The sequence below is a fragment of the Salvelinus fontinalis genome, chromosome 11 (genome assembly GCF_029448725.1).
Source record: "Salvelinus fontinalis isolate EN_2023a chromosome 11, ASM2944872v1, whole genome shotgun sequence".
Classification (NCBI taxonomy): Eukaryota; Metazoa; Chordata; class Actinopteri; order Salmoniformes; family Salmonidae; genus Salvelinus; species Salvelinus fontinalis.
The window spans coordinates 23,004,931-23,057,618 of record NC_074675.1 but is presented as its reverse complement, the minus strand read 5'-3'; the positions used below and the strand labels follow the sequence as shown (position 1 = coordinate 23,057,618).

At 43.0% G+C, this 52,688-nt stretch overlaps 4 protein-coding genes and 1 long non-coding RNA gene across 6 annotated transcripts; 3 read left to right on the top strand and 2 right to left on the bottom strand.

Moving 5' to 3' along the window:
* Positions 1–3,385: 3,385 nt before the first annotated feature.
* On the bottom strand, positions 3,386–14,423 carry LOC129865310 (GRIP and coiled-coil domain-containing protein 1-like). 2 transcript variants are annotated; one of them, XM_055937985.1, is made up of 3 exons: positions 14,073–14,423; positions 8,382–9,562; positions 3,386–6,083 (listed from the first exon to the last, which is right to left on the bottom strand). In XM_055937985.1, the coding sequence occupies exons 2-3, from the start codon at positions 9,486–9,488 to the stop codon at positions 4,704–4,706; spliced, it is 2,487 nt and encodes an 828-aa protein (XP_055793960.1). In that variant the 5' UTR covers positions 9,489–9,562; positions 14,073–14,423; the 3' UTR covers positions 3,386–4,703. The 2 variants fall into 2 exon arrangements, with proteins under 2 accessions (XP_055793960.1, XP_055793961.1); XM_055937986.1 differs by lacking the exon at positions 14,073–14,423 and adding an exon at positions 10,527–10,837.
* Positions 14,424–14,477: 54 nt separating this feature from the next.
* LOC129865312 (ADP-ribosylation factor 4) lies at positions 14,478–18,149 on the top strand. The gene is made up of 6 exons (XM_055937988.1): positions 14,478–14,659; positions 15,409–15,489; positions 16,512–16,621; positions 16,831–16,902; positions 17,172–17,297; positions 17,480–18,149. The coding sequence occupies exons 1-6, from the start codon at positions 14,593–14,595 to the stop codon at positions 17,564–17,566; spliced, it is 543 nt and encodes a 180-aa protein (XP_055793963.1). The 5' UTR covers positions 14,478–14,592; the 3' UTR covers positions 17,567–18,149.
* Positions 18,150–18,782: 633 nt separating this feature from the next.
* Positions 18,783–21,174, bottom strand: LOC129865314 (ragulator complex protein LAMTOR4-like). Its single transcript, XM_055937991.1, has 4 exons — positions 21,065–21,174; positions 20,665–20,748; positions 20,440–20,557; positions 18,783–20,333 (listed from the first exon to the last, which is right to left on the bottom strand). The coding sequence occupies exons 1-4, from the start codon at positions 21,065–21,067 to the stop codon at positions 20,236–20,238; spliced, it is 303 nt and encodes a 100-aa protein (XP_055793966.1). The 5' UTR covers positions 21,068–21,174; the 3' UTR covers positions 18,783–20,235.
* A 149-nt stretch (positions 21,175–21,323) lies between these two features.
* Positions 21,324–25,643, top strand: LOC129865313 (V-type proton ATPase subunit F). The gene is made up of 2 exons (XM_055937990.1): positions 21,324–21,588; positions 24,564–25,643. The coding sequence occupies exons 1-2, from the start codon at positions 21,431–21,433 to the stop codon at positions 24,763–24,765; spliced, it is 360 nt and encodes a 119-aa protein (XP_055793965.1). The 5' UTR covers positions 21,324–21,430; the 3' UTR covers positions 24,766–25,643.
* A 1,012-nt stretch (positions 25,644–26,655) lies between these two features.
* Positions 26,656–28,956, top strand: LOC129864804 (uncharacterized). The gene is made up of 4 exons (XR_008761250.1): positions 26,656–27,180; positions 27,365–27,385; positions 28,055–28,108; positions 28,208–28,956. It is a non-coding gene; the product is annotated as an uncharacterized LOC129864804 (long non-coding RNA).
* The last annotated feature ends 23,732 nt before the right edge of the window (positions 28,957–52,688 follow it).

Below are 52,688 nucleotides of genomic sequence, written 5' to 3'. Positions count from 1 at the left end.
CCAAAGCAGGTGAAGGTGAAGAAACTAGCCAAGCTGAAAACACTGGACACTAAGTCATGTAAAACATCTGGAGTTATGGAACCAACATGGTTTGAGAGAGTGAGTTGGTGTGTAAAACATGTTCTCCCAAACTGTAGGTATCTACACAGCACATAAAACGTTCCTTCAAAAAGACAAGTCTCTCATCAAAAGGGATTCTGAGGTGCAGAGTGCCATCTTGAGGAGACATCTGTTAGAACTCACCCAGAGCTTCATCATCCCACTGGTGAGGGGACTGCCTTCCCTTCCACCCATACATCTCACCCCTATATAGACTGTCTGTCCTGCTGTGTGTCTCATCTGTCTTTGTCTCCCCCAGGAACGCTACCTTGCCAGCCTGATGCCTCTGCTAGAGGTCTGTGACTCCTTGGAAGGTGGGTGACATTGATAGCAACCCTGTTTCTATGGTATGTTGATAATATGGTAATAAGTGTGTGTGTGTTTCAGACCCCTCAGATCTGTCCCTTCAGTCAGGAGTTCATGGGGACTCTGGAGCACGCTGGACCTCGGCTCACCTCTGTGCTCAAAGGGGATTGGGTGGGCCTGTACAGGTGAGTCTGTCCACCTGCCACCTCATCTGTCATTTCTAACTATTGTATCTAGTTGTGGCACATGTTTTTCTAAACAAATCATCCATAATGCATTGCACGTCGATGTATGGCCTAGTAGGAAATTCTTCAGGTCCCCCAACTTCAATGGCTGGTATCACCTGTGACATAGGGAGACAACCCAGAAACTAGAATGTCTCCACCTAGAGGTTGTCTGTGATGCTGTGAGTTGATCCTCACAGCCTTGTTCACTCACACCTAAAGACATTAGTTTAACTCGACTTACAGAGCATCAAGTGACCAATAAACTCAAGCATACGACTCCACTGACTTTACTTCAGTTAGCAGTCCTTTCCCTACCCATAAGAGTTGGTTCGTTTGAATGTTTTGTTAATGATCTACTCACCCAGGACCTGCTGGGTTGGACCAAAGGCAAGTCAGAGGTGGAGATCGTGGACCTGGTTCTGAAGCTGAGAGAAACTGGTCAGTAAAACCCATCAATATGTCCATTACTTACCTCAACCATTAGTAACATGCTATATTTAGTGTAAGAAATTAATTCTGTGCCACAAACCATTGCGTACTATAGTCTCTGTCTGTTCCCCAATCCAGATGAAGGCTGGCAAGCAGCAGCTGCCAGTGAAGGAAGGGGCGCTGGAGAATCTAGAGGGATACCTCCAGACTATCATCAACTCTCTACCAGAGGACCTGCGGACTGTACTACACCGATACTGATGCTAACACTGACACACTGCTGAATAGATACAGAAACTGACACTGAAGTGTTTTTGTTTTTGGTCTCTTTAAAAACAACCTGAAACTAAAAGTATTGCCATCAGCCAAACCACTACCCCCCTCTGAGTAATATAATGACGATGTATAATGTAGCAAACTAGAAGTTTAGGTAATATAAGAAACATAGCTATGGTTCATCATGACAATAACATTAGGTCAATGGGAATAGAGAGTAGTTGAAATGTAGACTTTATGAGATTATGCCTTCACTAAGTATCCTGATTGGGATTGAAGCATATACCTGTGGAGAGGGACAGGTTTGAGTATAGCCTTTTGCTCTATTCCAGCTATTCAGATGTAACATGCATAGTTGTTAGCGTAAAATATAACTATATGCACCTTCTAATTTTTTGTTGTTGTTGAGTTTAAAACTCCTGTCATTAAACCCATAAAAGGTGTGAATTACATTTAAGTGACATACATTTTGAGGCTTTCATCAATCTCAGTATTTTCTTTTGATCAAGCACAAACAAATCACACTACATTGAAACACCTCTAAATATCCAGGTTACAAAATCTTAGATTTCAGTTTAGGGTTATATGTACAAACGTATGTGGACACCCCTTCAAATTAGTGGATTCGGCTACACCCGTTGCTGACACGTTTTTTTTTTTTTTAAATCACGCAAACAGCAATACAATGTCCATAGACAAACATTGGTAGTAAACTGGCCAGTACTGAAGAGCTCAGTGACTTTCAACGTGGCCCCATCATAGGATGCCACCTTTCCAACAAGTAAGTTGGAACAACCGCTCAGCCGCGAAGTAGTAGGCCCCACAAGCTCACAGAACGGGACCCCCGAGTGCTGAAGCGCGTAGAAATCGTCTGTCCTCCGTTGCAACACTCACTACCGAGTTCCAAACTGCCTCTGGAAGCAACGTCAGCACAATAACTGTTAATCAGGAGCTTCATGAATTGGTCTTCCATGGCCGAGCAGCCGCACACAAGCCTAAGATCACCATGCACAATGCCAAGCGTCGGCTGGAGTGGTGTAAAGCTCGCCGCCATTGGATTGGAGTGATGAATCACGCTTCACCATCTGGCAGTCTGACGGATGAATCTGGTTTTGGCGGATGCCAGGAGAACCCTACCAATGCAGCGCCAACTGTAAAGTTTGGTGGAGGAGGGATAATGGTCTAGGGCTGTTTTTCATGGTTTCATGGCTAGGCCCCTTAGTTACAGTGAACGGAAATCTTAACGGCATACAATGACATTCTAGACAATTCTGTGCTTCCAACTTTGTAGCAACAGTTTGAGGAAGGCCCTTTCCTGTTTCGGAATGACAATGTCCCCGTGCACAAAGCGAGGTCCATACAGAAATGGTTTGTCGGGATCGGTGTGGAATAACTTAACTGTCCTGCACAGAGCCCTGACCTCACTAATGCTCTTGTGGCTGAATGGAAGCAAGTCCCCACAGCAATTTTCATCCATCAGCTAACATCTTTCCTAAACTACAACCACTCATTACATTGCAGGTTACCAGTGAATGTAAAACGAATGCAGCTGATCAGGGCTTCTACCTCACTCACTGCACTCCCTTTTGTCTGTCTACTAGGCCTGTGTTTACATAATTGGTCTTTTGTCCAATCAGATCAGATGTGAAAAGATCTGTGATTGGTCAAAAGACCAATTAGTGAGAAAAAATATCATAAATGGGCTGCCTGCGTAAACACAGCCCTATTGTTTCTTAAATAGGTACAGTATATGTGGTACCTAAATACTTTTTCTTCAGTTTGTTTTGTGAAGTAGTGTAATGGCATTTGGTCACCAGGGAAGCAGTAAACTGCAGTTTTCAGATAAGAGTATTGATAATACTGATATACTATTTGGATCCTGGTGTTTACTTATTTATAATAACCTATAGTTATATATTTTTATAAAAAAACATAAAAAAAGGTTTCTGTTGCAAATATACTGTTAGCGTTACTAATACAATGTGGAAACTGTGCTGAATGACAACTCAAAGGCTGTGATACATCCATGCACCCACACGTTTACAGAATCGCTGAGAAAAATTGTTTAATTTTCATGTTGAGGGAATCAAAAATATGCATTTCAACAATAAGCATTGTATTATCCACACTAAACTGTAATTACCAACCAAAGTATTCAGCTTTTTAGCCCTCAGATTATCATACAATTATGTACAACACATACAGGAGATCTTGCATTAAAGGGACACTTTGAGATTTTGGCAATGAAGCCCTTTATCTACTTCCCCAGAGTCAGATGAACTCATGGATACCATTTTTATGATTTTATGAAGTTAGTTTAGCGAGCCAATGCTAACTAGTGTTAGCACAATGACTGGAAGTCTAAGGTATCTACTAGCATAATAGCAGTTACCATAAACTTCCAGTCATTGTGCGAAAGCTAGTTAGCAATTGCGCTAACGTTAGTTAGCAACTTCCTTCAAACTGCAGACAGAGACATAAAAATAGATTCCATGAGTTCTGGGAAGTAGATAAAGTGGCTTCATTGCCAAAATCCTGAAGAATCCCTTTAAAGCTACTGATGCACTCAGTATTACAAGGAAAGATTTACCCATTTAGAATCTTCTATCGTATTTGTGCATCTCTGAGCAATGTTCTATCGATTCCCGGGGTCATTTCATGTTTTCATGTGTATCGGAGTGATTCGCCCTTCAAGCAGACATATGAAGAGTTTTGCATAATTTTTTCCACTAATTGGCTTTATTTCAATATGACGCAAAACTCATGTATTTCTGCCTGCTTGAACAGGGAATTTTTCCTTTAACATAATTATGGCTGTGTTTATACAGACAGCCCAATTATTAGACTGAGGTTAGTTATCTAAAAGTTAACAGATTCTGTCCTTGTCCCTGTGTAAGAACGGTCAATATTTGGTTACCTTCTTTTGACAGAAACACAGATGTGAGCCTCATGCTATGATTCTATCTTATCAAAGAATCAAAACAACCAAACATGCAGCTTCACATAGTGGCAAATACAAACCCACACTTCAATATCCACTCATTAGATTGCAAAATCCAATGTTTTGTGTGCTTTTTTCACACATAAAGCAATCATTTTGAATAAAGTCTTGAGGAAAATGAAATGGCAATCAACATTTGAGCTTTGACACTGTTGATTACATTTTATTTTCCTCAAGACTTTATTCAAAATGATTGCATGGTGTGTGACACCACACCGGAATCCTGGGAAAACAACACACCAAAATAAATAGCCTTTATTCAGGAAAACTAAACAACACACACTTGTTGACTGTCGGGGGATTGTTTCAAATGAGTTCTCATTATTTGCAGTGAGGAGCTGAACTCTTCTCCTCCATCATCATCATTACCTCATCCCTGCCATCCACCACGCCTGGTTCTGGTGCTGTTTGACCACCGCCTGCTTCTCCTGAGGGCTGAAGTGCAGGATGGTTAGTATGGCTGTGAGGGTCTGCTGACGCCCCCTGGTGTCCTGAAGGGTGAGGAACTTGTAGATTACGTTCTTGAGGTACTCCAGGTTTGCCCCCTCCCTGCCCTGGTCCCTGTGCCGTTTGTCCAGCTGGCCGCGGAGTTCAGCCACTTCCTCGTCGTAGCGCTCCCCGTTGGCGATCAGTCTCCCCTGCAGCTGGTGCACGTCCTCCTCTAGCCGGTGCTTCTGCCGCCGCAGCGAGCCGATCTCCACCTCCTTTCTTGCCAGCTGCTCAACGTACAGGAGGAGCGTGGGCTCGTTCGGCCCCGCCAGGCGCAACGCATGGGTGATGATGTCACTCTCCTCCTGCGCCAAGTCATCCATGTTGTTGGCGTTGTTGCTGTTGTTGCTGCCGCCCTCCGCGGTCGCTCTGAAGTCCGCCCCAGTTTCTCCTTCGTCGCTGTGGTGGCTTCTGTAACCAGCGAGACTGTAGCCGATAGACTTCAGCTTCTCCAACTCCTGGTCCTTCTCTTGCAGCAGGGCCATGGTGCGGTCCCTCTGCCGGTGCAGTTCCCCCTCCAGCCTGAGGAGGCTCTCTCTGTATTGGGCCTCAGCCCGGTCAAGCTCCTGTTTATGACCCTGCTGCAGCATCCCTTTCCCCTGCTGACACTCCTCCAGCTCCCGGCGGTGTTTGGCCTCTGCCTCGTCGCCATGGATACGCAGGTTGATGTACTTCTCCTTGAGCTCAGCCAGCTGGTCACGGGCCTCCTCCAGCTCTTTGACAAGGCTGCAGTCTTTAGCGTTCTTGTTCTTCAGCACCACCTGCGCACGCACCTTGTAGCGCTCAAACTCCTCCTTCAGCTGCCACAGTTCCTGCTGGTAGTACAGCGCAGAGGCCTTCTCCCCGTCTGATGACTCCCCCCCACTGCCCATCCCCTGACCCAGCCGCCCCTCCATCTCAGCCAGCTTCTCTATCTCCATGGTCTGCTCTGGGTGGTTCCTCTGTGTGGCTAGCAGAAGAAGTCTCTTCACCTTCTCCAGGCGCTCCTTCAGCACGTTCACGTCCAGGTTGACCTCGTCCATGCTGAGGTCCAGGGGGGAACCACGGGTGGAAGCGGCGATGGCCAGGGTCTTGTTCTCCGTGTCCAGCTGCAGGATGCGCTCTCTCAGCCAGTGGGCGTTCTGCTGGTCCCTCTGCCGGGCCTTCTCGCAGGCCCCAAGCAGCTCAGACAGCTCAGACACTCGCAGCTCCAGGCTGGCCACACGGCCCTCCTCCAGCTGGGATTGCCCCTGCAGACGCTCCTCTGCCTGCGACAGCTGCAGATAGAGAGGGGACAGGCAAATGACAGCCACGAGACACAAATAGACAATGGAAGTCAACAGTACATTTGTGTTTTTTCTTCCTCTCTCTGAACCTTATGTCCTTATAATGCCATGTTATGCTCTGCCATGGCATTTATGTTTTATCAAGCTGTTCCTAATACAAGAGGTCAAGGGTTGTTGAATATAGTGTTAAAATTCAAGTCATCAAATATTTTATATATGTTTGTCATTCACCTTAATACGGGATACATTTGTAAAATCAGTGCAGGGTAAATCCATTTGAACTCAATCACTTTCTGACAGCACCCCTTTTGATTTGAACGAAACCCTCCATGCATATTTACCCATTATAGAAGCGCTCAGAAAGTGACGTTTTGAAACTGAATGCCAAAACATTCAAGAGATGAAGGTGCGCAAAGTTGACCTATATTTGCATACCCCACCATACCATGAGACATCCATGTTTTCATCACTGGAAAATATAAACTGTGGAGATTGGTATCATTTTAAAGCTTAAAATCAGGGTTGTCAAACTATTTTATAATTTCTTGAAAAAAAAAGGTTTCCTTAAAATTTTATTTTTTACTTGAAACATCAATTATATAAATACGCATAAACTCAGATTATTTGCATACGCTGTATCTTAGACCCTATTTTATATAATCTAAGGTTTTTGTGTTGTTACCGCCATCGGTTGAGACAACATGCTCTTTAACACAGAGTGGGTGTCAAGTTTTCACTGATAAATGTACTAAAATGGGAATACAATTGAAACGTCAACTTTCAAATGGTACCCCAAAGATGGTTGGATGGCCACACATCAGAGAATGTTGACTTGAATGGGAATATCGGTTTTAAATTACACTTTCAATCCTCCACAGGAAACCTATTGAAATCATATATAGATAATAGAATAGAATATACATGACCATTTCAATTGACATTCAACGGTATGTGGACAGGTCTTTGTGGTAGTAATTAGAAGTTCAATTTAAATGGTGTACCAGCTAAATTGCAGTGGTCTGAAGGGATAGGTCTGTTCTATGAATTACATTTTTATGATTGAAATGACACCCACCCTGTATTCAAAAACACCTCAGCTGATGTAAAGTACGGTCTAAGCTACAACATGTGCAAATATAAAAAATCAGAGTTCACGTTTTTAGATAATTGACGTTGAAGGTTAAAAAAGTATATTTTTATTTTAAAACTATTTTTTTAAAGAAATTATGAAAGTTTGAAAACCCTGTTTGGAAGCTTTTAAATTATATCAAACTGAATATTTTACAGTGATGAAGACATGGATGTCTAATGGTATGGTAGGGTATGGGTATTTCCATCTTTAAAAATGGACACGAGCGCCAACATGTGAAGTGCAGTCTTTCGGATGGGATGTGAAAACGGGTGTCCTGACTCGCTATGGTCACTAAAGACTGAACACTACTGTGATGTCCAAACTTGTGAAACATAAGACTTCTATGATTGATTCAGATTTGGTCTGGTAAAGACCAACCAAATGTGGTATTGTTTGGGAGCAGAGCTCATTATAATATTAGCCAATGTGTAGAACAATACCCGAATGTGCGAAAGAAAGATATTGCATATGTCTACCTTTGCGCACCTATTCAGGATATATCACCATGAAGAGAATGGTATTCATATCCATAATTATGCATTTCTGGATAGCACAGATCAGGGACCTATGATGGAATTCCGTTACCGGGTGTAAATCTACTTCACCTACTGTAGTTCAATAACCAACATTCTTTTTTTTACTTCAAGGTGTCATGTCATAGCTGACAACCAATTCTTTCTGCAGACATCTTTGAATCTTAATTCAGAGAAGATATTTAACAGAGTGTTTGGAAAATGTGGTTGGATAAAAAACGGATGGGAGATTTTACTGTAATTCTGTTACAAAACTTTGCATCTTGCACAGTTCTTCCAGTAAATGTGTTTTTGTGAAACGCTGTGCAAATTGTTCAAATTAGTCCTCGTGCATAGAGTTGTATGGTATGTTAAACTTTGAAATCAATGGTTTTGTTTGGCATACATTTTCAAGTGAAAAATCGTAGTCAAAGTGTAATTCCGTTACCATGGAATTGCTTGTAAGAAAAATGGGTCAACTGAGTACCTTTATCTCCTGAATGTTTTGGCATTCAGTTCCAAAAAGTCACTTTCTGACCACCTCTCCATGAGTTAACATGCATGGAAAGTGTTCTTTAAATGCTGTTAAATTGTGATTGAATTCAAATGGATTTACCCTGCAGTCCTTCCTAAGCATTACCATACCTTTCTGATCTCATGCTGCATCTGCTGCAGAAAGTGGTTCTTGAGTGCCGTCAGCTCCCGCTGCAGCTCCTCCACCCGTGGGTCTGGCTTGTTCCTCTCTGCCTCCGCAGTTTGAAGGCTCCTCCTCATCTCCTCCCTCTGCTGGGTCACCTCCTTTAGCCGGGTCTCATAATCGTGCCCCCGATCTGCGGCCTGTGTGACCTCCAGCAGGACCTCCCTAGTGTCCTCCAGCCGAAGCTCGGCATCCTGCCTTTGGCTTCTCTCCTCCTGCAGCAATTTCTGGAGCTCTCTGAGCATGAGGGCGTGGTTCCCCTGCTCCTGCTCTCTCTCATGCTGCTGGGTGATAACCCGAGCCTTGCTCTCCGCCAGCTGCTCATGCAGGGCATGGATCTCTGCTTCATGCTGCCTCCTGGCCTCCTCCAGCCTCCCCTGGAGCGCATCCATGTCCTGCTTGATCTTCCGCTTGTCGGCCTGGAAGTTGGCCTCCATCCTGGACTTTTCCTGCGTGACCGTGGCCAGGGAGCTGGTCAGGGTGGTCAGTTGGGTCTTCAGCTGGAGGACCCTCCGGTCAGTCTCCATAGAAGAGGTGGGTGGGGGTGTTAGGTGCTGCTGAACCTCAGACCATCCACTACTGTTGGAGATGATACCGCTCTCTGACCCACTAGCCTCCTCAGACCTCTGGGACACTGAGGGGCCACCAGGCCCGGTCGCCCCCATCTCTCCTGGGCTACTACCCTGCTCCTCTTCAGCCTGGTCGCCCTTGGTGCTCCCACTGGTAGCGCTGGTAGCAGTGTCGGCGGAGGCTGCTGTGTCCAGACTGTCCTCGCTGTGCATGGAGCAGTGATCATCTGGGAAGTCATAGGTCATATGGCTGCCACTGGCAGAGCCGTCATCTCCACGCTGGCTGAGGTCGACCTCCTGGGAGACGGTCAGTACCTTCAGACTAGCCTCCAGAGCCTCCTTCTCCTTCAGCAGGCTCTTGTAGGCCCTGACCACATCCTTGAAGCGTGTTTGATACTGGACCAACTGCTCTCTCTGAGTCTCTATGGCGTCCACAAGCTCCTTCTTGCTGGGGCCACCCCCAAAGCTCATCCCAAACTTCTCCATGGCTCGGTAGGTTTTTGGTTTTATTTTCAGTTGCTTGACTTTCAGCTGAGATCCATGATTGCTGGCTCAAAACTCTGCATGGGATATAGTAAGAATAACCATTGTTAGACAGCATGATAAAACATAAAATAGTAGCAAGCTAACGTCAGTGCCAAAGATACCGTTGGGTTCGACATTTTGAACATTGAGATATTAAATAAATGATAGATAGAATCAAAGGAGAAAGTTAAGGGTTCTCTGTAGAAGGACAGATAGCTGTGGAATGTGTTGGAATGTGCTGGGGGACGGGAGCAGAGCACCGTGTTGATACAGGAAAGACAGATGGACATCTGTGGATTAGATGGAGGGGTTGAGGTCAGGAGGTGAGGACAGGTCACCTGAAGGGAGTAATAAGGGTTTGGGATCTTGTTACTCTTTTCCTGTTAAACCATAAACTAAGGATTGGAGAGAGGGAGTGTCTTACGTAGGAGGTATATAACTGTGATGTGAGAAATGTTTTGCTGTCTGATTACAGCTGTACAGAACCTTTGGGAAGAATTAAACTTGGTTGAAGCTTCTCTAATGTCCGTGAGTTATTTACTCTGAAAAATAAGAACCTAACAATACATTGCCTTCAGAAAGTATTCATACCCCTTGACTTATTCCACATTTTGTTGTGTTACAGCCCAAATTTAAAATAGATAAAAATCTTTTTTTTTTCTCACCCATCTACACACAATACCCCATAATGACAAAGTGAAAACATGTTTTTCAAATCTATTGAAAATAAAAGTATTCACACCACTGAATCAATACTTAGGATAAACAAGTTTTTGAACACCTACTCATAAAAGTGTTTTTCTTTATTTTGACTATTTTCTATATTGTAGAATAATAGTGAAGACATCAAACTATGAAATAACACATATGGAATCATGTAGTAACCAAAAAAGTGTTAAACAAATCAAATTATATTTGAGATTTGAGATTCTTCAAATAGCCACCCTTTGCCTTGATGACAGCTTTGCACACTCTTGGCAATCTCTCAACCAGCTTCACCTGGAATGCTTTTCCAACAGTCTTGAAGGACTTCCCACATATGCTGAGCACTTGTTGGCTGCTTTTCCTTCACTCTGCGATCCGACTCATCCCAAACCATCTCAATTTGGTTGAGGTCGGGGGATTGTGGAGGCCAGGTCATCTGATACAGCACTCCATCACTCTCCTTTTTGGTAAAATAGCCCTTACACAGCCTGGAGGTGTGTTGGGTCATTGTCCTGTTGAAAAACAAAATGATAGTACCACTAAGCGCAAACCAGATGGGATGGCGTATCGCTGCAGAATGCTGTGGTAGCCATGCTGGTTAAGTGTGCCTTGAATTCTAAATAAATCACTGACAGTGCCACCAGCAAAGCACCCTCACACCTCCTCCGTGCTTCATGGTGGGAACCACACATGCAGAGATTATTCGTTCACCTTCTCTGCGTCTCACAAAGACACAGCGGTTGGAACCAAAAATCTCACATTTGGACTCATCAGAGCAAAGGACAGATATCCACCGGTCTAATGTCGATTGCTTGTGTTTCTTGGCCCAAGCAAGTCTCTTCTTGTTATTATTGGTGTCCTTTAGTAGTGGTTTCTTTGCAGCAATTCAACCACAAAGGCCTGATTCATATAGTCTCTACTGAACAGTTGATGTTGAGATGTGTCTACTTGGGGTCATTGTCCTGTTGGAACTTAAATCTTCTCCCCTAGTCTAATATCATTTGCACTCTGAAGCAGGTTCTCTTCAAGGATTTGTCTGTATTTGGCTCCATTCATTGGTCCCTCTATCCTTATAAATCTCCCAGTCCCTGCTGCTGAAAAGCATCTCCATAGCATGATTACATTTACATTTAAGTCATTTAGCAGACGCTCTTATCCAGAGCGACTTACAAATTGGAAAGTTCATACATATTCATCCTGGTACCCCCATGGGAATTGAACCCTGGTCCCCCCGTGGGAATTGAACCCACAACCCTGGCGTTGCAAGCGCCATGCTCTACCAACTGAGCCACACGGGACCACATGATGCTGCCACCACCATGCTTTATGGTAGAGATGGTGTTAGATGGGTGATGAGCTGTGACTGGTTTTCTCCAGACATAGCGCTTTGCATTCAGGCCAAAGAGTTCACTTTGTGTCTCATCAGACCAGAGAATCTTTTGCATTATGATCTCAGAGTCTTTCACGTAGCTTTTTGCAAACTACATGCATTCTGTCATGTGCCTTTTTCTCAGGAGTGGCTTCCATCTGGCCACTCTTTAATAAAGCCCAATTGGTGAAGTGCTGTAGAGAGTTCTCCCATCTCAGCCAAGGAACTCCATTGTTCTGTCAGAGTGGTCATTGGATTCTTGGTCACCTCCCAGATCATGTTATTTTTTGTCTGGAAACTTTCAACACTCTAGAAATTGTTTTATACCCTTCCCCGGATAGTACCAGTCAAAGGTTTGGACACACCTACTCATGAGAGCCAGTTTCATCATAGCGCTTGATGTTTTTTTTGCAACTGCACTTGAAGAAACATTCAAAGTTCTTGACATTTTCCGTATTGAATGACCTTCATGTCTTAAAGTAATGATGGACTGTCATTTCTCTTTGATTATGGAGCTGTTCTTGCCATAATATGGACTTGGTCTTTTACCAAACAGGGCTATCTTCTGTATACCAACCCTACCTTGTCACAACACAGTTGATAGGCTCAAACGCATTAAAGAGGAAAGAAATTCCATAAATTAACTTTGAACAAGGTATACCTGTTAATTGAAATGCATTCCAGGTGACTACCTCATGAAGCTGGTTGAGAGAATGCCAAGAGTGTGCAAAGTTGTCATCAAGGCAAATGGTGGCTACTTTGAACAATCTCAAATATAAAATATATGTTGATTTGTTTAACACTTATTTGATAACTACAGAATACCATATGTGTTATTTCATAGTTTTGATGTCTTCACTATTATTCTACAATGTAGAAAATAGTCAAATAAAGAAAAACCCTGAACTGAGTAGGTGTGTCCAAACTTTTGACTGGTACTGTATGCCTCATGACAATTCTACCTCAGAGATCTACGGACAGTTCGTTGGACTCCATGGTATAGTTTCTGCTCTGACATGCAATGTCAACTGTGGGGCCTTATATAGACAGCTGAGTTTCTTTCTAAATCATATCCAAACAATTGAATTAGCCACAGATGATCAAAGGAAATTGGATGCGATTTGTGGCCAGGCATGACTCCAACACCATCATTAAGTTTGCCGATGACACAACAGTGGTAGGCCTGATCACCGACAATGATGAGACAGCCTATGGGGAGGAGGTCAGAGACCTGACCGTGTGGCGCAAGGACAACAACCTCTCCCTCAACGTGATCAAGACAGATTATTGTGGACTACAGAAAAAGGAGGACAGGTTGAGAGTTTCAAGTTCCTTGGCGTCCACATCACCAACAAACTAACATGGTCCAAGCACACCAAGACAGTTGTGAAAAGGGCACGACAAAACCTATGGCATGGGTCCTCAGATCCTCAAAAGGTTTTACAGCTGCACCATCGAGAGCATACTGACGGGTTGCATCACTGCCTGGTATGGCAACTGCTCGGCCTCCGACCGCAAGGCACTACAGAGGGTAGTGCGCACGGCCCAGTACATCACCGGGGCCAAGCTTCCTGCCATCCAGGCCCTCTATACCAGGCGGTGGCAGAGGAAGGCCCTAAATATTGTCAAAGACTCCAGCCACCCTAGTCATAGACTGTTCTCTCTGCTACCGCACGGCAAGCGGTACCGGAGCGCCAAGGCTAGGTCCAAGAGGCTTCTACCCTCAAGCCATAAGACTCCAAAACATCTAATCAAATGGCTACCCAGACTATTTGCATTGCCCCCCCCCCCCCTGTAACTCTACCTACATGTACACATTACCTCCCCACCGGTACCCCCGCACATTGACTCTGTACCAATACCCCCTGTATATAGCCTCCTATTATTATTTTACTTTAATTGTTACTTTATCTCTTAATTTTTGGGGGGTATGCTCTTAACTGCATTGTTGGCTAAGGGCTTGTAAGTAAGCATTTCACTGTTGTATTCGGCGCATGTGACAAATAAAATGATTTGAAATGATATGTACCAAAAACATGTTTTCACTTTGTCACTATGGGGTATTGTGTGTAGATGGGTGATAATATTTAATCCATTTTGAATTCAGGCTGTAACCACTAATGTATAATAAGTCGAGGGGTATGAAAACTTTCTGAAGCACTATACCGTTCTGTGTTAATACTGTCTCTAACTGTTAGCTGTCGAATAATACATTATTATTATTTGCAATTAGTCTGCCCATAAGCACGTCTGTCCACGTCGGTTGAAATCTGTCTTGTAAAGTAAACAGACCAGCTTGTTAGTTAGTTGTCATGCTAAGTTACACAACCATCTGGAATGGTTTTCACGAAAGACCTCGCTCTCTTCGACAGCACACCACTTTCAACAAACAGTTCGATACACTGATGTATAATCAAATATACAATAATATAATCAGAATGTGCTATATCATAACTTTAAAGTACACTCACATTCGGAATACGACGTGTCAATAAACGATTGTTTTCCAAGCTACTTCCTGTTCTTCACAGCAGGAAAGAATGTACCAGAAGCAGTCTGTAAAAGCGGCCATCTTGCAAAGGTCGAAATAATCCGTTATCTGTCAAACAGAAGATTCTCTGTATTCAACATTCTCAATAAACTTCTTCTGAGCACATGTTGATACTATACACTGTATGCATTGTGCAATGAAAAGCTCAATAAACGACTTCTGTGCAAATTTTGATACTATACACTGTATGCATTGTACAATGAAAAACTCAATAAACGATAGCGACATGGTGCAAAATGAAGGAGAGAGAAAAAAGATGACTGAAGACTCTCGTCTGTGAATAAAGTTATGTGAAAGCGATGACGTCATCTATTCCGCGTTGGCCTGGACGTGGCATCTGAAAAGACTGCGAAAGGAAAGCTGCACCCACTCTCTGTCTGGTTACAATAAACAGCTTTGGTTTTCTATTTTATTATCGTCACGCGGAGCTCTTTCACAACATGGGGCTAACAATTTCGTCGATATTTTCCAGGCTTTTTGGCAAAAAACAGATGAGGATACTTATGGGTGAGCAATCCTTTTATCAACCTGGCTGCTAGCTAACGTTAGCTAGCTAGTGGGAGGGGGTTGCCATTATCAGGGATGTACTTTGCTTTTTGTAAAATATTACAGTTATAGTAAACTACCTGTTCACCTGTCTTGCTATATGTCTTGTAACGTAAACATTACTCGTTTGAGAGCAATCGGAGTAAAAACACAGACTAGCTAGGATAACACTCAGGCTTAGGCAGGAAAATGAATAGCTATTTGTGCTATTGCACAATAATTACTGGTAGTTTGTTCACTTAATACCAACGAATGGCTTAGTTACGTCACATCTCAGGACTATACACGTTTGTAGATGTAGTGAGCTTTTACAATGGGTCCCTAGTTTAATACAAAATATCTAGACTCATTTCCATCACTCTTACCATAACTTGTCCACCTATGTGTGTTAGCCTATATTTTGGGGTTGTGGATGCTGCTCTTAATTTGAGCTGAAGGCACAGTTGCTACCCTATATATTTATATACGTTGTCCAAATCATTGCAGTTTGACAGCCGATGATGGAAAACTAAACACTCCCTCTGTCAGCTGTCAGAGGGATTTCATTTGACAGGAGATATACCTTTTGTAATAGCTAACTATCTCTTTCATGAAGTTGCAGTACAATATGTTTGTCTTGCTAGTTTTTATTTTTTTGTAAGGTTACTTATTTTCCAACCAGGGTTTATTATGATTGGGAAGTTTGTTGACATTACTATTTTCTTCTGTAGTTGGTTTGGACGCTGCTGGAAAGACCACTATTCTCTACAAACTGAAGCTGGGGGAGATTGTAACCACTATTCCAACCATTGGTAAGAAAATCTCAGAGCCAAAGATGGATAGATCTCTAGCATACACAACCATATGCAAAACATTGGCCTTCTCAACTCCTGGCAGACTGTCTTTAAAAGGATCTCCTCAGTAATCTGATTTTAAATGGGGGACTTGCTTTCTCATTGAGCTTGTGGGCAAATTATTATGATTTCTTTTGATGTCTTGTTCTGGTGACTGACGTAGCATGACACACACACCGAGCCCAATCTTTGATGCCATGGTAATCAAGTCCAATTGTTCAGGGATGTAGGCCTACCCTGTTTAATGTTTATGGAAATGGACATTAAGGTCCACACAGAGCTGTGCACTCGACAATTGTCTGTCAAATTTAAGAAAAAAATATATTTTTGGACATGACGGTGAGGTATAGAACTGAATGGTTTTAAGCCTTTCATGACTATAGTTCTGGGCACAGCAGTCTAAGGCACTGCATCTCAGTGCAAGAGGTGTCACTAAAGTACCTGGTTCGAATCCAGGCTGTATCACATCCGGCTGTGATTTGGAGTACCATAGGGCAGCGCACAATTGGCCCAACGTCGACCGGGTTTGTCCGGAGTAGGCCGTCATTGTAAATAAAAATTTCTTCTTAACTGACTTACTTAGTTAAATAAAAAACAGATGGCTGCACTGCCTCCATGCGCCAGAGCTGTTGGGGCTTGCTGGGTGAGGGGGCTCTTTTGATGGAGCAGATTGGTTGATAAGTGTCTAAACACCTAGACAAAATAAGTAGGGAAGAAAATAATGGTTTGTCCCACCTAAGATCAGACAGAATTGGGTCACCATTCCATCGTTTTTCATTTTCAATTTGATCTACAGACAGTAGTTTACTCCTATTGCAAACTGGTTTTAATTAGCTTATCATTTATACAGAAGCTTAATTTCTACCATAATGATCTAGACCGGAGCTGTTTATGCTGGTAGAGGTCAGACTGATGATACTGGATCTAGTGTCTGTGTGAATTCCTGTTGCTGATTCTCTCGCTCTTCGGTGACCGAGCAGGTTTTAACGTGGAGACTGTTGAGTACAAGAACATTTGCTTCACCGTGTGGGATGTGGGCGGTCAGGACAAGATCCGCCCCCTCTGGAGGCACTACTTCCAGAACACACAGGTACGATACACACCTGTGACAGCAGTGACCTACATCAGTGGTCATCATAGCATATCTTTGATGTCTTAATTCAACTATACAAATAGTGCTATAATCAATATGTGTCAGAATGGACCCTGTCAAAAGACCCTCTTGTTTATCCAAAAAGCTAAGTGAATATGTACAGTAGACAATAACAGTAGCCTGACCTTTGAACCTTAACTTCACAGGGCCTTATCTTCGTAGTGGACAGCAACGACAGAGAGAGAGTAGCAGAGTCGGCAGAAGAGCTGTCTAAAATGGTAAGTGTTGCATATATCTCTATTTAAGCTACTGTTTTTTGTCAAGGAAGAGTACTATTTTTGTGTTGCTATTTGTAGTATTTCTGTGAAAAGGAACCTAAAAATGAGCTCATGGTTGGCATGTGAAAATAAACATTAATTCAATGGTAAATAATGTTATTTATATAGTTGCCATTGTGACTGATCATTGACACACACAGCCTTCTGTGGCCTATGGTTTCCCTCCCCTTGTCCTCCTAACCAATTCTCTCATTTATTTCTCTCTACAGCTGCAGGAGGATGAGTTGAGGGAGGCAGTGTTGCTGGTGTTTGCAAACAAACAGGACCTGCCCAACGCTATGGCAGTGAGCGACCTCACAGACAAACTGGGCCTGCAGAGCTTGCGCAGCAGAGTTGTGAGCATCTCTCTCTTTCTCACACACACTTGAACAGTCCTTCCAAAGAGTTGTACAGTAATGTGTATTTCTGACCAGAAAGATGTGGTCCATGTAGTATACACTGTGGCTATGCAGAGTTATTCATATGTATGACATTACTGGCTTTTATGTACAGCAACTCATTATGTCTCTCCTTCCAGTGGCATGTCCAGGCTACCTGTGCTACCCAGGGCACTGGGCTATACGAAGGACTGGACTGGTTATCCAACGAGCTGTCGAAACGCTAAAGAATGGAGAAATCGCAGGACCGAAGCGAACGAGATATGAACACGCGAACAAGAGTAGAAGGGGTGCAGGCTGAGCATTTCATCAATTGAAAAAAACTGCGACTTTTTAAATTATCAGTGTGTCTGTCTGGTAGAACTTGCAGTTATGGACTTTGCGATCAGTTCCTGTTCTGAAACCTTTTTTCATCATTCTTCCCTTTTATTCCCATTGTCATACATGCAGATGTTTTAGACTGTATCTTTTCTTTTTGCCACCCAACTTCAACAGTAAAATTGTTTTAAGTTGCATGTTTTAAAAAAACAAATTGATTCACATGGTTGTGTACTGATGTTGATCATTGTGGAATGGAAGGGTGGGCCACTAGATTGTTGGGGGGGGGGGTTATTGGGATACCGGGAGTTTGTTGGAAACGGTATATGGAGCTGGGTTTCGGGTGTAAAACCCCTATGGCCTCCCCTGACTGAGTCATTCCAGAGATCTAAACCTGAAGGTCAGTTCCATTCCTAAACAATGTGAAGAGTGCAGGACCTTCAGTAATTTCAAAGGCCATTATGATGCAATAAAATTGTATTTTTTTCTCAATTGTTGAAACATTGTCATTTGTCTTCTCTGATTGGGTGAGGTGGGACATAGTTGTTCATGAAGGATTGGAGAACCTTGAATAGTTGAATGTTTCTTCATAACAATTTTAGCCTAAACCTGTTCAGTTTTTTGTACATTAAGCAAAGAGTGGATTCTCTAATTAGGTTTGTCAACAACTGATACTTTATGAAAGTGAATTGCATCTTGCAGAAAACACTAAAGTGTTTTAAAAACAGTTCCATTCCCCTCAGAGGTGCTCCCACTTATCTTCAGATTAAAATCCTACTTAGATATGCATGGTTTGCATTGTAACTTTTTGGTCGACCTGACAATTCACAGAAATGTGAGTTATAGATGTCATTCATTGAAAGTAAGTATAAGAAGCTGTAGATTTGTTCGGTGTGCTATTTCTATGCTTCCCCTTCCATTTAGTTTTTGCATCTTGTGCTTAATATATTTTTCGTTATAGAAAAAATATTCACAGCAGTTTAAACGCTACAATGATTCTCTACACTACTTGCTGGTTTTGTCACAAACTGAAATTAGGCGAACTTTAGCAACCAGGAAATGGCGGAGCAATTTCAGCATAGTGCGACATTAAAAAGGCATTTATAAACAAGTTCAAAGCATGTGGATGTTTATAAGCTAAGCTTTATTTGAGGTAATCAAATAAGAAAGCCCTGAATCTCCCACACAATTTAACATGCCAAGAGAATAGCTCACGATAAAACAGTCATTGCATGTGTATATACATTTGTACCAATAGCAATTACATAGCAACATTGCACACATGACAGTTCAGGTTAGGAAAAAAACAGCACAGAGTTACCCCCAAAAATATACATTTCCATCAAGCCACATTCAGTAGGGCACAACAGTACTACATAGAAATGTATTAAGTAGAACATACATGCTTCTGTTCTATTGAGTATTTAAAGATGCCAGCTCTATCCATGGTATTTCTATCTGCAACAGTATGTTAAAGAAAACGTTGTTGGGGAGCATTCAAACTAAATAGCATGTGTACTGATACTATAAACTGAATAGATTGAATTCCAGTCTACCTGCCACACACAAACCGACAATTAATTTGCTTCACATACTGTACGGACTAATACACCACAGCACTATTCTGTTCCATTTCTCATAACAAAAAGTTACCAATTAAGATTACACATGCAGTTTGATGCCTATTGTGGGCCATTCAATGTGAATTATTCAATATCTATACTGAACAAAAATATGAACTTAACATGTAAAGTGTTTGTCCCATGTTTCATGAGCTGAAATAAAAGATTACACACAAAAAGCTTTTTTCTCTCAAATGTTGTGCACAAATTTGTTTACATCCCTGTTAGTTAACATTTCTCCTTTGCCAAGATAATCCATCCACCTGACAGGTGTGGCATATCTAGAAGCTTATTAAATAGCATGACCATTACCAAGATGCACCTTGTGCTGGGGACAATAAAAGGCCTCTAAAATGTGGAGTTATGTCACACAACACGATGCCACAGATGTCTCAAGTTGAGGGAGCCTGCAATTGGCATGCTGACTGCAGGAATGTACAACAGAGCTGTTGCCAGATAATTTAATGTTAATTTCTCTAGAATAAGCCGGCTCCAACGTCGTTTTAGAGGTTTTGGCAGTACATCCAACCAGCCTCACAACCGTAGACCACATGTAACCACGCCAACCCAGGTCCTGCACATCCAGCTTCTTCACATAGGGGAATGGGGGGGGGGGGGGGGTGCTGAGGAGTATTTCCGTCTGTAATAAAGCCCTTTTTTGAGGAAAAACATATTCTGATTGGATGGGCCTGGCATCCCAGGCTGCACCCCTGCCCAGTTGTGAAATCCATAGATTAGGGCCTAATGAATTTATTTCAACTGACTGATTTCCTTCTATGAACTTTAACTCAGTAAAATCTCTGAAACTGTTGCATGTTGCATTTATATTTTTGTTCAGTATTTGTTGTTCTGAAACCTTATAGAACTAGGAACGGAACAGTTCAGTGGATTACTGAGTCCGTGTCCTGTGTGAGTGCGTTGATTGGAGTGGTGGCCTTCATCCTCCCAACACGGTTCTACACCACTACAGGTTCCCTATGGTTGTTTTGACGTTTCACCACAAATACCTTCTGACCAGACACGGTCACTGTGTACACATAGTCCTCTAGCATGACTGTGAAGAAATAAAACACAGGGAGGTCTGGTTAGAGTGGCATGATGGGAGCAGCAATACTGTGTGTGTGTGACTCTAGGACCTAGGTGTGTGTTGTCTGACTTACCTGACATGCGTTTGAAGGGCGGCTCAGCAGCACCCTGCAGTCTGAAGCGGCATGCTGTCCGCACCATCTGCATTATGACCCCCGCTGTGTGCTCATCATTCTCCAGCTCTCCCGCAGACTGAGAGAAGGGAATAACAGGGAGTCAATTGAGAATGAGATGGAGTGGAAGATAGGCGTGCTGCAACAGGGCAGGACATATAGGTACGCATGTTTGTGTGAACATACCGCCAATACGCCATCCTCACTGATCACCAAATAACCCAGTTGATCAGGGATCCTCTCCAGACCCTGTGTCAGAGTGCTAGTAGTCTAAAACACAAACCAATGACATGCATGGACACATGTTAGGATCTGTGGAAGGGATACAATTATCTGCCACCACAAACTGTTTAAGGCTCTAAGGAGATGACCTTTGCATCTGTTTTTGTCAACAGTTAAAGTGGTCACAAAAAATCAGTGTTTACAGTTAGCTAGCGAGACATCGAAGCCAGAAAACTTTCACGCGCAGTACAGTACACAAAAAATAGGCTACAATGTAGCCGCTACAACAGTATGAACCACTAAATACGTTGCTTTTACACCACGCAGAGTCGCAGTAAATCAGAATATAAGCGTTTATACTTGCCATGTTCACTTGTTTTGCCTTTTGAATAAACCCATCTGCTGCGTTTCCTCTCTTTCTTCACGTGACTTCATCAGCTGATGTGACGTCACGTCCTTTCGATATAGAAGGATTTTGTCCTTTGTGAAGCATAAAACCAAAATCACAACTTTTTTTTTACAAAACTATTCAAAGCTATTCAATGTATTACATTTTCATTGAGAGACAGTATTTTTTACCTGCTCGCCATTTCATGCGTTTTGTGACAGCTGACATCTCCAAAGAACTCCCAAAAGCGGAAGTACTGGTCAGCTGACAGCTTCGTGATTCAGAGAAGGAAAAAATCAAGTCATTGCTTGTTTTCGCTATTTTATCTTGTAGAATTAAATAATGGCAGGGCGAGGTAAATTAATTGCCGTCATTGGTGATGAAGATACGTGTACCGGGTTCCTACTCGGTGGCATTGGTGAGCTGAATAAAAATCGTAAACCGAATTTCTTGGTGGTCGAAAAGGAGACAAGCATCGCAGAGATAGAGGAGACTTTCAAGTAAGTGTTAAGTTATAACTAGCGATCTAGTGTGGGTATGATTTGTGGAACGTCCCAACAGGAATATGTTCCAAAAACTTCGTAAATAACAAGGTTACCAACAAACGCATATAAAGTTGTATAGCGGTAGAATAAGATCCCGGGTAAGGAGTGGGCTATTTCATGAAGTTTATTTCTGAAAAATGTCTGTCCTCACTCTGGTAGTCTATGGACAAACATTAAGAATAAGCTACGTGGTGAGTTGATGTCTATTCGGCTGCTAGTTAGCTAGGTGAATTGATCATGCAACTTTGTATGCGTCGTTTGTTGGCAACCTTGAGCTCAACGGTGCTATGTTTCATGACTCCAATGTTGTGAAGATTATGCACTTGGGAAGAACGAAAGCTGAGATGATTACAATGAATATTTTAGGACCAAAGACGGATGATCTGTCCTCGACCGAAGGTGAGCCCGTGTATTTCTCAGTCGCCAGTGATGCCATTAAACAAGGGAAATATAATAATGTTTCCAGTGTGCGTGAGATATTTCTCTGTGTCTGATGGAGTGCAGTGCAAGTTACTTGACTTTGATGAAGCCAGTGATGAAACTGCAAATGGCATACATCAAGCTCTGATGAACTGTCTGGAAAAGCATGAAATTGATATTAGACACAACACAGCCTATGCAGCAGATAATGCCAATGTCAACTTTGGAAAACACCACTCCGTTTACCAGTTATTTAGCAGTGCCAACAATCGTATTCTGAAAGCCAATTGCCAAGCTCACATAGCTCATAATGTCTGCAAGTACACCTGCGATCAGCTGTCAGTGGATATTGACACAATTGTTTTAAAGATCTACAGCCACTTCTCAGTATCTGCTTCCCGAAGAGAGGAACTGCGTGCATTTGATGCCTTTGTTGACATTGAGTGGCGTGAAATTCTGCGACATGTTTGCACACGATGGCTCTCTCTTCATCCAGCTGTCGATCGTCTCCTGCGAAGCTGGCCAGCTCTTACTTCATACTTCAGGTCCCTTGGGGAGACCTGTCTTGTGGCACTGAAGAGTATTTTTGAGTATGAAGAAAAAACAGAAGCTGCTGAGATTTATCTGTGCTTTTTCCACAACGTGGGGTGTGTTTTTGACCAACTTGTAAAGAAGCTGGAGGAAACAACGCTCTGCATCACAGATGTTTACGAGGAAGTCCAAAGGTTCAAAATGAAGATGCTTCATCGGAAACAGGACAGCTTTTTTTGGATTCCAGACCGAGCAGCTAATGGACAAACAATTGTCAGCACAAAGGACCAAGCAGCAACAGGACTTTGAAGTTCTACGACACTGTCATTACATACATTGACAAGTGGTTTGATTTCTCACCAGAAAATGGAATGGTGAAACTGAAACCGGTCGGCCTCTGTGAGGAGCTCTCCTTCACTGAAGTGGTTGCCCTCAAAATGACAGAGACAGTCAGTATGGACCTACTCTATGAAGAGTTTTGTGCCAGCCGGGAGAAAATACAGAAAGCCAGACAGGATACCACAAAATCCACCAGTGAGAAGTGGGTGGCAGTTTTCCAAAACCTAGGGGTAAGCCAACTTGATCAACATGTTCAGGATTGTCTAATTTGTCCTCAGTGTGCCAGGCTCAAATGCCTTTGTAGAGAGGATTTTCTCTCGGATGACCATTAAATGGTCAGACTCAAGAAACAGATGCAACACAGAGCTGATCGAAAATGAACTTCAAATATCTGTGAACTGTGTCTTGTCATGTAAGGACTTCTCTCTGGCTATGCAAAAGGACAAAGAACTGCTTGAATCAGTCAAGAGCAGCAAAAAATATCCATGGAAAAAGTAGACTTGGTGAGTTACTCATGCCCCTCTTTTCCTCTTTTGCATTTGAAATGGTTTTTTTTTTGCTGTAAAGGTTCAAATTGTGATTTCTTTCATAATTTATTTTGTTTTCACATAAGTTTACATAATTATACAGTTTTAGTAAAGCTATAGACTAAATGGAATATAAAAATGTTTTGCCTTTCCAATTTGAATATGAATATACACTGTATATTCATTCACACAACACTGTACCCACACCACCGTGCACTGGCACGCCACCTTTTGTCCCTTATTTGGTAGTGAGAAAGTTGGCAACCCTATCTAGCAAGCACGTTCTCATGTGTAACTCTGTGTTGTTTGTGTCGCACTGCTTTGCTCCGTCTTAGCCAGGTCGCAGTTGTAAATGAGAACTTGTTCTCAACTGGCCTACCTGGTTAAATAAAGGTGAAATAATTCAAATAAAAAGTTGCAGCAATGAAGAATTGAGTGCGTGCGCGTTCATGCGAATGGTGGGGGGATTCTGTCAGGGCGGAGATTTTTGGCACAACACCGGGTAGGGAGTGGGCTATTTCCTTAAGTTTATTTCCGAAAAATGTCTGTCCTCACTCTGGTAGCCTATGGACAAACATTAAGAATAAGCTATGTGGTGAGTTGATGCCTATTCGGCAGCTAGTTAGCTAGGTGAATTGATCATGCTACTTTGAATGTTATACCCACCCAACTATCTACCTAATTTTGAGATTGAAGATATAAATAGCTAAAAGCAGACGAACTGTGAGCTTGTTTGCACACAGGGTGAAGACAGTTGATGCTCCATTATGTTTGTAGTTACATAGGTGATGTCAGGTGTTATCTAGACAGTTAACACCTGGCATTGAAAATTCTCAGTGCGACACCAAACAGTACCTAACCTGTAACTCCCAGTATAATGGATACAATTCGGGTGTGGTGTGTGTGTGTGTCACATTATCTGGTGTTACAATCTGTAGGTAGGTGGTATCATGATATCTGTGTTCCATTAGGCCTAGTTATGTGATATGATTCATCATAACACCTTCAAATACTGCTGGACAACATACCTTGTTTTTTGTTGTTTACAGACCAGCACTGTAATGTTCAGTTGTCGTCTCTGTAACTTATTTACTTCTGTCATGGCCCCCACAGGAGTTTCCTGACTCGCAATGACATCGGCATCATCCTAATCAACCAGTTCATAGCAGAGATGATCCGTCACGCCATCGACCAGCACATGGAGTCCATCCCTGCCGTGCTGGAGATACCCTCCAAGGAGCACCCATACGACGCCTCCAAGGACTCCATCCTACGCAGGGCCAAGGGCATGTTCTCCGCTGAGGACTTCCGATAAACACACAACACGAACCCAAAGATACAGGGTCACGGTCTGGGCAGGCACAGAGATGGAGGAGGGGGACTTTGGAGACTGTCATGATCCTAAATGAGTTGTCTTGTGGAAGGCTGTAAATTATGAATTGGCCTGATGGCGGTTTCATGTGTTATCCATATTGACCGAGTCCATAATTGGTCCCTACAGTCCACCTCTCATCTCTTGCCTGGGTCCTCTTCCATCCACCTGGCAATGCACTTTCGCCAGACCGAATGTTGAATTGTTTGATGTAGTAGTTTAGTTTTTCATTCCTTTGCCTGGAACGTTATGGTATTACTATTCATTGACCACATTGATGGTTGAATTGTTGTGCTGTATGCCTTTCTGGGTTATTCATGCCGTTGTATGAAATCTTACGCAGGTACTGTATCTTGTGGTCTCATCCAGTCTGTTTTTTCAAATACTTGCTTCATTTTGTCATAACCTTGGGGAGAGTATGCTTGCATAAGACATCTCAGCAAAGAATTGTGGATAGTCATCTGTAATTCAGTGAGTGTAACATTTGTCAGAGCAAGCATGTGACCATGACTGTCTGTTTTAACTTCACATTTGTCATTTATGGAAACATTCCTAATGCACCTATTTGGATCTTTACACAAAAAAAATTGCAAAGTAGCATTTCATCATCTGGTGAAATGTACAGTATTATTCCCCAATCCACAGGGTACATCTCAACAACAGAAAATGCACATAAAATTAACAGCTTGAAAAAAACAGTATGTTAAGCACTGCAAAATGACTACCTGTTGTAATGTATTGTGATTGTGACAGTTTTAACTTATACCTGTAAAAAAAGAAAGAATAGATGTTTACAAAAATAAATTATTCTATCCAACCTGTACTGTGTAAGTTATGAATGATAATATCAAGACCAGCACAACTGTCTTAAATCTTTGATATTAGAAGACAATCGCACTATTCACAATCTCACAAAAGCCAAAACAATTCCCTGTATGTTAGCTTGGAAGACTTCATTGTTTCATACTGTACAAAATCTTGAAATTAAATCCAGCAATCCTCCATGCTGATTCTAAAGCCTTATAGTGCTAGTAGCCTGAAGTACAACAAGAATGTTACATGTCAGTCATAAGACCCCACTACCAACTATACTTATCTCCAACCCTGTCTGCAAAAGAGATGCAAGCTTTCCTGATGATGTGACTTGAGCAGTTAGTTTATTTTGGGAAGTGGGGGAAAGTTCCCATGAAGCCAAAGTTTGTTTAACTTCTCACTGCATAGTTTAGGCAGAAGTGAAGTACTTCCCAGTATCTCTGTGCCAGTGGCACAAACTTAAAGCCCAGTGGATTAACCCTGACAAATCAGATTCTGAGTGGTTTCCATAATTAAAGCCTGACCCTGAGACTGAACCTGATGTGTTACAGTATTTAGGGGCCTGCACACATGGATGCTGTGATCCAACTGGCAAATATTTGAACAACCTTGAAACAGGCCTTATCATTTATCTTGCTGGACATGTGAGTTTTTAAATTTTCTCCCATGTTCTTCAGTGAACCAGGGACAAACACAAACACAGCTCTGTTATACTACCTGCACCTCATAAAGATATGGAAGGTTTGCCAAGAAATGCTCCCAGAATGAACCTATCCCTGGACACGGGATTTTTTCACAGACCTAACGGCCCTTCCGGAGAACAGATGATCCCTGCCTGGTCTCTCGGTGTCATCCTCCTGGGCTATGTCTTTGGATTCCCAGTCCCCTTCAACAGCACTCAGAGGTAATACATCTACCTACCTGTGGAAATAGGAGATTAGAGGTTGTATGGATGAATGGATAGAGTTGTAACCTGTGAGGCATGTGATCCCCCCCCCCCCCCCCCCCCTGTAGACAATATGACCATGAGACTCTTCTTCAACTCAACAACACAGTGAGTGTTGGGTTCTAATACTTCAAAAATTAGGAAGAGTTTGACTAAATGTGAGAATAGTGAGGCCAACATACCGCTCTTTCAGACCCTTCATGTCAAATGACACAGAGTCCAATGAAACAGAGATTCCTTTCCCCTTTCAGTGAGTACGTTTATGGGTCTAGATTTGTATAGTGTTGAATCCAAATGTTGTAAACTATTTAGAGCGCCAAGTAGCCTAGCGGTTAGAGAGGTGAGCCAGTTTGAATCCCGGGTCTCAAATCCTAGTTGCCATTGCCTACCGTTATGCCTTTGAACAAGGCACTTAACCCCCCACTATAACATCTCCCCGGGAGGCCAGTGTGGCAGCCCCCCGCACCTCTCCAAAATTATGTATGTGTGTCTTTTCAGAGGGGTTGGGTTGAAAGTGGAAGTACAATTTCGGTTGGACCTTGTGATTTGTTCTATCGTTACAGAATGATACTTCCTATGGAGAATATGAGTCCGTTCTTGTAAGTTAGCTCTTCAAACTCACCATGGCCCCTGAGGGCCAAACACATGTACTTTAACTATATAAACACTATTGACTCACGATTGACTCTTTTCATTCTTGTTTTACCAGATGTGAAAGAACGAGTTTAATGAATTCACAGACATTTTTCAAAAATATCTTGTCTTTTTTCCTTTCTCTTTCAGGGATTACGACCACACAATACCGTAAGTCTCCTTAAATGTACGCAAGTACAATGTGATTTAATAATTTGACTGAGCACACAAGCCTGTGTGTGTGTGTGTGTGTCCAGCGGTTATGTAAGTGTCCAAAGGTAATATTGTTAAAGCAATAGTGCATATACAGTGGGGAGAACAAATATTTGATACACTGCCGATTTTGCAGGTTTTCCTACTTACAAAGCATGTAGAGGTCTGTAATTTTTATCATAGGTACACTTCAACTGTGAGAGACGGAATACGGAATACTTCATTTCTTTTGTACGCTAATAAAAGCTTTTTACAAACAAGGAGTGATGCAATAAATGCCTGCTTTCCACATAAAAATAGAATCATAAATGTCTGTCTATACTTTCCTTGAGTCAATCCACACTCACTCTGGTTCATAAAAAAATATAGGCCTTACTCAACCATGAATATCTAGTTGAGCAGAATGACACAAAGGGAAACAAAGTACAGACAGACAGAGTAACTGATAAAGTGACCATCTTCTGTTGAATTTAAAGGCCTTGATGTTAGTCCATGACCTGTGTGTGGGTTTTATATGTATACTGTATGTAGGTGATGAAACCCAGCTGACTAAACAGGAAATGTTCAATAACTTGAAGTGACAGAGTAGTTTAACTCACTACTGATATCTCCTCTGTATCCACGCAGGCCAGAGGAGACCCATGTTCCTTGGAACAACACTGACACAGAGTATGGCTCAACGTGAGGAAGATCATTGGTGGAAAGGATTGTGGGTATGCTATAGAAAATATATACTGTTGCAGTTCAACACCCACTCTGTTGTTGCTCGTTTGCCAACAGGCCTGAGGAGTTGATGCAGTCGGAACGAGACAGATAGCAACTCAACATTACCTGTGTGAGTTCTCTTATACTATTATTATAAACAGGCATCTACCCTTTCATTTTTCACATGTTCCAATATGTCATTAATCATTTATTTCACCTCTACTGCACAAAGACACAGGTACAACGGTCCTCCACTCCTTAAGGGAAAGAAAACGTCCATTGTAAATATGTGTTTTCAGTCAGTCATCATACATTTTATCAGTAGGTGGCGCTTTAACTCTGAAAGGAGGGAAGACAAAAAGCATTACAAAACTGTACATCGTTGAAGTGAAATCAATGTTTCCTCTGTCCTTCTTGGCAACTCTTTTTAGGCATGAATATTATGCAGCAGCTCCTCAAGGCTGCGTGGTGAGTCTCTGTGCCCTGGGCCATATACAGATCCAGGGCGGAGACGAGAGTACAGGCGGGGCAACCAGAGACCCACATGGCAACAGCAAGAGATGAGAGGAAGAGCAGTGGAGGAAGATGAGAGGAAGTGTAATGTAGGGCCTCATACAGGAGTTGCTGGCTGTGCTCTATTGCTCTTAAGCCATTACTTTTCTTTCTCTGCTTTCCTTTGTCATCACTGATTTGGAAGGACAAGAGGATTGAGAGAAACGTTGAAATATTTAGTCACTCCACCTGCCTATTGCTTATGTGCAGCACTTGGTGATGGAGGAGAGGACACAATAGGAGTGTAGTTGTACAGAGGGTGTAATTTGTGTGTGGTAAACTTAAAAAGTTGCTATTTATTAAAGACAGATTAATAATTGTCTTCTTAATTAATCACTTAAGAAAAGTATCAAATATTTTTCATTGTGTACTGCAGAGCCGGCTCCAGGCATAAGCGACATACTGTAGGCGGTCATTTAGGGCCCCTGGCCCCCAATCGGGGTCTCAACTGTTGAGAGTTAGAATTTTAGAATACACAAGATGCAAGTTCGAAATGTGATTGTGCAGTCACTCAATTAGCCATGACAGCTAACAATTTTTAGATTGGTAAGTTAGTCTAGGTATCTAAATATGAGGTAATCATGGCCGAATACCCACCCGGCACGCAGGGCACGTAGCCAGGGGCCTGACTTCCAGAGGGACCCCATTGATTTTGTTAGTCACTCTCACTCAGAGCAAATGTTTGGAGAGGTTTCACGAGCGCGCCATGACCCCCTCACACATTTTGGTGAAGGAAAAGTCAAACCTACATCCCTTGAAATTTCTCTGAATGTATCCAGATAATAAAAGGATATTCAAAATATTTCATTGTTGTGGGTGACAGTTGCGCAGAACCTCAATACGCAAGAAGGCTAGCTGGCTTTTGGGAAGAGCAGCGGACATGGATTCTCAAAAACAGGAGTTTTGGAAGGAGGCTATTTTGAGAGAAACATTTGTGAGACTAAATGGATTTTCAAATAACTGGATCAAACCTGAACTCGTTAAAAACGAGGGATGAAACTGCAACAAATCAACGAACCTCAACGTAAAGCCAAACCGGTGAAAACGCTGACCAGAGAAGGGTCGCAGGTCAAAAGTAGAGATGAGAAGGTGCTTATCAAACCGGTTTCGGGAGAAACTCGGGTGTGCTGTATGATGGCTTTTCGGAAGAGGAGACTGGATGCTACAAATATCTCCTCCCTGAGGTCAAGCACCTCTACCCTATAACCAGCAACTGGCAGTATGGATGGACTCTAGGTAAAAAAAAAAAGACTTAATTGTTGATCAACAATTCCAGCAACATGGTAAAACCAGTCATCATGGATTTGGAATGTTTAAACGTTTTCTGCTTTGAAATAGCGAAAAGAAACGGGCACATCACATACAATGGGGCATACAGTAGAAAAACTATTCAGTGGGTGACATCATGGTCCTGCCCAGCCTTTACCTTTACTACATTCCATGTCTTATCTCCAGTTGTCATGGTAACTGCCCCTGCTGTGCCCCCTCTGAATGCAGGTGACATGAACAAGGCCCTCGACCTGATGTACGCACTCCACGCCATTGTGAAAGAGAGCCTCTTCCGCAAGAACGCCATCTTCCCTCGATCCGCCACCTCAGACACCGAGGCGTGAGGGTGCCCACCGGATCACACAGGACCCAAATGACAATACAAACACACCACCAACACCTGCACTGGTTTATTGTGTATTCATCCTATTTTGTGAAGACGAAAATGAAGCTGCTAAATAGAATGTGTAAAATAAAAGCGTGGTTCTGGGAATTTGAGATGGATATTGCCATGTTGGCCTAAGAGCCCTCCCCATGCCCCTCTCCCGTTTTAACACACACTGTCTAAATGATAAAGTAACTCAATTATCAATGTGAAGTAAACCCCCAGACACTCAGACCTTTGCACCTGTTGGCTACGAGGCTATGGCCTAATGTCATTAATCATTCACCTGCAAGATGAATATCATATTAAGTCCTGCTTTTCACAAGTGGGCAGATCAGCTTACTTTCCCCTGGCTGCCACAGGTGGGCAAGGAGAGTTGGTCTGCAGTCAGGGATGAGTGAACCAATGCTGAGTCCAGACAATAGAGTGGATTCTTTTACATTTGGCTACTCTGGTTACAGGGAGAGGGATTGACGGCCAGACACTGGCCCTGAATGTGTAGGGAAAGAGGCATGCCCACCAGTCCCCTTACCTCCCCTCTCTCTATTTAAAGGGATGTAAATGTAACCCCTCACCACAGTTTGATAGGTAGTAGCCTATTAAAGGCAGACTATACTAATGTGTCTAACATACAACATAACAATAAGCTTTCTTTTTTCCGTACATAATTATATTGCTGCCTGTTCAAACAGCCCTAAATCAGAAAGACCCAGTAAAGCTCTGCTGTGAGTCTATTAGTACAGTCACCACAAGGAGGAGCCCACACCTCACAAGACCGAGCAGTGAGCATAACGACATGATTTGGCAGCTCAGTCGAAAGCCTCTCTGAAAATACATGAATGATCATTCAAAGCAATATACTGTAACCCAAGGGACAAAGGCTAGCATTTATGTGAAACGTAACTACCCTCATTTAGTCCCAATTTATGTGTCAAAGACTACTTGAATCACAGCACTGACCACCAGACAACAACACAGGGGAGAATGACCTCCAGAGAGTGCCACGTTCTTTTTCATTGACAGATCAGTGCCAATACTCTATTGTAACACAGAGTATTAGTGTAGATATTGTCTAAAAAAAATGTGAGACGTGTCATGGCAATTCACTGCATTTGGAACTTTACATGAGACGCTCCTCTTATTCCTACTCTGATGATGCTCTCTCTCTCGTCAAAGGGCCCCATCAGGACAGCAGGCTGTGCTAAGTCAGATAAATGGCTCTCATTACCCACCCAGACATTCCCACTGAGAGGCAGCATTAGCACAGGCAGCCAAATGTCACCACAGCCAGATCCCGAAGCTCTGTTATGGGAGCAGTGGGCATAGAAATATACTAAACACAAATATAAACGCAACATGTAAAGTGTTGGTCCCATGTTTCATTAGATGAAATAAAAGATCCCAGAAATTGTCCATATGCACAAAAGCTTATTTCTCTCAATTTTGAGCATACATTTATTTACATCCCTGTTAGCATTTCTCCTTTGCCAAGGGTAATCCATCCACCTGACAGGTGTTGCATATCAAGAAGCTGATTAAACAGCATGACCATTACACAGGTGCACCTTGTGCTGGTGACAATAAAAGGCCACTCTAAAATGTGCAGTTTTGTCACACAATACAATACCACAGATGTTTCAAGTTTTGAGGGAGCGTGCAATTGGCATGCTGACTGCAGGAATGTCCACCAGAGCTGTTGCCAGAGATTTTAATGTTCGTTTCTCTACCATAAGCCGCCTCCAACGTCCTTTTAGAGAATTTGGCAGTATGTCCAACTGGCCTCACAACCGCAGACCACGTGTAACCACGCCAGCCCAGGACCGCCACATCTGGCTTCTTCACCTGTGGGATCGTCTGGGGGGGTGCTGAGGTATATTTCTGTCTGTAATAAAGCCCTTTTGTGGAGAAAAACTCATTCTGATTGGCTGGGCCCCGCTCCCCAGTGGGTGGCTCTGGCTCCGAAGTGCCCTTGCCCAGTCATGTGAAATCCATAGATTATGGCCTAATGAATTTATTTCAATTGACTGATTTCCTTATATGAACTGTAACTCAGTAAAATCTTTGAAATTGTCGCATGTTGCATTTATATTGTTGCTTATATCATTACTAGAATGGTCAAATAGACTTGAATGATGATCCCCATGCTAGTATTTCTATGGCAGAGGAGCCTCGGCACACTTGGCTATTAGCAGTGTGTTACCCTGTCGCATCTCCCATTGACCTCGCTGTGACCTCCAAGTGGAGCGATGGAGCGAGTGTGTCACTCAGAAGATGGAAAAAAAGTGCATAAGTGTTTCCAGGACACTGACAATGTTTCAGGCTTTTTAGAAGCTTGTAGATGATTATTGTCCCAATCAGTGAGTGAATCGGCTTGTCGTTTCCGATGACAGTAGCCCCCCTATGCTGAAGTGACAAGAAAAAGCCCTTGTAAATGGACACGTGTGATGAGGGGGTGTTTAGAATCACTACTGGAGCCAAATTGGCTAAATTGGAAGAGCCACAGAACTGATTGTTCATTTTTATGGCGTGGGAGGGGTAGAGAAGGTCCCCCTATGTCTTCTTCCAAGTTCACAGGGGAGAAAATAGTGCCAACTGTGAACTGTATAAAGGCTGACGTATGGTTTGGTTTCCCAGTCCAGCACAGTCCACAGCAGGTTTCCATGGTGAAGTGAAGTCACCACAAAGTGGATTAAGCCTCTTACTGTATTGCTGTTACAGAGCTCTAGACTTGTTCAGAAGTTTCTGGAGTAAAAAATATTGTACTGTTTTTCTATTGACTGATTTATCAAATGTTTACAATGTGAAACAAAAAGGTACTATTGATTCCAACTTGTTTTCTCAGAAGATTCTATTTTGCCTTAACCAGAGACATCTGGATCAGTGGTTGAATAGAGCTCCTTGCCAATCATATTAAATGACCAATATCTTCCTGGTCGATGGCCTATTACTTGATACCATTTTCAAAATTGGTCCTGGATTATTTTTGATTGTTTCATAGATAAGATATTCACATCTCTAGTTCCTCCTGGAACACTTCCTCAGCACAACAGCACTAATGAAATAAATAAAAAAGACCAGATCTCTTTCAACCACACACGCCTATCAATAGGGATGCATATCTGCAATCCAAAATAGTTAGTGGCAAATTACACTAGTGCCTCTGTAATCACGATCCCACTTGAGTGTTAGGTTATTTATCACCCCCTTCCATCTCTCTCCCGCACGCACGCACGCACGCACGCACGCACGCACGCACGCACACACACACACACACACACACACACACACACACACACACACACACACACACACACACTCTCCCTTTAGTAGTCTCTATAGAAGGCTCTAATATGACCTCATTAAGAGTTCTAATCAGACAGTTTTTCCCCCGGTTGCAATCTGTCATCACCACTCTTAATCCTCTCTATCATGACTCATGTTGTGTGTCTGTCTGTCCTTGTGTTGTTCTGATCTGCAGACTAGTTCTTTCACCCTATCCTGTGACTCATTGCCATCTTCATCTATAACGGGAGGTCAACGCATCTCCCACCCACCTCTGGCACATCACATATTTTTTTAATGTGTGCGAGTGCCTGCCCGCGTGTGTGTGTGCCTGCCCGTGCGTTTTAAAGACAAACTGCACATTTGTCAGTTGAGTGATGAAGGTCTTCTCATCCTAACCCAGACAGAACTGATCTCTGGCACGGTTAAACGATTCACACCTCCATCTATGACCATTATCACCTGCCCTTTCACCGTTGGACAGATTATGTCTATACTGGTCTCCAATTGGGCAGAAAAAGAAGATAGAAGATCCCTCCATATTTTGCACGGACCCATAGATCAACAGGATGGCTAACAGAGTTTAATGAGTTAGAGTAGACTGTAAAGATGTTTAGTTAATGGTTACATATCGGCCCTCCAGCCTTCTTTCTTCATATGAAGTGGGTTTTAATGAGAGACCACTATCGCCCTACTCAGTGTCCACCAGTGTTTAATGGAGAGGAATAATCTCTTACACGTGTGAGTGATTCTGAATGAAATCGGCAAAGGTTAGCTAACCTTGGTCTGCTGCAAACTTTGCTGATGACCCTTTCACGCAGCAACCCTTCTGTCCTAGATTTTAGGGCTAAGTACCTGACTGTTTAACATATAGGCAGATGAATTACTCATGCTTACACTTACGGCGTGTAAGTCTTCCTAAATAATCAAGTGTCTTAACCCTTTTTCTTTTCATTCCCTTTCGCTTTCTTTTGTCCATACTTCCTTCTGGTTCAGTCTCAAAGAGATGAGGTTGTCACTACCAAGTTTGCTGAAAAGGTTACTTTTCAGTGCTTCATCTCTCTTGCCATGTCTCTCGCTCTTCTAACCGTTTCTAGGTGTCCCTCTTGATTTTAGTTTCCTCTCTCTCTCTTTCTGATGTATGAGGATGACTGTGATCTCTGTGCCAGTGTTGGGGGAGTGTATTTTTACTTTTGTATTGGAGTAAAAACAACACCTGCCGTTTCACATGCAGATATCAGTCCCGCCAACAGTTTATTTCCCCAAAGTCATAACCGTCAGTACCACATGGTGCGTGAAACAAGTGGTTCAAAAATGATCCCATTCCATTCCAAGTCTCGCAGAGATAAAATAACATGTTATTCTGTCTGTGTTCTTAGCTCCTATATCCCCTGTTAACTTTACTACTTCTATCAGTAAAAACACCAATCCAATCCCGGAGACAAGAAAACACAATCCATGACATCACATTCCGTTCCATCTCTCGTGTTGTTTGTATACATATCAGTTCATCAGAGCGAGGGAGAGGGTTAACTGATTGGGAATGCAATCACACCACGCTGCTGCTAGCTGATTAGATGATTATATCTTAGGCTGGGCTGCTCTTTGAGCAATCAAACATGACAGGGAGAGACACAGGAGCAGGTGTGTGTATCACAGCTCTTTGTCTAGGCATGTGTGGCTGATGCAGGGTGAACACAGGGATCGAATACTGAAACAAAAGCCCAGGGTGGAGAGAGAGACACAGAGAGACAGAGAGAGAGAGACGCAGAGAGAGAGAGAGAGAGACAGAGAGAGTGACAGAGAGAGAGACGCAGAGAGAGACAGAGAGAGAGACGCAGAGAGAGAGAGACAGAGAGAGACAGAGAGAGAGAGACAGGGAGAGAGAGGCAGAGAGAGAAAGAGAGACAGAGAGAGAGATGCAGAGAGAGAGAGAGAGGCAGAGAGAGAGACAGAGCGAGAGAGAGGCAGAGAGAGAAAGAGAGAGACAGAGCGAGAGAGAGAGGCAGAGAGAGAAAGAGAGAGGCCTTCTGTTCCAGGGGATCCTGTCCAACTGGCGACTCAGTGGTACGTGGGGGACAGCTCTTCAACTTTTTCATATAATACAAGCATGTAGGCTGCCACGAACACAAACACACACCCACTCATAATAGCATACAATATGCATTAAGTACACACACAAGTCACGACACGTGCACGTACCAGTGGAGGCTGCTGATCGAGAACAAATCCTAATAATGGCTGGAACGGAGCAAATAGAATGGTATCAAACACCCTACCACGAGCCCGTTCTCCACAATTAAGGTGCCACCAATCTCCTGTGGCACACACGCACACAAACTCACACATTTCGGGCCATTTTGTTAGCGTGCTGTCGAACCTGATCAATTTTAATGGCTGACATGATGGGGGGTTGCTTGTATGTTCACATCACTCACAGCTAAATGGATTGGCCTTGGGGAGCGATTGACAAGCACAAGCACCTCTATATGGGTTTGTCAATATTACAACTGTATGGAAGAGGGCTAATGGACGGAGCGGGCGGGGCAATGGGTGGTTCCAGGCTGCCCTAAATGGACCATGGAAATCACTACTCCATGATATATACATAGTTACATATATAGGAGATTTATCTTATACTGTCCAGGTTGATAAGCAACAGGGTCTCACTAGTGTCCCCTGTGGTAGGTTAAGGAGTTGCACTATTGCACAAATACAGTATATTTACATCCCCTTTTCTGAAATCCATATTAGTTACAATTTTTGGGAGCCCAACATGCCATTTCTCTAAAGAGAAATAAAATAATTCAAGAGAGGATAGAAATCAAGTCAAGAACTGTGTGGGACGCTGGGCTGAAGGGAGTTTTCATTAAGCAAATATTCAACCTAGTTCAGTGCAGAAACATGTTTATTAACGACAATGACAATAATCCAGTGCACCTGTTTATTTCTGGGTCGGACAGAGGCGGGCCAGAGAGGACGAAGCAAGAGGCTTCACTCTCGCCAAAATCTGTCCAAAAATAATCCCAACGCGTTTCTATGGGTTTATTTTGGACCCGAAGCTTGTCGCCTTCCTCCCCGCCTTTGGCACAACGACATCCGTTGTCAGGGGCGCAGGCATCATTATGTACAGATCTCTGGACAGATACACTTTTACGCCTGATACAGTAAGTTAGATCAGGGTTTCCCAAACCCTGTTTTGTTTTTTGCCCTAGCACTACACAGTTGATTCAAATAATCTAAGCTTGACGTTGAGTTGGTTATTCGAATCAGCTGTGTAGTGCTAGGGCAAAAAACAAAACATGCACCCAAGTGGTGCCCCAGGGCCGAGTATGGGAAACCCGGTGGTAGGTTAGATACACCCGGATCGCATAGAACGCAATGAGAGAAAAATGTAGCCTACACCACACAACGACGTGAGGGACAGAGACAGTTTGTGAAAGTATGCCTTATCTATTTTGAAGAACTAGTAAAAGGATTTTGCCAAACAGCTTTGCAGCATACTTAGGCAGGCTAGCTAAATAGAATGACTAAAGACAGTGCAGTATGGGGAAACAAAGATAACTGGCTAGCTGACTGCTACTGCCTGAGCAGAGATGAGTTGACTTTAAGGACTGAAGAATAATAAAGTCATCAAATAATCCTAAGTAATATACACTACCGGTCAAAAGTTCTAGAACACCTACTCATTCAAGGGTTTTTCTTTCTTTTGACTATTTTCTACATTGTAGAATAATAGTGAAGACATCAATACTATTGAAATAACACATATGGAATCATGTAGTAACCAAAAAAGTGTTAAACAAATCAAAATATATTTTACATTTGAGATTCTTCAAATAACCGCCTTCATGACAGCTTCCCAAATGCCAAATGGCACCTTGTTCCCTATATAGTGCACTGCTTTTGGTAAAAATGTGCGCAGTACATAGGAAATCAAATCAAATTTTATTCGTCACATACACATGGTTAGCAGATGTTAATGCAAGTGTGCTTCTAGTTCCAACAGTGCAGTAATATCTAACAAGTAATCTAACAATTCCCAACAAATACACACAAATCTAAAGGGGTGAATGAGAATATGTACATATAAGTATATGGATGAGCGATGGCCGAGCGGCATAGGCAAGGTGCAGTAGACGGTATAAAATACAGTATATACATGTGATATGAGTAATGATATGTAAACATTATTGAAGTGGCATTATTTAAAGTGGCATTGTTTAAAGTGACTAGTGATCTATTTATTAAAGTGTCCAGTGACTGGTTCTCAATGTAGTTAGCAGCCTCTCTGAGTTAGTGATTGCTGTTTAGCAGTCTGATGGCCTTGAGATAGAAGGTGTTTTTCAGTCTCTCGGTCCCTGCTTTGATGCACCTGTACTGACCTCGCCTTCTGGATGATAGCGGTGTGAACAGGAGGGGCTCGGGTGGTTGTTGTCCTTGATGATCTTTTTGGCCTTCCTGTGACATCAGGTGGTGTAGGTGTCATGGAGGGCCGGTAGTTTGCCCCCGGTGATGCGTTGTACAGACCACACTACCCTCTGAAGAACCTTGCGGTTGAGGGCGGAGCAGTTGCCGTACCAGGCTGTGATACAGCCCGACAGGATGCTCTCGATTGTGCATCTGTAAAAGTTTGTCAGGGTTTTGGGTGACAAGTCTAATTTCTTCAGCCTCCTGAGGTTGAAGAGGCGCTGTTGCACCTTCTTCACTACACTGTCTGTGTGGGTGGACCATTTCAGTTTGTCTGTGATGTGTACGCCCAGGAACTTAAAACTTCCCACCTTCTCCACTGCTGTCCTTTCGATGTGTATAGGGGGGTGCTCCCTCTGCTGTTTCCTGAAGTCCACGATCATCTCCTTTTTTGAAGTTGAGTGAGAGGTTGTTTTCCTGACACCACACTCCGAGTGCCATCACCTCCTCCCTGTAGGCTGTCTCGTCGTTGTTTGTGATCAAGCCCATTACTGTAGTGTCATCTGCAAAGTTGATGATTGAGTTGGAGGGGTGCATGGCCACGCTGTTGTGGATGAACAGGGAGTACAGGAGGGGGCTGAGCACACACCCTTGTGGGGCCCCAGTGTTGAGGGTCAGCGAAGTGGAGATGTTGTTTCCTACCTTCACCACCTTGGGGCGACCCGTCAGGACGTTCCGGACCAATTGCACAGGGAGGGGTTGAGACCCAGGGACTCCAGTTTGATGATGAGCTTGGAGGGTACTATGGTGTTGAATGCTGAGCTGTAGTCAATGAACAGCATTCTTACATAGGTATTATTTTTGTCCAGATGGGATAGGGCAGTGTGCAGTGCGATGGCGATTGCGTCATCTGTGGACCTGTTGGGACGGTATGCAAACTGAAGTGGGTCTAGGGTGGCCAGTAAGATGGCGTGATATGATCCTTGACCAGCCTCTCAAAGCAATTCATGATGACAGAAGTTAGTGCTACGGAGCGGTAGTCATTTAGTTCAGCTATCTTTGCTTTATTGGGTACAGGAACAATGGTATCCATCTTGAAGCATATGGGGACAACAGACTGGGATAGGGAGCGATTAAATATGTCCGTAAAAACACCAGCCAGCTGGTCTGCGCATGCTCTGAGCACGTTGCTAGGGGTGCCGTCTGGGCCAGCAGCCTTGCGGGGATTTACCACACTATCGGCAGGAACAATGACAAATGGAAGCATTTATTGTAAACACCGTGATTCTCTCCCATCTGAGCAGTGTGTGGTTTTCACTTGACTTCACTTTACAGTCTAGACTAAAATAATTCCTTATTATACCACCACGGCACTTCACATAAGAGATGCAACACTTCCTGATATGAGTGTGAGGAGAACAATTGGTTTTCCATATCCTGTAAAGTTTGTGAAGGGGGAGAGAAATACAGGAACAGAGAGGGAGATAAAGAGTGGGGCAGAGGGAAGGATGAAAGAGGGGAAGAAATAGGGGAGAGAGTGGGACCAAAAGAGGGGTAACATAGAACTATTGAGAGAGCACCAGGGAGAGAGAGAGCCAGAGAGAGAGAGAGAGAGCACCGGAGAGAAAGAGGAATGAGCAGACAAAAAGTAAATGAGGGAGTATACAGTATCACCAGACTGCCCTGGCCCATAAGTGAGGGAGATAATAGCTGGCAAAAAGAGAATGCGGTATGGCAAACACAGAGAGGGATACAAGAGATTGGGAGAGAGAGAGAGAGCTATAGCCAGCAGGGAGGGCGATATAGGGATGGGTATAGAGAGGGATGAGCAGGCAGGCTAACAGAGGGCTATGCTCTCAGCAGAGTGCCTGACAGGCCTTGGCTTTAATTAAAGAGGAATTACATTAATAAGCCTGGCTCTGGCCTGCCACTGGAGGAATTCATTACATTTAGACTGTTTGCAAATACCACCTGACCTAACATCTGTTAAAAGAGGACAGGCTGTCCCCAACCAGCTCTTGGCCTATAAACACTCACTAAAGAGTTCGTTACCAATCATAAATGCTGCATAGCTGTGCTCAGGTTAAATTAACAGTCAGAGTCAATCTACTGCAATGGCCCTCCTAGCTGGAGTCTACCAGCAGCATCCCAATGCTGTTTTGTCTCTGAAGCTAATCTTTATATATTTAGATATAAGGCTCTCGGGCAGTTGTTCTCTTACTAAGCCTTCCTCGCCCATCTAGTTGTGTTGATGTTCCTCCTGTGTAACTCCTCCTCCTCCTCCTCTGCCTGCATTCCAAATGGCACCCTGTTCCGTACATAGTGCACTCTTTATCTCCCGCTCTGTTCCTGTATTTCTCTCCCCCTTCACAAACTTTACAGGATATGGAAAACCAATTGTTCTCCTCACACTCATATCAGGAAGTGTTGCATCTCTTATGTGAAGTGCCGTGGTGGTATAATAAGGAATTGTTTTAGTCTAGACTGTAAAGTGAAGTCAAGTGAAAACCACACACTGCTCAGATGGGAGAGAATCACGGTGTTTACAATGAATGCTTCCATTTGTCATTGTTCCTGCCGATAGTGTGGTAAACGTTCTGATTAAATATAAAGCTCCTTGGTGAGAGTTTCGCTCTTCACACAATGGCTTTCCTAATATGAGCCTACTAATAGCAGACTGAAAATAATGAGAGAGAGAGAGAGAGAGAGAGAGAGAGAGAGAGAGAGAGAGAGAGAGAGAGAGAGAGAGAGAGAGAGAGAGAGAGAGAGAGAGAGAGAGAGAGAGAGAGAGAGAGAGAGAGAGAGAGGAGGGGGACAGAGACTTCTTTTAACCTGTCAAGCTCACTTCTCACCAAGTCAATCATCTCAGACAGAATAAATAACCCTGTAAAGTGAATGATTTATTAAAGGTCACAAACACACACACACACACTACTTTTACATGCACCCACCCTCTCTCTAAATTGGAGCTGTTTTTCCACATCTGAAAAACATTCAGACATTCACAACAGTATTAGACATGACATTCACTCGAACAAAAGCTGCTCGCTTATCTAAACTACTTTGCTTTCAAACGGTGGGCACTCTCAGTGTGCATACAGATCTCCCAGTGCTTTTACAACAAAGACAACAGCAATTATGATGATGGTCATGTTATGGTATGACTCCCTCCTGGGCCTTTTCTACAGTGTTTCTCTGAATGGGTTTGATGTTCTTCAGAGGCCCTTCAGCAGAGAATCAGCCCACACAATACACAGCCCTGATTTCCTTTCAGCCGAGTGACTGTCTTATGCTAAGACAGTAAAACGACAACAAGAAAGGCACTTAGGATGACAATTCACAAGATTTCTATGACATCTCACCCTTAAAAAAAACGATTTAAAAAAAAAAAAATTGTAGCCGTATTGCAACTGTTTCTACTGGGGTGCTCGTTTGATCGCTTGAGCTGGTGGCAGGTGTTTACCTGTACAGTATGTGCAAAATGAATGAACTAAAACGAATTGTTCAGTTCTAGTCTTAACCTTATACCCACACCTGAGCCTTTTAATGTTGACTAAAAGGTGTACCAAAGCCTTTGAAGGAGTAGTCTCTGTTTGAAATCCCTTCTAGTGCTGATGATTGACGTTCCTATCAAGTATCAGGGGGAAGCAGGCCATCAGCACAACACACGTGGGACAAGTGACAGCAGACTAGGGGGAGTCAGGGGATTAAAGACGTTAGAGGGTTTTAAGCTTGCTCTGATCCACCAGAGAGAGAAGTCCCTATTTGACCACCTGTGGAAAGGAGGAGGCGGGTGAGGAGGGAGGGAAAGGACAGATGGTTGGTGAAGGTGAAGGTGAAAGAGAATAGGAAAGAGATCGTGTAGTGGATTATGGTGGAGAGAACAGGAGAGGACAAGGGAATGGTTACAAAGGAGGAGAGCGAGAGGTGAGGGTTGGAGAAAGGATGAAGGTAGAGGAAGATGCAAGGATGGGGAAGAACAAAGCAAGACTATTACACTTGAGGGAAGCTATGAGAAAGGCGGATAGAGAAGGATGGGGGAAGGGGGGGGGGGGTCTGTCCTCAATCACCCCATACCTTTTTAATATGAACAGAGTCACACTCTGATGCGTAAACACACACTCAAACAAAGACACATTCTTAATGGTAAGAGATGGTTAATGGTAAGAGGAAAAGGGAAGGTGTCTCGAGCATATTTGTTCCCTGTATCTTTTATGGGGCATACAAAGAAAGAACACATAAGTGTTTTGCAGTAGACAATGTCAGAGAGGGAGCCATCCGGCTCAGGCATCCACTCAGAGGAAGCAGAAAGGGAAGGGAGAGAGGCTAACAGCCTCCTAAAATAGGCAGTAAAAGGAAGTTGCCACAGTCATGGCCCTCATAAAATTCCTTTTCAACTGATCCATGAAGGATCTATTGTCTAGAACAGAACACTCTATGTAATCACATTAACAAGGAGACACAGCACAATCACACTCACCTACAGACACACACGTGCAGAAGACGCGCACATACACACACACCAGTGGATGCTGCTGACGGGAGGACTAATAACAATACAGTTGAAGTCGGAAGTTTACATACACCTTAGACAAATACATTTCAACTCAGTTTTTCACAATTCCTGACTTTTAATCCTAGTAAACATTCCCTGTCTTAGGTCAGTTAGGATCACCCTTTTATTTTAAGAATGTGAAATGTCAGAATAATATTAGAGAGAATGATTTATTTCAGCTTTTATTTCTTTCATCACATTCCCAGTGAGTCAGAAGTTTACATACACTCAGTTAGTATTTTGTAGCACTGCCTTTAAATTGTTTAACTTGGGTCAAATGTTTCGGGTAGCCTTCCACAAGCTTCCCACAATAAGTTGGGTGAATGTTGGCCCATTCCTCCTGACAGAACTGGTGTAACTGAGTCAGGTTTGTAGGCCTCCTTGCTCACACACGCTTTTTCAGTTCTACCTCAACATTTTCTATAGGATTGAGATCAGGGCTTTGTGATGGCCACTCCAATACCTTGACTTTGTTGTCCTTAAGCCATTTTGCCACAACTTTGGAAGTATGCTTGGGATCATTGTCCATTTGGAAGACCCATTTGCGACCAAGCTTTAACTTCCTGACTGATGTCTTGAGATGTTGCTTCAATATATCCACATCATTTTCCATCCTCATGGTGCCATCTATTTTGTGAAGTGCACCCCCACAACATGATACTGCCACCCCCGTGCTTCACGGTTGGGATGGTGTGCTTCGGCTTGCAAGCATCCCCCTTTTTCCTCCAAACATAACGATGGTCATTATGGCCAAACGGTTCTATTTTTGTTTCATCAGACCAGAGGACATTTCTCCAAAAAGTACGATCTTTTTCCTCATGTGCAGTTGCAAACTGTAGTCTTTTTTTATGGCGGTTTTGGAGCAGTGGCTTCTCCTTGCTGAGCAGCCTTTAAGGTTTTTTATTTTTATTTATTTTATTTCACCTTTATTTAGCCAGGTAGACTAGTTGAGAACAATTTCTCATTTGAAACTGCGACCTGGCCAAGATAAAGCATAGCAATTCGACACATACAACAACACAGAGTTACACATGGAATAAACAAAACATACAGTCAATAAGACAGTAGAAAAAAAGAAAAGAAAAGTCTATATACAGTGAGTGCAAATGAGGTGAGATAAGGGAGTTAAGGCAATAAATTGGCCATGGTGGCAAAGTAATTACAATATAGCAATTAAACACTGAAATGGTAGATGTGCAGAAGATGAATGTGCAAGTAGAGATACTGGGGTGCAAAGGAGCAAGATAAATAAATAAATACAGTATGGGGATGAGGTAGATAGATGGGCTGTTTACAGATGGGCTATGTACAGGTGCAGTGATCTGAAAGCTGCTCTGACAGCTGGTGCTTTAAGCTAGTGAGGGAGATGTGGTTATAGGTTATTGGTTATGTCGATATAGGACTCGTTTTACTGTGGATATAGATAACTTTGTACCCGTTTCCTTCAGCATCTTCACATGGTCCTTTGCTGTTGTTCTGGGATTGATTTGCACTTTTCGCACCAAAGTACGTTCATCTCTAGGAGACACAACGCGTCTCCTTCCTGAGCAGTATGGCGGTTGCGTGGTCACATGGTGTTTATACTTGCGTACTATTGTTTGTACAGATTAACGTGGCACCTTCAGGCATTTGGAAATTGCTCCCAAGGATGAACCAGACTTGTGGGGGTTTACAAATTTTTTTCCGGAGGTCTTGGCTGATTTCTTTTGATTTTCCCATGATGTCAAGCAAAGAGGCACTGCGTTTGGAGGTAGGCCTTGAAATACATCCACAGGTACACCTCCAATTGACTCAAATGATGTAAATTAGCCTCAGAAGCTTCTAAAGCCATGACATCATTTTCTGGAATTTTCCAAGCTGTTTAAAGGCACAGTCAACTTAGTGTATGCAAACTTCTGACCCACTGGAATTGTGATACAGTGAATTCTAAGTGAAATAATCTGTCTGTAAACAATTGTTGGAAAAATTGTCTGTGTCATGCACAAAGTAGATGTCCTAACCGACTTGCCAAAACTATAGTTTGTTAACAAGAAATTTGGGGAGTGGTTGAAAAACAAGTTTTAATGACAAACCTACCGTTAAGTGTATGTAAAATTCCAACTTCAACTGTAGCTGGCACAGAGAGAATGGAATGGCATCAAACAGATGGAAACCATGTGTTTGATCTATTTAATACCATTCCACTTATTCCACTGCAACCATTACCATGAGCCTGTCCTCCACAATTAAGGTGCCACCAACCTCCTGTGACGCACACCCAACCACTTACAAGCATACACTATATCCAAAAGCATGTGGACACCCCTTCAAATGATTGGATTCGGCTATTTCAGCCACACCGTTGCTGACAGGTGAACAAAATCGAGAACAGCCATTCAATCTCCATAGATAAACATTGGCAGTAGAATGGCCTTACAGATGATTTCAATGACTTTCAACGTGGCACATGTACCATTTTGAGCTTCATGAAATGGGTTTCCATGGCCCGAGCAGCCGCACACAAGCCTAAGATCACCATGCGCAATGCCAAGAGTCGGCTGGAGTGGTGTAAAGCTTGCCGCCCTTGGACTCTGGAGCAGTGGAAACGTGTTCTCTGGAGTAATGAATCATGCTTCACCATCTGGCATTCCGACGGACGATTCTGGTTTGGCGGATGCCAGGAGAACGCTACCTGCCCGAATGCACAGTGCCAACTGTAAAGTTTGGTGGAGGAGGAATAATGGTCTGGGGCTGTTTTTCATGGTTTGGGCTAGGCCCCTTAATTCCAGTGAAGGGAAATCTTAACTCTACAGCACACAATGACATTCTAGCCGATTCTTCTCTTCCAACTTTGTGGCATCAGTTTGGGGAAGGCCCTTTCTCCCGTACACAAAGCGAGGTCCATACAGTGTGGAAGAACTTGACTGGCCTGCACAGAGCCCTGACCTCAACCCCATCGAACACCTTTGGGATGAATTGGAACGCCTATTGCGAGCCAGACCTAATCGCCCAACATCAGTGCCCGACCTCACTAATGCTCTTGTGGCTGAATGGAAGCAAGCCCCGCAGTAATTCTCCAACATCTAGTGTAAAGAGGGGAGGCTGTTATAGCAGCAAAGGGGGGGGACTAACTCCATATTAATGGCGATGATTTTGGAATGAGATGTTCACATACGTTTGGTCATGTAGTCTATATGCGCAAAGAAGAAGCACCCCACGAATGCACGTATACACACACACACACACACACACACACACACACACACACACACACACACACACACACACACACACACACACACACACACACACACACACACACACACACACACACACACACACACACACAGTGGGAGGCTCCACACAAAAACCCCAGGAGCTTTTTTTCATACAAACACCATGCATCCATCCATACGTAAACACTCAGGACCAATACTGTTTAGCTCTAACATACTGTAGAGGTTGCTTTTCATGTTGTGTCATGAGCTATCAACAGATGCCTTCTATGTTCTATAGCAACCCCCATGGCTCCTTCTCTCTCTCTCTCTCTCTCTCTCTGGCTCTCTCTGACAGTATAGGCTGACAGCCACTCTCGCCTCTCGCTTGGCTCCTCTATTTGCCATAATGCCGGGGTAATAAGGCAATCAGTGCCTACTTGGAATGGAAACATTCAGCTGTGAATGTATCATAATGCTGGAACAAAAAGCTTTTATCAGGATTTTAACAACATCACCATCACCAGCACTGGGCCCGGGTCCAGATGACGAATCATACACAGATGGAAGTGAAAGTACGCTCTCATTGTAAAGTTAACACTTTTTTTATATCTGTTGTTATTGCTTCCACCAGGCAGTTACCGCTCAGATTAGCAATAAAATACTTTTAGGGTGGTAAAGGGGTAGATGTTGCCAAAAGTGGCGTAAAATATGTCCCCACTAAAAAAAGAGGGTTGGGATTCTCAAAGGGACCTTTAATTTCCACCACAGAAATATCCTTAATACTTCAAAATGTGTATGATTGTTCTCTCAGAGGTAAATGCAGAGGTCACGGTTGTGCTTTTATGTATATTTTTTCTCTCAGAGAGATAGGAGTCCGTTGTATCCGGGCCGGCTGAGGTCTAAGGAGTGGGCTGTCTATGGAAGCTGCAGCGCCATAATTGAAGTGGGTGTCACCTTCACAGATTTTCACTTTGTCATTTCTTCCAGACCCCAGGGGCCAAAAGCTTTGGAATTTCCACTTTAATGGTGCAATATTATTTGTAATCCATTTCCCTCTCCTCCTACTTATGCATTTAGTACTTCAGCCACGTTCACATTCATTCCAAGAAATGGTAATATAGCTTTTCGTATGCAGCCGAAAGACTTGTGATAAAATTAATTGCATTTTTATCATTTCATGGTGTTCCACTTGACTAGCTTGAGTAAGTAAAACCAAGAGCAGAAAATAAAATAAAATGACCCAAAAAATGTGTACACCCTACACACTGACACACACTCACATACACAAATTGAGAGCTGGGGACTATAAAAAGATGATTCGGAGATCATTGGCTTCAACCCTCATAGGTTTGAATGGTGTCAGCAATTTGTATCTTGTATTCTTTTTAACTTAACATGAATTGGGGTATTTATAGTACTCTATAGGTAGACAACATTGAACAGAACAAAGCTATGTCAATAACTACATTTGGATGAAAATTCAGATAGAACCATACCCTCCAAATGTCAAATGGTAGTTTATATCTTTGAAGTTTGAACTGTAGGCCTATTTATTTAATAAATATCATAATATAGCCATTACAGCATAACATGCCTCTCTAAATTCAGAACAGTACTGATCTTCCCCTCTGTGCCACTTCCAGCCCGAAGCCACCATTTGGAATTCAATTGCGAGAAGTAGCCGGAACCACACAACCTAAAGAAGTCCGCCTTTTTAACGTAGTTGTCAATACTGCCAATAAGTCTCAGTTTTACATCTTATGCAGGTTCCTGTAATGTTTATTGCCCTGTTTGAGAAGAACGATGGATGAAGGGAGAAAGGAGGGGGAAGAGTCAGCCCTATTGGGATAACCCCAGGGTCTTTACATTACTGAGCACTTTCAGTGAGGTCTTCTGGAAGAGTCTCTCAGGGGAGAGACATCAAATTAAAAGGGACCTGCTGAAGGAACAGGCGCCTGGGAAAGGTGACAGATATGAAAAGGACTTGGTGACATCCCCTCACCTCAACCACGAGCCACACAAACAAACGTTTTATGAATATAAATTAATGTGGCTTAAACACATACTGTGGGCACACAATGACACACAACATAGGCACACAAAGACAGAGTTACACGCATGCACACACACGCACGCACACATATTCTTGTCAACCCTTCTGTCCTCTGATGCTTATTAATCGTCCATGCATACAGCATACGTCTCCTTAGGGCCCATTGTGTGTGCTTCGAGGTCATGTATTGTAAGCCTCACATCGCATGCATGAACACACACACACACACACACACATCCTGAGTCTCTAGACAGAACATATGCGGGCGCTACATCAGCAGGTCCCAGCCTATCTTTTCTTTCCTCTCGTTCTCTCTCGCTTTATCTAAGAATCTCTAGATTGCTCACACACTTGCCCCGAATGGTCACACTTGCTCCCTACGCTCATATATTATTGTCCTATCTATCCCTCCAAGGACACACGGGAAGAAGCCGCTATCTCTGTACTTCGTAAGAATAACAAAAAGTCCGCGTTTCTTTCGTCTGTGAGAATAATACAGATGCATAGTTCAAGGAAATGCTTTGTTAAATGCGGATTCTGTGAACCGTACCTCTTTTCATGGCATGACAAATGTTACAGTGCATTCGAAAAGCATTCAGACCCCTTGATTTTGTCCACATGTTGTTACGTTACAGCCGTATTCTAAAATGTATTTCATTGTTTTTTCCCCCTCATCAATCTACACACAATACCCCATAATGTTAAAGCAAAAACATTTTTTTGTAAATTTTAGCAAATGTATTAAAAATAAAAAACGGAAATATTATATTTACATAAGTATTCAGACCCTTTACTCAGTACTTTGCGGAAGCACCTTTGGCAGTGATTACAGCCTCGAGTCTTCTTGGGTATGACGCTACAAGCTTGGCACACCTGTATTTGAGGAGTTTCTCCCATTATTCTCTGCATATCCTCTCAAGCTCTGTCAGGGTTGGATGGGGAGCATCGCTGCACAGCTATTTTCAGGTCTCTCCAGAGATGTTCGATCGGTTTCAAGTCCGGGCTCTGGCTGGGCCACTCAAGAACATTCAGAGACTTGTCTCGAAGCCACTCTGCGTTGTCTTGGCTGTGTGCTTACCGTCGTTGTCCTGTTGGAAGGTGAACCTTTGCCTCAGTCTGAGGTCCTGAGCGCTCAGGATCAGCTTTTCATCAAGGATCTCTGTGTACTTTGCTCTGTTCATCTTTCCCTCTATCCCGACTAGTCTCCCAGTCCCTGCCGCTGAAAACCATCCCCACAGCAAGATGCTGTCACCACCATGCTTCACCGTAGGTGTCACGCCCTGACCTTAGAGATCCTTTTTATGACTTTATTTTGTGTTGGTCAGGGTGTGATTTGGGTGGGCATTCTATGTTCTGTATTTCTAGTTTTTTGCATTTCTTTGTTTCTGGCCGAGTGTGGTTCCCAATCAGAGGCAGCTGTCTATCGTTGTCTCTGATTGGGGATCATACTTAGGCTGCCCTTTTCCCTCTTTCTGTGTGGGATCTTGTTCTTTGTTTGTGTGCAGGGAGTTTGCACATCGAAGCTGTTCGGTCGTTGTATTCTTTATTGTTTTGTCCTGTTTTAGTTTCACTTTGTGATTAAATTATGTGGAACTCTAAGAACGCTGCGCCTTGGTCTCTTCCTTCCGACGACACCCGTTACAGTAGGGATGGTGCCAGGTTTCCTCCAGATGTGACGCTTGGCATTCAGACCAAAGCCACTGTGTTCTTGAGGCCCTTCAATGCTGCAGAAATGTTTTGGTGCCCTTCCCCAGATCTGTGCCTCGACACAATCCTGTCTCGGAGCTCTACAGACAATTCCTTCGACCTCATGTCTTGGTTTTTGCTCTGACATGCACTGTCAACAGTGGGACCTTATATAGACAGATGTGTGCCTTTCCAAATCATGTCCAGTCAATTGAATTTACCACAGCTGGACTCCAATCAAGTTGTAGAAACATCTCAAGGGTGATCAATGAAAACAGGATGCACCTGAGCTCAAGTCTCATAGCAAAGGGTCTGAATATTTATATAAAAAATTGTCAAGACCCAGTGAGAGAAACAGTCACTAATAGTTGGCAGAACCCAGAAGATGAGGCAGACTCAGCAGTACTAGAGATAATGATTTAATAAAAGGACAAGATCTTCAGGCAAAGAATATAAATCCACCACGTCCAAAATAAAGCCAAGAGGCACAAAAAGGATATCCTCCAAAATACAAAGAAACTCCACAAAGTGGTAAAAATAGCAGGGAAAAACAAACCTCAAAAGACTACTCAAAAATACACAAGAACTAAAACAGAGAACCTCTGGAAAATCCAATAAGAGAAATATATGTTTCACACAAAAAGGCTGGGGCTGGGTGCTAACATACAAACACTGAGCAAAGAACTGAGGAACACACAGGGTTTAAATACAAACAAGGGAACGACACACAGGTGCAAACAAGAAAAGAGCAATGAAAAAACAAAAGGTTCAAAAAAGGTGCAATGGGGACATCTAGTGACAAAAACCAGAACAGTCCTGGCCAAAACCTGACAAAAATGTTAGAATAAGGCTGTAATGTAACAAAATGTGGGAAAAGTCAAGGGGTCCGAATACTTTCCGAATGCACTGTATGTTTGGTTGAGCGTGTTTTTTGGTGCTAGAAGAAAATATACTCTATTTGTTGCATGACAAAAGCACAAATAATTTCTAAATACAGCCTCAGTCACAACGTTCATGGCACAAATTTCTACCTACCAACCTAGCAATGACTGGTATGCCTAAATTTACAGTCATATGGAGTGTGCAGAGTGCAGTGTGCGCTGGGTGAACCCTGATGCGCCCGCTGTGAATTACATTCTTTCTATATCAGCCTGCTTGAAAAATCCCCATATAAAGAAATACTGCATGTGTTCTTTTATGACACTAAAGGTGGCTTTTTTATCTGTGCTGTAACAAAATGTATACATTCATAAAGGAAGGGATGGTGAGAATAATACAAGACCTCAGGGACATTATTAAAAACTGAGGATTGATCAGGTTTAACAGCCTCACCCGTTGGTTATGGGGCCACGGGTTATACACACACACGCACACGCGCGCACGCACACACACACACACACACGCACACACACACGAGTAACAGCTAATGGGGATCCTAACAAACAAACAAACACACATGCACGCACGCACGCACGCACGCACGCACGCACACACACACACACACGAGTAACAGCTAATGGTGATCCTAACAAACACACACACACACTACACATCTAACATTAACATCACTCTAGGCTCCTCATCATCTCTCTGTATTGGAGCAGGAGGATGGCTATATCTTTACAGTTTTTTACAATCACTTTGGCACTAATTTCAGAACCTTGTGGCCATTTTTCAAAACTCTAGACACAAAACTCAAAACAGTCATCACTTTTAACACAGGCTGTCCAATGTTCAAAACATTGCATTGTGCGTTAATATCTTTAAAGAAACCTCGCACTTGCAGAATCATTGGTTCAAATAACTCATTTATCATGAAATACCATAGGAACATTCATTTAGATCACCCACACACAAGATACCGATAGTTTCACTGTGTAGTTGTTCGTACAATCATTAAATATTGTAGTACAAAATATGTGACACATGTTCCGTTATGCTACTACACGTAAATTCATCACTGTAAAAGTACTAGTAGAGAGAATACTACAGACACAGTGGAATCATTGAACAAAATATGACATTTATTGATGAAATACAATAAAATCACAACATAGGTTTCTTTAAATCAAAGCAAAAATAATTAGCTGTAAAAAAAGAAAAAAACTACAGTAAAACATCCACTGCAGTGTTCCTCACCTGGCTTACTGTAAAAAGCAAAACAAAGGTTTGATTGCTGTACTTCTGTATTTCCCTCAACCCTGTCTTGTGGATTTGGCCATAGGTTCTCATCCACACCACAATGGATGTTTTCATCAGCCAAACATCTTGGGAAGAATCTTCGGGCATGGCGAATCCAGGCCTGACACTGGTCTGCCGTGATGTCATTGCATGCGTCATCCATGGCCTGGAGAAGGGCGGCTTGTTCGTGAGGGTGCCTATCATATACCTTCCACCTCCATGTGGAGAAAAATTCCTCAATCGGGTTAAGGAAAGGAGAGTATGGGGGTAAGTACAGGGTGGTAAATTGTGGTTGGGCCTGAAACCATGCTTGCAGCATTTGAGCATGGTGGAACCTGACATTATCCCACACAATGACATAGGTTATGACATCAGCTCTACAGACCTGATTTAGCTCATCAAGGAAGGTTACATTCGAACAGCGAATCATGTGGCTGCCTGCAACTCAGTATATAGAGTATATAGAGTAGAGAGCTTTAGTTGTTGTTCGACCAAACATTAGAACGGGCAAGATGCGTAATCTAAGCAACTTTGACCGTTGTATGATTGTTGATGCCACACATGGTGATTCCAGCATCTCAGAAACAGCTGCCTTCCTGGGATTTTTGCGCACCTCAGTCTCTAGAGTTTACAAAGAATGGTGCGATAAACAAAACCCATTCAGTGAGCGGCAGTTCTGTGGTCAAAAACACCTTGTTAATGAGAGAGGTCAGAGGACAATGTCCAGACTCATTCAAGCTAACAGAAAAGGCCACAAATGCTCAAATAACAGCTGTTTAAAACAGTGGTGTGCAGAAGGGGATCTCTTAACGTACAATACCGTGAATAATTCAGGCTGTTGTGGAGGCAAAAGGGGTCCTACCCAGTACCTAATAAAGTGGCCGGTGAGTGTACAGTAATGTCGAATCTGAAAACATGGTCTGGAAAAGTGGTACATGGGACCATAGAAACAGTGTCTGATAAAGAATGACGATAAAATATTACAG

Coding starts and splice junctions, on each gene's coding strand:
- LOC129865310 (XM_055937985.1), bottom strand. CDS start 9,488: ATGGAGAAGTTTGGGATGAGCTTTGGGGGTGGCCCCAGCAAGAAGGAG. Junction 6,084..8,381: donor TGCAGCATGAGATCAGAAAG/GTATGGTAATGC, acceptor CTCTATCTGCAG/CTGTCGCAGGCAGAGGAGCG.
- LOC129865312 (XM_055937988.1), top strand. CDS start 14,593: ATGGGGCTAACAATTTCGTCGATATTTTCCAGGCTTTTTGGCAAAAAA. Junction 15,490..16,511: donor AACCACTATTCCAACCATTG/GTAAGAAAATCT, acceptor GTGACCGAGCAG/GTTTTAACGTGGAGACTGTT. Junction 16,622..16,830: donor ACTACTTCCAGAACACACAG/GTACGATACACA, acceptor TTAACTTCACAG/GGCCTTATCTTCGTAGTGGA.
- LOC129865314 (XM_055937991.1), bottom strand. Junction 20,558..20,664: donor GTGAGGATGGCGTATTGGCG/GTATGTTCACAC, acceptor CCCTTCTCTCAG/TCTGCGGGAGAGCTGGAGAA. Junction 20,334..20,439: donor GCCCTTCAAACGCATGTCAG/GTAAGTCAGACA, acceptor ATTTCTTCACAG/TCATGCTAGAGGACTATGTG.
- LOC129865313 (XM_055937990.1), top strand. CDS start 21,431: ATGGCAGGGCGAGGTAAATTAATTGCCGTCATTGGTGATGAAGATACG. Junction 21,589..24,563: donor GAGATAGAGGAGACTTTCAA/GTAAGTGTTAAG, acceptor TGGCCCCCACAG/GAGTTTCCTGACTCGCAATG.